A 72,089-nucleotide genomic window follows, 5' to 3' on the forward strand; every position below is an offset into this window, starting at 1 on the left:
TGAGATTTGTAGATACTAATATATATATAAAATAGAGAAATAATAAGTTTATACTGTATAGCACAGGGAACTATATTCAATATCTTGTAGTAACTTATGGTAAAAAAGAATATGAAAATGAATACATGTATAGCTTCTGTATGACTGAAGCATTTTGCTGTGCACCAGATTATATTTCAATAAAATTAAAGTAACAAATTTAGACACTTCAAAAAAACACAAAGACTATTGCCCCAAACGGCACACTTTTGGTCTGGATGTTGCATTCCCACATGTCCCCATATATAGAAAAAAAAAGTTCCACAACTTTTTAGATAATTCAAGAAAAACATAATTTGATATGAATGCTAACTATTCTTCCTTTCTTGTAGCAATATGAAGGTGGATTGCAAGGCTACTCTCTTCTTGTCATTCCAATATTGTCAGTGTTTGCAATAGACTGGTAGGACATATTCAATACAAAATGAAGACTTTTTTTTTTTTTTTTTTACAAAAAATACCACATAATGTGTTCATTTACCTACTAAAACTTTAATAAAAATGAAAGAGTATATTGAAGATATTATTTCATTCAATAAGGGTGCTTTTGTCTCAAATATTCAGATATTTAGGATTTAGTGTTTGATTCTGCTTATATTAGAAAAAAACTATTCTTGTCTTCACTTTACATGTGTAAGCATGGAAGTGTATATTTATTTTTAATCATATTTTCATTTCCAATTACTTATAAAAATCACATAAAATATTGTACAATCTATATTTTGGGCTATAATTTTCAAAAGTAAAAGCACGAATTAACTGTTTACCAAGAATTTTTATATATGTCATCACTTTAATGTCCCTAATAATCCTGAAATGAATATATAGTTATTTTAGCTTACTGAATATGAAAACTGAAACTCAGAGAAATTAAATAACTCCCTCAATGGATTAAAAAAAAAAACTGGAACTTGTCTTCTGTAACATCAGTTTGAAAATTTAGTTAGCTTTCTATTATTCATTACGGCACTTAATCTAATATTCTAACATTCAGTATATGTCCTTCAGGCTCCAATATTTTTACTCATGTTGTAGTTTCCAAACTCTAGATTTGTTGAAATCAGTAGACCTCCTAAATTAAGCAGCATCAAGGAATTTTATTGTGTCTGCTCTACTTCTTTGCACTGCTGCTTCTTTATTCACTTTATTAGTGGATCACTGACTGTGAAAAAAGAGTGTCTTCTAAGTCTTATAAGCTCCTTTGAAGATTGTGAACTTGATGTCTCTAGAGGAAAAGTCAGGAAAATTGATATCTTTATAGTTCCTGAATACCTTGACCTTTTCATTAGCTTTTCTAAGCAGCAAATTGTTCCTTATCTGTATTCTAACCCTACTTATGATGACATGTATGACTTTACTCTGAAATCATCACATATTTATCATATTAGGAATGCAGGCAAACTCTGGTGCATTATATTTATTTACTTACTATGCACCTTCTTCACATAGACTTTTTTTAAAAAAGAAGGACCCCTTTTGACCTGTAACATTTTATAAAGTTTACATTACCAATAATTCCTAGTAAGACTTTAATCACCGAATTGTTTCAAAAGTTATTTTCATTTGAATTCTTTTAAATAGTGAAAGTTTTTACTCTTTTATAGCTGTTTAAGCTTCATATGAATTGCTACTTGTATTTTAAACAGTTTCCAAACTGGTAAAATAAAGGAGCTGAATTATTTGATTTGTAAGGATTCTCCCAGCAATAAATTCTATGTACTTCATGATTCAATGATTTTTACTACTTCATAATAAAACTAGACAAATACTCAGTAAAATCCCTCTTGAGTATCTCTCTCTACCTACCTACCCTATCTACCTATCATCTATCTAATTTCAGTGAAAGTTTAAATGCTGGTTATTACACACACACACACACACACACACACACTGGTATTTGCATTTACATTGAATTTTATTGCTTAGTACAGAAGAATAGCTTCAATATTCTTATTGTACTTTTAAAGCATTAACTATCTACATTTACAGGCAATATAATACTCTTTCCACTCTTTGTTAACAAATTTTGGAGCTTTAAAATGTAGGTTTTCTTATCTTTGAAAACTTTTTTTGTACATTATCTCTTAAAAGGGGAATAAACTTTAAAAAAGCATGTGTTGTTACTACTTTGCTCTTCTTTCTCATGATGTGCTGAAATTGATTTTCATTTTTTCTCTTATGTGAAAAGCAACATTTTGAGATCAGCTCCTTTACCATGAGAAAATCACCTCTTTTCAAAGCCCTAAAAAGTGATCAAGCTATATATCCAAAAGTGAAATCTCTAAATTGTCAGAAAACTTCTCTGTGGCCTGGCTGTGTGTCTACTTGGGTGCCTGATTTTCTTCCAGTATCCATAGTGACGCTCAGAGAGACAACCAACGAGGGGCATGGTCCTGGAATTGGAAGAAATGAGTGAAGGACAATAGGCCTTATTGTCATTTTGCAAATAGCATGAACAATATCAAAGTAAGGGTTTAGGAATTGAAATCTTTTTAGTATATTTACAGAGAGATAAGAAAAAGAAAGAAGACAGAAATGTAAGAGAAGGAAAAAAAAAAACAAATTTCATTACCTAGATGGTCTTACGTGATATTTTTTTAAATGGGAAAATTAATAACAAATTTTCAACAGTTGAAGATTGGTTAAATAGTGCCTTTGTATAATATAATGACATATTATCATTAAAATAATATTAATCAATACTATTTTTGACAGACAATTTTACATAATATTGTTAAATAAAAAATTAATGTATAAATACTGAAGCATGAACACACACTGTACATGCATATATCATAATCAACACATACATATATGCATCTATACACATATACATGTATTCACATGCATGTATGTAAGCTCACAATTCACACATGCATATATTATACATATCATATAAATATACATGCATACATGCAAATACACACATACACATATTCACAAATATTCATATAGATTCACACTCACATTTAAAGGAGAGGGACAGAGACAAAGAGAAAGCAAATAAAAGAAAATCTTAATGGAGTGTATATCTGGAAAAAATTATGGGTAATTTTAATTTTCTTCTTCATATTTTATGGGAATTTTAAATTTAATTCACTGGAAATATAATTATTTTACTATTAGAAAAATGTGTCTTAAAATTTATAGTAAAATAAAATTTAGTATTATTTTATGAATATCTACCTTAGATTTATAAAGGTATTCTTTTAGGATGGAAAATATGTCAGTAAAAACAGACCAGTGATATATTATTCTTTGATTTTTCAAAGCTTAATTCATACGCTGACTTAAAAAACAGAATATATATATAGGTATAGATACAAATACATACATATTCATACACTGCATTTACCATAAATTGTGAATAATTTTTAAATTCAGCTACTGTAAAAAACACCTTGTTGGGAGGAGGGTATAGCTCAGTGGAAGAGCACATGCTTAACATGCATGAGGTGCTGGGTTCAATGCCCAGTACCTCCATCAAGTAAATAAATAAAGAAATAAACCCAATTACCTCCCCCAGAAAAATATTAAAAAATTGTTTAAATCGATGGACAAATCGTAAGAGATATTAAAATAAAAGCAAATATTGTAACAGTGTGAGCTCAAAAACAAGAAGTAGATCAAGAAAGCACATACATTTTTTTCAAATAAATCTTTATAAAAAGTTAGACAAAACTTGAAAATGCCAAGATACACAATTCATGCAGTTTTGATAGTTCTGAGTAATAAATATGGAACACACTACGTACAGCATACATATGACTGCTAATTTAAGATAATTTGAGGTGAAAATCCTTCACTTTGTCTTTTTTGTCAACTAGTAGCATGAATTATTTTTTCACAGTGAATAGGAAACGTTGCTCTTTAATGGAAGTCTTTTATTTAGAATGTACCTCCTGTCTAATTCAATTAAACTGGTCCATTTTTTATTGAATATAGTCTGCGTTTAGCATTTCAGTAAAATACACACGTAGAAGAGAGAACACTCAGGTATATGCTTGGGTGCTAGAGTACATAACAGAGACAGTTGTCTGCGAATCAGAGGAAGTCAGGACTCCTGTGATCCGGGATGGCTGGGGAAGGGGGAAAGAGCTTTGACATCCAGGACTGTGCTTGTCTTATTTACCATGTGACCAGTGCCAAGGACAGTGCTTAGAACCTCATAGCTGCTCAGCGCATAATTACATGACTAAAAAGTGGGACTTGACCACAGCCCTTCATAAAGAAAACTTTACCTCCGAAAATATTTACATATTCTAAAATACACGCCAATCATTAAAAATACTTTTTTTCCAGTAGATTTCATCTCTAAAAAAAGATTAGTGTAAAACCTTGCACTCAAACAAGAAAAAAAAATTACATAAATGTATTTCTTTGTTGGAGTCTTTTTTTTCATTTTTGAGTAGTGTGAAGTACTCGGTATTAAAGAAAGACTGAGAGATTTATTTCTCACACTTTTAAATTATTTTAGCTTGTGAATAGGCCAATTTACAGAAGTACATTTTAAATACAAGACCAATATAATAGAAATTGAACCCACGAAAATTTAAGCTCCAAGAGGTCATGAATTTTGCCCAACACATAGGAAAACTTTTGAAATAAATTAACGAAATACATTTTCAGTCCATAATGTGATACATGTCCTAGGTAAGTGTTTTACAAACAGTAAATCATTTATTTATCATAATCATAATGGATATAAGTATCTCAATTTTAAGGATGAGGAAATTGAGACTTAAATACAGAGATTTTTCCTAGTTTTACCAAGGTAAGTGGCAGAGCAGGATCTAAACTCCAAAGCATATTTCTTAGAAATGGCACAATACCTTCCCTAAGCACAGCAAAGTTAATAAAACACAAACACAATTAATAAGTAATATAAATTTTTTGAAACTTTCTCATAACAGTTAAAGTATCCTACATCTTCACTAAATCTAACATTCCCATGAAATATTCAAAAACCCTGAGTCCTTTTCAATGAGAAATATATTTAATTCTTGAGAGAAATGAGAAAAGTTTTTTGCATGTTCCCCAGAACTCTGAGTATAGTCTATGCATATAATGAATACTTAAGAATACTTTTTAAATAAATGTTTACGCACTTACTTTCTAAGTATTCCAGTCTTGGGGTTAACATTTGACACGTGAATCAAAAACTACAATTCTTACGTTTGACAAGGTTTCATTGGGGTACAAAAGAAGGTAAAGACTTAATGACAAAAATTTAAATGTTTCTAACATTAAGATAGTCTTCCCTAAAATATCTGATCATAAAAACCACATAGATGCTTGCTAAAATACAGATTTCCAGGATTTTGCCTTGACATACCACTTTAAAAAGTCTGTTTTAGAGCCCAGAATTCTAAAATATTAAAAGAAACCCAGGATACTCTAAAACACTGTCTCAAGAAACTTTAAGTCAGAGGGAAAATAATAAATGAATGCAATAAAGGTCAAAGTTTGAGGGGATGAATTTGAAGCAGAGAGAATAAAAGACCATAAAGACTAAGAAAAATAGACATAAATTCTTAGTGTATATTTAAGCTTATAAGTGAAACTGAAAAAACAGCATAAAGAAGTGAACATTAAATATATTTCCTTTTTATCTCAGCTTTACTGCAGTATAACTGACAAAACTGTGATATATTTAAAGTGTATAAATGACAATTTGATGCACATATACACTGTATAAGAACTCCATCATTCAGTTAATTTACATTCATCACTTCACATATTTACCTCTTTCATGAGAACACAAGTTCTATGCCCTTAGCAAATTTCAATTATATAATATAGTGTTATCAACTGTAGTTACCATGTTATAGGTCAGACCTTCAGACCTTACTCATTTTTTTTTTGAAGGACAGTCAGTTATAATGTGTCAATTTCTGGTGTACAGCAAATGTCCCAATCATGCATATACATACATAGATTCATTTTTATTAAAGATTATTATAAGATATTGAATATAGTTCCCTGTGCTATACAGAAGCAATTTGGTTTTTTAAATCTATTTTTATATATAGTGGCTAACATTTTCAAATCTCAAACTCCCAAATTTATCTCTTTCCCTCTTCCACCCCTCTTACCCTGGTTACCATAAGATTGTTTACTATGTCTGGGAGTCTGTTTCTGTTTTGCAGATGAGTTCATTAGTGTCTTTTTTTTTTTTTTTTTTAGATTCCACATGAGTGATATTGTATGGTAGTTTTCTTTTTCTGACTTAAACTTCACTTAGAATGATGGTCTCTAGGTCCATCCATGTTGCTGCAAATGTCATTATTTTATTCTTTTTTATGGCTGAATAGTATTCCATTGTATAAATATACCAAAACTTCTTTATCCAGTCATCTGTCGATGGACATTTAGGGTGCTTCCATGTTTTGGCTATTGTATATAGTGCTGCTATGAACATTGGGGTGCATGTTGATACATGACCTACATGACCCATGAATAAGACCTTATTTATCTTATAACTGAAAGTTTGTATGCTTTTATCTACCACTTCCTGTACTCCCCTCCCCACACACCAGCCCCCAGCAAATGCTTTCCTACTCTCATTTTCCATGAGTTTGATTTTCTTTCTTTCTTTCTTCTTTTATGATTCCACATATAAGTGATACCATGCAATATCTGTCATTCTATGTCTGGCTTATTTCACATAGCATACATAATACCCTCTAGATTCATCCATGTTGTCACAAATGGCAGAATTTCCTTCTTTTTTAAGGCTGCATAATATTCCATTGTATATGTATAGGCTGCATCTTCTTTATCCATTTATCCACTGATGAATACTTAGGTTGTTTCCATACTTTGGCTATTGTAAATAATGCTACAATGAACATGGGAGTGCAATATCTTTTTGAGATTCTGATTTAGCTTCCTTTGGATATATACCTAGATGTGGTATTGCTAGATAATATTTTTGATTTTTTGAGGAATTTCCATATTTTCCATAGTGGTTGTACCAGTTTATACTCATAGTAACAGTGCACAAGAGCTCCCTTTTCCCCACATTCTCACCAGCATTTGTTATCTCTTGTGTTTTTGATAATTATATGTTCTGATAGATGTGTGGCCCTATCTCCTTGGGGTTTTGTTTTGGTTTTTTTTTTTTTTTTGCTTGTAGTTTTGATTTGCATTTCCCTGATGGTTAGCAATGTTCCATGTCCTTCTTGGTCATTTGTATGTTTTCTTTGGAAAAATGACTTTTCAGGTCCTTTGCCCATTTGTTAATCAGGTTACTTATTTTTATTGCTATTGAGTTACATAAATTTGTTATATAGTTTAGATATTAATCCCTTCTTAGATAGATCGTTTGCAAAAATTTTCTCCAATTCCACAGGCTGCCGTTTCATTTTGAGGATGGTTTCCTTAGGTGGGAGTCTTAAAGCTTGAGGTGCTAGATGTGTAGTCCAAATCCTTTGCTCTTCAGAGAAAATCTGGGAGTTGACGGTTCCCTCCTGTAATGGTGCTGTGCCAAAGATGGGGTTAATGGAGACAGCATCTCTCAGTGTTTCTTACAGGATCTCATGTGGGGATTTTCTCTGTTGCCCTATGTTTCTGGATTTTTCTTAGAGGAGATTGCTCCATGGTATAGTTGTACATTTGTTGCTTCTGTGGGAGGAGGGAAATTCAGAAGTTTCCTATGTCACCATCTTAGACTTCATCTCTGTCATAAGTATATTTTCTTAATCTCAGTAATAAAAACCTCTGGAATGCCTTTTGAAAGATGGCTCATTTATGTAGCACTACAGTCAATAGACTTGATCAATGCTTAATTTTACTTTTAAGGTTGGTGTTTCAACTTAAATCATTTTTTTTTTTAGTGTTTGTTGAGTGATTTGATTTTAGTCTACTTACAAGATAATCAGTTATCCTTTCACTGTTTCATAGATGCTGGCAGAAGGCAGAATATAAAATCAGTTACATGTGTGAAAACCAAGTCGATTTTTGTAAATTTCCATAAATAATTAAGTATTCTTGTTTGGTTTAATTACATTCCATACCCAAGTTATAGGAAAACAGTATATAGCCACCATCTTTAAAATAGGGACACAATGAAATAGTCACACATCTTTATCACAAACTTCTATTTTCTTCAAAAGTTAAACTTGGGTAACTGTAGAATTAAATTCAAAAATGTATATTTTCAGGGCTGTTAGTTTTGGTGTATAGTATCACCAATGTTCTGCTGGTAAATGTTCAATAACTGTTTGCTGAAGCTGATTTACAGCTGTTTGCCAACTTCTGTGGTGTAAATATTCAAACAATGGCCATGTTCAAGCAATAAGATGCTGATATCCATTGCTGAATGTGGAGTTGGGAAGAGATACATAAAATTTGCTCAGTAACATGATGAGGCTCCAGGATACTGCTTACTTCTCCTTCTAACTTGAGGACTTCATAAATACACACAGAGATGGAAGTACACAAATGTATATTAAAGCAAGCTGAATCTGCTCCTTGTGGTGCATATCCAATAAACCCCTTTTGAGAATTTATTGCTTGTTTATCATCATTTTAATTAATTCTCCAACCCTCTATATTCCACATATAAAAATTACTTTTCTCTGGTACAAACTATAGGCATAATCTCACATACTGGAATCTAAGTGATAATAGAAAAAATACAAATGATAAATATTGTTAAGGGCAAATATGTTTATCTTTATAGGAGAGATTCTAAAAATGCAGAGTGTGAAACAACATGTGTGAAAAGATCTGAGCTTGAATATCTTTAGAAAAAATTTCTAAAAATCTGTCAATTTTCTTCAATATTTTAATGTAAAGCTCTGCTATGTAAAAAAGTACAAATGCAGATCCCCAAATTAGTAATTTTTCCTAAGAGGTATTACCAATTATATATGCTCTTTTCAAGAAATAATTAGACTATCTCATTAAAAGTGAGTAAAAAAGTTATATTTCTGCTTGCAGTCAGTATTTGCCAATTCTTATATATTATACATGATTATATTGAACTCAAGAGATTTTTGGACAACAGAGAAAAATTAAGATTTGGAGTCTGGAAAGAGTGAAGAAAAAAAATCACTGATTTTCCAATTTTATTAAAAGTTCACTTTATAATACCAAGTTTATTTAAATGTGAAAATCCTCCTGACCTTGAATTGAATTCAAAGGCAAGAAAGCTTGCAATCTACACAGCAGAATCTCTCTGGATGCAATCCCATGGGACATACAGTACTCTAATGATCTCTTTTCTGTTGAAATTTCTTTTTACTATCTCAGGTGACGGCTATAAATGAAAGAACAATTACATTTTTAAAGGAAAAGTCATAGAGGCTGACATTTGATTTAGAATCACTGAGAATTAATGAAGTTCACTTTGTGATAATATGCTCCTTTGCAAACTAGTAAATTGGCCAATAATTTGGGTCCCCAATGTAATTTGGAGATTCAATTTTGTTTACACTCCAGAGGAAATTTTAATAGGCTTTCAAACATTATAAATATTATATTATTCTCAGCTCATATTAGTTTATAACTACAATTTTAATAGAAACACTATAAAGAAATACAGCATTATTTAAAACCCCTATGTCCTCTCCATTTCCTTTATTTATTTATTTATTTATTTTTTCAATTTTTAGATTGTCAAAGAATGTCTGGGAGTTTGAGACTTTAAAAGATCTGAGGTAGAACTATGCTATCATTAATCTGACAGTCAAGTTAAGACAAATGTTTTGTGGGGACCAAAGCTGTTCCAAGAATGGATAGAAAGAGATTCTGGTGTCTGAAGCCACACATAAGTCAGCCCTGAGATTCATAAACTCTGTACATGTGCATAGAGAGCCTCTGACCCCTAGATTTCTATCTTTACATTAACAATTCTACTTTGATCAATTATGTTTGGCTCAATAAAACCACACTGAGCAAAACTTTTGTGCTAGGAAAATCAGTAAACATATTTGAAGGAGAATAATATGCATATACACACATCAGTAAATTTTCTTATACTTGATAATTTAAAACATGTGCAGAATATAGAGATAATACAGAAGGTGGGATGACTGTGTGTGTGTGTAACTGTATGTATGCACACATATGTTCATATTCAATTGAAGAGATAACTTGAGAGAAGTCTTTGAGTAGAGAAATAATTGCACTACACAAACTATGGTGAGAATGGGTGGAAAGGGGGCATACATTATTCTATAAAATACCTCACAGTCTTTTGCTTTTTTTTTTGAATGTTTGCCCTTCTTTTTTCTGCAGTTACTCTTGGCGTTATTTTACATCTGTTAATTGGGGTTTTGGTGACAAAAATAACTCTACCTGTGTATTCTTATGGGAAGCCTTGAGGATCTTAGGCCAACAAAATCAAATCCATAAATAAAACCAGATAACCCTCCCCACACGAAAACAAAATGAGTATCAATATTTTTTCAGACATATAACTGTGCAGTCATTGTTTTCAGGAAAGAATTAGGCATTCAAGAGATCAAGACATATGTTCTATGAGTAGTGGTGGAGGTTATATAATGGATATTTGTAGGCAAAGAAAACATCCCTATTTTTCTTTATGAATTAAACATCAAATTATGTGGTGATCTTAGAATGCTTTTATTGAGTGACATATAATCCTATAAAGAGTAATAACAGCCAATATTTATCACAAGCTTACCATGTGCTTATTACTTACTGAAATCTCACCACAGCCCTTTTGATATGTTCACCCCAGACGCTATATATAATACGTAACAGAATCCAGAACCCAAACACACAAATTCACCGCTCCATTACTACATGTTTCATGATCATCCCCATCAATGTCCTTGTCTCTTCTGCTGCAGTGCCAAGAGTAAAAAGTCAACTCTAGGAATATAGTTAATAGCTCCATTTTAATTACACTTGTAATATTAAAGTGTTGGTTGATGTTTTGGTTATAACACACACAGCATTCCTAGGCAAATAGAAATTACAGTACAACCAGCACAGTTGTGTCTGCTTTCTTAACATCTGTATAATAAGCCTTTGCCTGCCATATAGAAAGTGCTCAATAAGTATCTGCTGAATAAGTGAATGCGATGGGGGTGTTTTTATCATACATTGATTCATTCATTTTACTGGTTATTTTTCATTTCTTTTTAAAATTAAATTATAATTGACCTACATTATATTTCTTTCTGGTTATTTTCCCCAGTGTTGACTGTTCAGTGAGTCCGAGAACTATACTATACATCTGAAGATGTACACCTGAAGATGTAAAAACTAATATATGCACTGAGTCTTGAGGAGTTCAGGATCAAGTGCAAGTATAGACAGGTGTTATAAAAATGTGATAAAGAGTAAAACAGATATTGAATATTCCCTTACCAATAATCCTCAGAGAAGTATCAGCCTCCAGTATAAAAATATTAAGGGCTTTGAGCCAATCTTTCAATGTTACGAAGTGTTTTAAATAAGGGAGTTGAAGAGCATTGGAGGTGATATACACTCCCAGCTAATGGTGTTAAGACCATGGCTACATGAAGTAAGAAATTTACAGAGAATTACAAATAGTTGAACCATCAACTGAGTCCCAAACACCAGACCAGAAGCCAGGGAAAGGTTAAAGCAATTGCCATAGATAATAATTAAAATGAAGCATTTGGGCTTGGTATGGATATAATCTGGAAAACTGCAGTACTGCATTTCCTATCACTGAACCTTTTGCTTTGAAATTAAAGTATAATTTCCCCGAAAGGTAAATATTAAATTGTAAGGATCATGAGAAGTAAAATTAAGCACCTTGACACGCTCAGTAGATATCTGAAACACATAGACAACGCCATGATATTTCAAAATATGGTGTAAAGAAAAATTAACATCTTTGTGTATAAGAATAAAGACTAAATATTTAGTGTCGGTCTCTGGCAGGTAAACAATAAAACGACAGATAACAAACAGGGTGATTTTTATTCCAGAAATAGTTTTTTTTTTTCCTTCAGATTATCTTGTGTAAAATCTCCATCCAATATGTATTAATGACATCTCCTAAATAAGACATACCACGAGAGAAATGAAAGCAGAGGCCCTTGTAAAACAAGTTTTCCACATTCCCTCTTCTAGCTAGTTAGCTTTCCTCCTCACCATTCATCTGTGATTCTAAAGAGAATAAAATGCTGTTCTCTAATTAGGGAAGGATTTTTAGATTTGTTTTGAAATGTGTGAACTGCTGACATTCTGCTTTTACATTTAAAAGACTACCATGGCAATTACTAAGGCTTCACATAAGCTCACTAGTGAATAAACACACCAGAACAAAGCCAGGCTTGTTTAAAAAGCCACGACCCCTGTTTCTTGGTAATAGCTCAATTATATTTTTAATGAAAAATATTTTCTGTAAGTCTGTCACCCTAGTTATTGTGTTAGTTTAGTTGTGTGACAGCCTGGGGGAACCATAGGATCCTCTGGGCCATTCAGTAGGAGAGAATGACACAGAGTGCAGTATAAGGAGAGGGTTTGTAGTCAAGAGGAATTTGGGGGTAATTTTCAATTTTTCAGGACACTTGAGATTAGGTGGTGATTGGCAGTGAAGGGCAAGTTCACAATTTCAACCTAGAATTTAATTTAATTCAAGCGAAATTTAGAGATAACATTTCCCAAATTTAAGTACAACAAAACAGTGAAAATCAACCATATGGATGTAATCCTGAAGGATGTTAATCTGGTATTATTGAAGGTATAATCCTCAGTTCCAAAGGACCTCGGAGCTGTTTGACACAGGGGACAATAAGGATGACATGAAAGTTGATGTTAGAACACTTCTGCCAACCCCAGAAGTAACTGGCATCAGGAAAAGCTCAAAGCTTTTGGAAGCTGTTACTTCTTGGAACAAAAGCAACTGTTTATGGCTAAAAGGTACTCCAGAAAAATCACATACAGGAATTTCCCCTGACAGTTGTCTGTTGAAATGATGCATCATTGAGGGGTGAAGACAGGGTGGGAATCTGGGGCACATACTCTCTGATCTGAGCTTCCTGGGTATCTCACTCATGTGAGGCAGGTGGTGAACTCAGCCTAATTTTTCCACTCGCTATGTAGTGAGAAGGTGTACACCAAGATCAATGTGTAATACATTTAGAGCCCAGAAGTAGAGGGAAACCTTGGTCTTGAGAGATGTTAGCCCTGCTTATGGCCCTTATAATATTATAACATGTACATTTAGTGTTAGTGTCCATTTTTTCATCACTTCTCAGGCAGGTAAGTTACAATCCTAATACTATAAATTACCTGCTGTCAAACTTTCCATGGCCTTTTTCCCTTTACAATTAAGACCAAACTTCTTAGCATGGTATATTAATATTAAATAACAAATTTTCATGCTATACTACTTCTTCAAACTTACCACGTTACCTTTCTATTTTACCATATACTAATAATTTTATAATTATTATAAAATAATTTATAGAGACATGATTCTAACCTAATGGTAAATAAAATTGATATTGACTCCTAAATGTTCTTATTTAGTAACTATGCTTTGAAATCACTAATTGGCTTACCCCCTTATCCATTATAAGGTAATCTAATACTATTTTCTTTTTTTTTTTTTTGAGTTGTTAAGCCATCCTCATTTATTGTGTTAAAAAATAAGTACAGAAAAAAGAATTTGCAATTCAATAACATGATATATAACCAATATAAAGGCCCTCTGCCTGGAAATTTTTAAGCTCTCTCTTAAGCAACATTTGGATTAAAGAAGAAATCAAAACTCAAATTTGGAATATCTGATATACTAAAAACACTACATCACAGCTAATGTTCCCCAGAGGAAAATTCATAGCCTTAAATATTTATGTTAATAAACAAGAAGCAATGAAAATAATTGAATTAAAAAATGACCCTACAATTCTGATACCAATCCCAATGTATGTATCTTTGTAACACACCATCAAACAATTCTCCAACACCAGCTGGGGGTCTGGCAACTAAATCCAATCTGACACTCTCCACCTGGAGATAGGTTAAAGGCTCAGTCCTACAAGACCCCCCTACTCCTGATCCCAATCACAAGTCCAGGTTGTCACTTGTGCTTCTGTCCAGCCAGCTATAGACTGGAGGTTTCTACAGCCCTCTCTGGTCTGATTAATCTGCTAGCATGGTTCACAGAACTCAGAGAAACACTTTCCTTACGAGATTATAGATCTATTATAAAAAGAGATAATTCAGGAGCAGCCAGATAGAAGAGACACACAGGGCAAGACATAGGTTCTTAAAGGCAAGAAAACAGGTCCCAAATGGGGTTGCTTATGCTAAACCCTACATCACCAAACCAAGACTTGGCTCTCCCAGAAATGGAGTCTTAAACCAATCAGGAATAGCCTAATGAGCACTGTGAGAGACCCCTGCCATCCTCTAAAGGACAGTAATTTGCAATAACCAACCTACTTTTTTGTCTGTGTAACTTTATCATTCCTGCTGCCTTTTGCCTGTAAGTCTTTCATTTTGTACAGCTCCTTTGAGCTCCTTTCTATCTGCTAATTGAATGCTGCCCATTTCATGAATCAGAAATAAAGCCAATAAAAGCTTTAAAATTTACTCAGCTGAAATTTGTTTTTCAATGGGGAAAGGGTACAGGGCTTCCAATGCCTTCTCCAAGCACACCACCCTCCCTGAATCTCACGTGTTCACCAATTAAGAAGCTCTCTGAACCCTCCTCTTCATTAGGTTTCATTACACAGGCACAACTGATTAAATCATTAGCCATTGCTTACTGAACACAATCTCAATCTCCAGCCCATCTTCCTTCCCTTCCACAGGGTTGACACAGGAAACTGAGAAAGTTCTAAGCCTATAGTCATCTCTAAACAGCCTTATAGGACCAAGGTACTTACCCAAAGTTACCTCAGTAACAGAAAGCCACCATGCTGTAAGGACACCCAAGCAGTCCCGTGAGGTGGAGAGGAAGCATGATGAGGAGCTGTCACCTCCTGCCACACCAGCATTAACTTGCCAGGCAGTGAGTTAATGACCTTGAAAGTGGATCCTCCAGCCTAAAAGTCAAGCCTTGGCCAAATCTTGACTGGAGCCTTAGGAAAGACTGAGCAGGAGACCTCCAGCTAAGCTGTTTCTTAACCCTAAGAAAAGATGTAAGATCATCAATGTTTATTGTTTCTAGCCATTACACTCTGGAGCTATTTGTTATGTAGCAATAGATCTTTGGGAAACTTGGCAAGTGCAGATGCTATCAATCCATTGCTGAAGGCCTAGGATTTAGCACTTCTAACAAGATCCAGGTGATGCCAATGGGCCGGCACGTGGTCCACAAGGAGGAGGAGGAGAATTTGGCTTCCACCCCCACGGGAATGAGGCTGTTAACATAAAAGTGACGTCATCAGAAGCCGCAGAAGCTCCGGGAGGGTCCAGAGTGCGGCCGCGCCGTGAGGGCCCTGCAGGTCCCGGCCCAGCACAAGGCAGTGCCCACGGCTGCACGCTCCAGTCCTGACTGAGGGAACCACTGCTCCGGTGAACTTTCGAAGGTTCTGTGAGACCCAGAGCGTCCCGGTGAGTTCTGGTTCTGTTTTTCAGTTTGCTTCGTGGACCCCACAAGGTTCTGTGAGTTCTGGTTCCGTTTATTTCAGGATTGCTTTTGTTGTTTGCCCTGGAGGTCCGGGCGGCGCACTGGTGGTGGCTGGGGCGCGGAGCCGGCCGGGGTGGCGAGCAGTGTGTCCCCGCCGCCGTCGCTCTGACCCGCGTCCCGGGCTGGGAGCGGGGCTGGGCGGGTCTGCGTGGGCACGACTTCCGCCCCAGTGACGCCAGTGCCCGCGGAGGGTGGGAGGGCGCGGCGGCCAGGCCCCCCGGGTTTGTGCCCGGAGACCTGGCAGCGGCCGGTGGAGCTGTAGGGCCCCAGGCCTCACGGGGCCCCTCTGTGATGGACCTACCACTGGGGACACTTAAGGAAGGTCGTAACAGACAAGCCTGTGGGAGTTGGCAGGCCCAGCTCTGAGGGGTGGTGAGGAGGTGTGTGAGCGTGTGGACCTGGGACTCCTGCTCTGCAGGGACCACCTGGGCCTGGAGGGCGGGGCTGCTCAGTGCTGGACTCAGAGACCTCTCGTGACTCCTGAGGGTGGAGGAGGCAGGGAGGCTGGCTCCTGCGCCGCCTGGGAAATCTGTTGTTGGGATGTTTTAGGCCCTCTCTAGAGTCCCAGGCAGGTGGGGCTGGGGGTGAACGGAACCACAGTGACAGCGGATTGGATGATGTCGACAGGGGCTTTGGAGGGCAGGAAATAAGCGTCCTGGATGCTGCGTCACTTTGGGAGGGAAGCCCGGCAAGGCAGCACACAGCCACTCATGCTGCCTGCGGTGGTGGGGGAAGCGGTGTGTGTGGGGGAGTGTGTAAGGGATCAACGTCAGTCCCTGACCCTGGCAGGTCACTGCAGGGAACGGGTGTCCCAGGTGACCCAGGGAGATGTCCTGTCCAGCTGGCCGAGCATCTTGTCTTTTGACTCTGAGGCGCTGACAGATATGGGGACTTTGGGACCGTAGGAATTCTTGATTGCAAGGACAGAAATTCCATGTATGGTGGTCAGGGCTGGCTGGCAGGCTCTTTAGGAGAAGGGAGGACCGAGGAGAGAAACTTGTCAGGACCACAGGCAACATCTCACCACAAACCCAGAGGGGTGAGGTGTCCACAGGCTGGCATGGGGCAGCGGGCACAGCCTCCGGCCCAGCCAGCGCGGGGCCTTGGACGGAGGGTCCGCTCCTAACCAGGTCGTGTGTGTAATACCACTTTCTTAATTGCACACTTCAGCAAATTGAAAAGTTAAGAGAGTCACCTGAAATCATGACTGTTCTGCAGATATGGAAAAGCAAATCAATGGTTATTTTCAATTCTGTGTCGGAATCTCTAAACTCTCTACTTAACATAATACAGTATAATATTTTTTAAATGTTTTATGCTAAAGTGACCTAATACTGGCATGAATGAGTGTGAGCATGGCAGAAAAATCAATTAATGACAGGCTGATATGTGCTGTGTGGAATATTTCTTCTATTGATAGAGCATAATAGTAGAAGAAAAGAGAGAGGATTTAGGAAAAGAAGCCTACTGGGAGACGCTTTAAATCCTGGATAACTGTTTACTGGGTCTGGCTTTGGCGAAAGCAAATATTCTCTTTGACCTCATTTTCTTCACCTTTAAAGTGGAGGAAATACCTGCTCTCCAGCTTATTAAATGTGAATGTCAAGAAAGAATGTCATAAAATATATATGGCAATATGTAACTGTATGCTATTTTTATTGTCAGTTAACTCTAGATCGTTTTGCAAACATTTTTGCTACGAATGAATTTCTTATGTACCACATTCTTAATCCAGTGCTTGTTGAGAGAAAGGGTATTTCTGCCTTGCTGCTCAGAAGGCTGGTCTAATTGTTGCATTTGCTACCCTCTAATTTATAATTTGACATATTTCTCTTACTTCATTTGACCATTCTTTCTAATAAATATAATCCATTTTTAGTTCATTCTTCTACTTTTCAAACTTAAGTGAGAATCTTTTCAAAACTGACCAACTTGATTTGAGTAATAAATTGATGATCCTCTCCTGCTAGTTAAAATTATTGGGAAATGATGAGAATGTTACAGATGTAAACAGCTTTTCCAGGTTCAATCCGGAAATCTGATTCTCTACGGGACATGTGAAAATCCAAACTAATAGTCTGATTCATATTGGGAACTATGTAAAAAGAACATGTATGCAAAATCTCAGTTCTGAAATTAATTTCCCAATTCACCACTCCCATCTGCAATAGGAAAGAAAAAACTCTTCTTTGCTATTGTTGTGGTTATTTTGGTTTTCTGTTCTTTCTGTATCTCATTCTTGGCTGGGTTTTCCCAGCAACGAAAGTCACTCAGATCTACAGTAATTTGGATTTCCTTTCTTTCTGTTCTTTCTTCTCTCCCTGTCTGTAGCTTTGGATCACTGTGGTCCTAGAACACTCTTATCCCAGCAACGCACCTTACACAGAACATTGCTAATGGGCTTCCCTTTGTCACATGAGGGATGACTACATAAACACAAAACTGTGGTGTCATATACTTTATCCTTGGGCCATGAATCAACGTTATAATAATGCTCTATCATTTGTCATACTGCCAAGATACAGTTTTTCTTAATTTATTCTTTATAGTATGTAATCTACCCTATATTTAGAAGTTAAGATTTTTTTTAATATACTGTAATGTCTAAGTGCTTGAGTTTGAAGTAATATAAAATGTACCTGCATCAACGTTCAATATTACTATGTGTAAGCAATAAATCTATTTTACCTTCGAGTTACTCCTGCAACATGATGTGAGTTTGATATTTTGCCCTCTAAAGGAATAAAGAAGCTCTATGTTTTTGCCTAAGATAATAATTCTAAATAGGCATTGCAGAAAATCTAAATTGTGTGATAAATGTAATACTCTTTATTATATTCATTCATTTATCGTGACTATAATTTATCACTCTTCCACTGATTACTGTGCTTTGGAAAATCTCTGGAGGATCTTTGAGTGATTTGAATTGCGGTTTAAAAAATAATCATGCCTTACATTTATATAGCTTTACGATCCATAAAACATTTTCAGATACATTATCTCATTTTATTGAATCCTGAGAACGACACTGTCAGAAAAGAAAGCCACTGTATCTATATTATATAAAAGAAAACTGGAACTCACAGATAATAATTTCACGAAATTCACTGAGTTAAACATTATATGCTATTTATAGTGTGGGGTAGCTAAAGTGAAACTTCATTTTTATCTCAGTGCCTGGTACAAGAGGCATCAGAACAATCAGGACTACAGTGGGTAAAGGGGATCAGCTGTATGGTGAGGGATGGAAAATATCTTTTTGGTGGTGAGCATGTTGTAGGGTATACAGAAGTAGAAACAGAATTTTGTACAATAGAAACATACAGGGTTATAAATCAATGTTAACTCAAGTTTAAAAACTAAAAACAAAAAGAATGGGGAGGGTATAGCTCAGTGGTAAAGTGCATGCTAGCATGCACAGTCCTGGATTCAATCCCTAGTACCTCCATTAAAAACAAAAAGTAAATAAGTAAACCTCATTACCTCCCCCTTCAAAAAGTAAATAAAATAAAAATAAATCTATTTGAAAATTGTTTTCAAAAGTAAGCATGCAAACTAACAAAAAAATAAAGTTGAAAACAACAACAAAAAAGACTTGAACTACAGAGATCTTTAAAAAAAAATTGGGACTAACAGCATGGCTTTGTTTTCTTATTTTCTCAGTGTATCTAAAACCTTCTCATTCTTCAACACCTAGAACAAGTTCTTCTATGAAATATCACTCATTCTTTCAGTTACAATAAATTCTCTCTACATTGGCTTATTTCCAGTCGATGTTTAAAGTTATTATAGCAATTATTTAAATTAACTTTTATTACTTGTTCCATAGCTTACTTCTGTATTTTTTTTTAACATTTTTTATTGAGTAATAGTCATTTTACAATGTTGTGTCAAATTCCAGTGTACAGCACAATTTTCCAGTTATACATGAACATACATATATTCATTGTCACATTTTTTTTCACTGTGAGCTCCCACAGGATCTTGTATATATTTCCCTGTGCTATACAGTATAATCTTGTTTATCTATTCTGCATATGCCTGTCAGTGTCTACAAATTTTGAACTCCAGGGGTGGGTGGGAAGGGATAGACTGTATTTTTTAATCTTATTCTTGACTATTTACTTTACATACACTTCTTCGTATACATTTCATACACATTCTGTCTTTCCTTCAGCCTATGTTTTTGTTCTAATTCCATTGTACTTTTAAAGTAGTATCTGTCTGTAGCCATTTATCCACGGTTTACTCAGAATCTCAGTTAACACACGTGTCCTGCCTGACCCACAGAGGTGGGTATGTTCTCTCTACATCTGTTTAACGTTCACTTTAAGTACTGCATGTGTATCAAATTCCTTACAAACTGTATGTTTCTTGAGATCATGAATATAGAATATATACATATCAAGACAATTAAACGACGTTATTATATGGTAACTGGTACCTACAAAATACATAATAGTGCTTAGTATATACATGCCAAAATAAATACTAAATTAACTTTGGTAGTGTAACTAGCTGTATAACAATTTTACAAGCCGCAGTAGGTAAGTGTTCACAGAGAAACAAATGTTAGACCTCCTCACGGCTGACCCTTTAAACCTGCTCTCTTAGCTTATTTCTCCCTGATCAGTGGGCAAAACTCTGGGCAAGTGTTCAGATCACTTTCTGTAAATTAAGAGTCTCCTTTAGTTTAATAGCAAAATTGCAAAACGTAGTGCAGATTAAAATTTCTTAATTCAGACCTTGCTCACTCTGAATTCTGCAGTATGGAAGGGAAGCATAGTGATGCTATTTCTATCTCTTCTTTCTCTCCTGTTTATTTGCTGAAGTCTTGGATCCTTTGATGAGTAGAAACATGGGGAGAAGGAAGAGCTATAAGGTATAGGGAAGACCTACACCTGGTATAGTTACAAACGAAGCTTGTCTTTTCACAGTGGATTCTAAACCTAAATCTTGTTCTCTTACGGTGTTTTTATGAGTTTCCCAGATACATTTTCTAGGAGTCAGTCAGTCTTCTGGGTCAGTTTTACCCCTCCCTGCTCCCCTTGTCCATACCTGTCCAGATGTATCTTTGCCCCTATTCTGGTGTAAATATAATTGCGACTAAAATATTCCACTTACTCTATTCAGCCACCTCAGCCAAGTTATGCTACCGATTTTTTTTTATTAAAGTTTAGTTGATTTACAATATTGTAGTAGTTTCAGGTGTACAGCAAAGTGATTCGGTTACATATATATATATCTTTTCAGATTATTTTCCATCCTAGGTTATTACAAAATATTGAATACAGTTCTGTGCTACACAGTAAATCCTTACTGATTATCTATTTTATGTACAGTAATTTAGATCTGGTTCTTACTTTCAGATTTCTGCTGACAGGTATTGGTCACTAGTGTTGTAGTCAAAAGCATAGGTCTACTTAAGATTTACTTGAGATGGCACTGGTGGATGTTTAGTGGCAGGGAGGTGTGCAATGGTGGTAATAGTTCCATCAACAGTGTCCTGAGAACACCTTTCTTGATTCTATCTTCCTCTGTTCTAGACCAAGACTAGATTTGTGTGCTACTTAAAATCCCTTCATAAAAATAGTTTTTACTGTGAGTTAACAGTTACTATTCTTGTTCTTTTTCTTGTAAAGAAATACAATAAAAACTAGTTGTACAAAATAAGAATGAGTGAATAGAATAGCAACATTATATATATTTCCAATTGGTTTTTGTTTTTTCTTTTTAATTCTCTTATTGTTGCAAGGTTATTATATGATACATATGCTAAACCATCACCCTGAACTTAGTATTTTTTGACCTGAGGGTAAGAAAAATATAGTAAACTAATATGGTATAGTTACTCAAATTTAGTGCCCATTGTATTACCACTAGTTATGCAAAGAGTACTGGCCTATACCTTAAGTCCTAAGCATAGCAGGAAGTTCAAATAAGCAGTATAATGTTGCACCTGAAAATTTAGAAATTAAAACCATGTAGAAATTAAGATAGTATCATTTAATAAATATAGTACAAAACATAAAATTTAAGATTTCATACACTAAGTATATGCTATGTAGAAAATGGTCATATGCCATTGTCACAAAATTGAAAAAGACTGTATTGCTAGTGAGACTTGTAAAGAGGAAAATATTCAAAGTTTTATAGCCGACCTTTATGGTAGTTTCATAGCTTAGAAACAAATGAGCTAATTTTATGAAATTTCTGCTCCCATGATAGTCATCTTTGCCTAGACAAGTTTGAAAGCACTGTAACTTATATAAAGTCAAGCCATTTGTGGTCTCATCTTACCATTTATAAGTTAACAATAAGTGAAATAGACCAAACTGTAATTGAAAAGGATTTTAAATTGCTATAGAATAAATTCAAAATGCCAAAAATGTGTTTTTAATTCAGAAGGAACTTCTAAAATTCTTCTTCATATTATATATACTGCATTCATTAGAATGTCCCCAAATTTCTCTTTTCCTCTAAAATTTCTTTTAAATTTTCCATCTATATTAGCTTGGGCTGGATTTACATTTTTCAATCTATTCACCTAAGACTTCTGGATCTAATCATGTGTTTTCTTGCCAGTAAATATATGCTACTCAAATAAATCTATCCAGTGAGGCTTAGAGACTCTCAATTCATCTTCTCAAATATTATCTTGATTTTGTTTATCAAAGGCTTACAAATAGAGGAGGCAAAAAATAATTCTTAATCAGTGCAGGAATGGAAAAGGATATGAAAATAATTCAGTAATATTTGTCTTTTCATATTAGGGACAAAAATATTAATGACATAACAATTTTTTTTGCCAATAATAGAGGGTTAAGATAATCCAGACTAATATGTGTGTGTGTGTAGGAGAGAGTTACTTGCATCTACAAATTGACTAAATGACATTACATTGGGGTGTACAATACAGTATTAACTATATATGTGTTGTACAGTCGATCTCTAGAACTTTATCCATCTCATATAACTGAAACTTTATATCTCCATTTCCTGCTTCTCCCAGCCCACCATTCTACTTTCTGCATGTATGAGTTTGACTACATTAGATACTTGAATATAAGTGGAATCATGCAATGTTTATTCTTCTAAAACTGATTTATTTCACTTAATATAATGTTCTCTAAGTTCATTCGTGTTGTTTTATATGGCAGGATTTCTTTCTTTTCAAAAACTTAATACTATTCCATTATATATATATATGCCATATCTTCTTTATCCATACATCCATCAGTGGACATTTAGGTTGTATCCATTTCTTGGCTATTGTGAATAATGCTATAAAGAACATAGGAGTGCTGAGTATGTTCAACATCCTGTTTTCAGTTCTTTGGGATATATACCCAGAAGTAGGATTGCTGGATCATATGATAGTACTATTCTTATTTTTTTTAGGATTCCTTTATATTGCTTTTCATAGTGGTTGCTCCATTTTATATTCCCACCAACAGTGTACGAGGGTTCCAGTTTCTCCACATTATTGTCAACAGTTGTTAGCTTTTGTTGTTTTTGATAACCACCATCCCAGTGACCATGCCAATGACATTTATCACAGAAATAGAAAAGGCAATCCTAAATTCATCAGAGATGAGTCAACACTGGTGCACTAAGTAGGAGCTAACAACTTAGAAGCTAATGAGGATAGTAGAAAGGACATGGGCCTGAGGACTAGGATCAAATTTTGATACAAGCAGGAATGTTACTAAGCCTTCTATATAAAGTTGACATATCAGTGAGATGCCTCATCACGAAAGGGTGATTAGAATAATGTCCTCTTCTTGGCTGTGAAATGGCAAAGAAAAGCTGTGACTGAGAAAAAAAATGTTATATGAAGTGTTGTTTGTAAGATGGGAACTTTTATAAGTGCCCTTGTTTAATGGATCTCTAAACTATGAAAACAACATGAAAGTTGTAATGGAGAAAACCCTGAAGCCTTGAAAAAGTCAAACTCAAAATTTTTGAGTGGTCAAATAACAGCACCCACTGGACTTGCACAGGAAAATCAAACCTCATAGGAGGTAAACTCAGTATCGAAAGTTATAAAATACAGGCTGAAGTAAACCACCATAAGGAAAAGTTAGCAGCTTACAATAAACAAAAGAATTAGCACCTTAGGAATTGGAGACAACAATCTGAAAGAGACACAAGCATAAATATTTGAATAAATAGGTAAAAGAATATAAGCCACTTTTAAATAATGAGTATGGAAAAGAACACATATGTGAGTGAAAAATAAACTTCTTGATAGATATGAATATATATGATCATAAAATTTAAATACTCACTGGACAGATAAACTGAAGCATTTCTCAGCTGAAGAGATTTTCATAGATCTAAAGAAAGGACAAAATTGAAAGAATGACAGAAAGATACAGAGATAATAATACCGAAAGGTTAATAAACAAGGAGAAGAGATTTGAAAGGACTTGGGATATATGTCTGATAGGATACTCTGAAAAGGGTGATAAAATAAGGTAATGCTTGTGATGATAATGAACTTTCAGAAATTAAAGAATGTCCTTGGGACTCTGGATTTTAAAAAAACAATCAGCCTCAGTCAAAGAACATATAAAATATACGTATTGATCCACCTAGAAGCAGCATGTTAAAGGCAGAGTGGGTCTATTAAGAGTAAGAAAAAAGAAAAGATAAAAATATCCATTAGCATAAATGCAGACTTGTCATGTGTAATCAGATATTCTAGAAGAAAATGGAATTAAATCTTCAGTAAATATAGTAACTCAGAATATTAACTTTGGGGGCAGTAATATAAATACTAATATTTGAATTGTGTTTAAAAAGTCTTATCTCTTTACTATCTACATTGAGTGTTTCATGGTGAAATGATGTGTGACTGCTAGCAGTTGGCGTTAAAATGCTGCAGCAAAAAAACCTTGTGTGGAAAACAATTAAAAAAAGGATGCTAGATATCTGTTAGTTACTGAAGCTTGGTGACAGTTACACAGGGGTTCATTTTACCATTCTTTTGCTTTCTTAGGTGTCTGAAAATTTCTATAAAGTCTGTCAAACTAAACGTTGTGTACATTGATTATAAATTCACAACAATGTTGATTTGTGGACCTTTAACAATAAGATAGGACTAAAATAACGAGAGTAATGGAGGATGGGGAGAAATAGAATCAATGCTTTTGAGAGATAATACTATGTGATGAATCATGCATATCTATTCAGATCTTAAAGGTTTAGCTATATAAAGGAAGGCAAAGTATAAATTTCAAAATGGGATAAATTAAGGTAATGAAGAAAACTTGATAAATTGTACAGAAGGGAAAAGGAGAAAAAGAAGATAAAGGCACACTAAGTAGAAAACACAAAATAAGATGAAAGGAATGAGTTCAATTATATCTGCAACTAATAAATAGAAATATTAAAATTACTTCCTCAAAGATATTAACAATGCAGATTTTTAAAAATCTTACACAATTTAAAAAATGTACAGAAAGCATGAATAGTATATAGAAAATTGAGTGTAAGAATATAGAATGTATATCAGAAATACTAAAAATCTTGTCAATTAATAAAAATAGAATTGTAGGAAAAGGAAAAAATTGTAATCTTGGCACAAAATATTTTAGTTCAAAAATAAAAAAAAATAGTTAAGATATAATGATTTACCACAGTTGAGACACTATTTAAGAGACATTCACAGAATCCCACACAAAACAAGTAGTGAACAGTCTTTTTTAAAGGAGATACATATATATACTTATACCATAAAGAGAATATCAATAAATGCAAAATTATCAACAAGATGCTTTCTGAAAAAAATGCAATAGACCCTCTAAGAACTAAGGAGTCCAAGGCTTCTCAGATGGCACAATAAAGAGCAGAGACAAGTAAAAACTGCCAACACCCCTCTGCTCTTTGCCACTAAATTACCTGGATGAATTGGAGAGTCATTTAATTTCTCTGGTTTATTCTTCTCTGTAAAATTAAAATGCTGCAAAAACAAATATTCATTTGAAGCATTAAGCCACTAAATAGTATGTGGGTTTTTTATGTCTCATTTTTAGAGCAAAGTCCTATCAGACTGGTGGACATTTATAAAAGAAGATGACTCAAGAAATAGTGACCAAATTATACAGGCTTTAATGGATCATAGCTTTAGGAGAAAGTCTTTTTTTTTTTTTTTTTTTTTTACTGTAGTCAGATAAAGCATAGGAAGTACTGCATCTTGAAAATCACTGTGTTCTCCTTTCTTACAGTTGCTTTAATAATTCATAGAGATAGCATGTAAGGTGACAGGAAATTGATACTCAGACAAGTATGTTTCCCCAAACTACTGTCAAATGAGCTGCCCTCGGGAAGTGCCCTAAAGTGCCTGGCAGTTGAAGTCGTCCCTAAAGAAATCAATGAGCTTAAGCAACTTAACAAAGTGACTCTGCAGAACACGCAACTTTTACAAATTACTCTTTCTTTGAATACTAAAATGAATGATAGCATTTTCAAAGAGCATGTGGAGATAATGCTGTATATCTTCTGCTCCCTCTGGATCGCAGTGTATCTATCTGTTTTATACATTATTGCGGAGTAAATTCTAATTTACTCAGTTTTTAGAGAAATGCTCCAATAAAAAAGAATACGCTACTCAGCAACTTTTGCTTCACAAAATGTGATCTTGCTACAACTTTATATAAAAAAAGTTCTGATTAAACTTACAAAGAAACTGGTCCAAGAAACAAAATACAGGGAAATTTCCAGCTGGACTTTGAATTACTCACAAACAGCAAACACATCCAGTCACTATGAAATGCTGAATTTTAGAATTATCTAACTAAATTTTTTTCTTTTTCTTTTCTTCATTTTCATTGTTATTCTTGCCTTTCACTCTGATTTTCTTCTGCTCCCTCTTTTTCCCTTTCTGAGGACATCTAAATGTTGAACAATAGTTCATGATACAAATTCACAAACCCAAGCTACAAATTCTCAGGGTAGTGGGAAAAGAGGGTTATATAAAAGTAGGATACATTTGTTTGTAGTCCCCTGTGATGATTTTGGGGAAGAGCTTAATATTTTTGTGTCTTGATTTCTTCATTCACAAAGTCTCTATTATATTTATTTTGCCATCTCATAGAATTTCTAGATATGATTACCAAGCAAATTGATGAATGTGAAAGCATCTGGTAAATTCCAAAATGCTCTTCAAATATAATGTCACTTTTTTAAAAAAAGTATAGAATTAAAAATGTTAGGAAAACGAAAAAGGAAAACAAACACTCATTTTTACAGTCATTTCTGTTCTTAATATGCAATGTGAGATCATGTATATTCCATGAATTTGAATTCAAAGACTTAGTAAACTTTTTGCTGCCTATCCAGATGCAGAGACATTGAGAAATAATGATTTTTTTAAATAGCTCTTCATCTGATGAGTAATGCCATAGTAATCAGTTCTTGGATCAAGAGGGTCTTTTAAAAGGATTATTTTAGTAATTGCTAATTATAAAGATTCAATAATTATTCCATAGAAAAACCATACTTCGGTGTGAATATTCAAATTATGTTCAGCTTCGTGATGGAAGAACTTAATAGGCTAAAGCTAATTTACGCTAATCAAATGACTAAAAGTTCCCTAATAACCAGCATGTGAATTTGAAATCTAAATGCATCTAGATGCCAAACAACTCTAATGATTATATTAAACTTTTAGCTTTGTATCCTTTAGCTTAAATAGATTATTCTAAGAACAATGAATATTTTTTCTATTGTTTTATAAAATTGTGGTGCTTTCTCTTACAAGTAAAGTTAGTCTGAAATTAAAGTGCTAATAGAGACAAGGGAGATTCTGTACAGTGTTTCTATTCCAAGTTCCTACAATACAAATTTTAGCAAAAAAAAGTAAAACCAAAAAACCCCAGAAACCTCTATTAAATAGAGTGGAAGACCAGAAGGGGGTGCTTTCATGCCATACACAATAGTCCATCCCAACAGGAAGAAGAAAGACAAAGAAAGACTCCTTTTCTGGCAAAGACTGAACTAATGAAAAGTCTTGGACTCCCTGTTTATGACGCCCTCCCAACATCCTTTTCCTCCCATAAAAGCATTCTCTTTTTCTTGCCCTGGGGACTTGCATGTGGCTTACCATGATTGCAGACCCCAAACTGCAATTCTCTGATGATCCTGATTGCTGGAGAAATATCCGGCAGTCTGTTTGTTACAAGGTCATCAGAAGCAAGCATTCAGATTCCAAAGCCAGTGCCATGGTAGATTTTCTGCCAGTTTTTGCCTGAACTTTTGGAAGCCTATACTTGCACTCCTCGTCAGACCAGAGCTTTTCTCCTGGTCAGCAGTGACTTCCCATAGTGCAACACCTCTATTTTTAGCTGCCTGCTTCAGTTCTTAACCTTTCCTTGTCTCCTGTGCACATTTTACTGGGTACAAAATTTTTCACTGATACTCGGGACATTCCAATAATATAATCACAACCTTACCCTGATAAATTCTAGTGCAATGTATTACTTTATTTTTTTTTTATAACAAAGCCAAATTATTCTGCCTCTAGTCAAGTAACTTGCCTTCCTCTTAATCACCACCCCCACCCCAACATACACATACACACACACACACACACACACACACACACACACACACACACACACACACACACATACATATACAGTGTGGGCTGCTCAGACATCTACGTTCTAAATTAAGGCCCCTCTGTTATATGGCTTCCATTATTCATCTCCCAAGTTCTGTTCATCATAGAACAACAAAAATGATTTCTCAGCATACTGCAGAATATACACACATGAGACACACACAGACTGACACACTCTATGACCATACTTTAGTTTGCCTCTCCTCTAATTATAACCTACATGGCTTAATAGGCTCAATACATCCATGTGTATGGTAAATGTTTAACAACAAGCTCTCTCAAAAAATGGCCCTTATCTGTGGTGTTTTTAGATTTTTGTGATCTAAATACCTCCATCACAGATGATTTCAAGTTACCAACATGATATGGAAATCTCTGAAAACTGAATATTGCCCTATCAAGAATCATTATAAGCTGGCTTTCTCATTTGACTACAAGGTAGGATATTTAGAAAATAAAAATACTGATTTTACGTTCAAATCTTGCTCAGAATCCTGCCTCTGGCTTTGTGGGGATTGGGAAAGGTTTTAAACCACTTTAAACCTTAGAAACTTCATTTGTGAAATGGGGATAGTAACAAAAATTAGACTGTTTTGAAGAGAAACAAGATAATCCAGGTAAAATCTTTTCCATAGTGCTTGGCACATAAAAAATACTAGTATTAGAATTAGTAACATAGGTAATGCACTTAGAAACATGCCCTTGTTACTCCACGGTTACTGGAATCATTACAATCATTATGCCATTCTCCCATAATTCCATTTAAGCTGTATATCTAGGATACATCAGAACTTGCATTACTTGTTTTGCCCATATGTAGGACATTCTATTAATATTCTAAGAGTCTTGACCATATATAGGACATATTATTATAAGAGTATAGGTATTTAACATTTTTATTACACTTCGGTTATAAGATGGTGGAATTATGACTGAATTTAAATCTTACCTCTTTACGTTTCTTGAACATTATTCTGATTCATAAACCATTCATGAGATGGTCCTACTAAAGCTTCTTAGGTATAAAAGACAATATACCATGGTCCCCATTAATTTTAGTGATACTGATGTGAACAAAAATACTGCAACCATATCAGTAAACAAAGAGTGCTGAAGCCAAGTCATCAGAGGCTGCTGCCACCCCCCAGTGAAAATGGGCCTGCAGCCCAGCCTCTGCAGCCACTCACAATGGTGCACCCTGGGGGGACTCAGAATAAGAAAGAACAGGATACTGGCCCTAGATAGCTAGGTGCTTGTCAAAGGAATGAATTCAGTGAGCCCACATGTCTGCTTCCTCCCATATATAGAAAAGCACTAAATTCTTTAACTTGAGATACCTGGTTTTCTTTAGATAACAAGCAATCTTTTATTGTTCCAACTACCTGGTCTTTGTTGTAAAGCTCCTATATATCCTAGCTCCTCCTCTACCTCTTCAGACCAGTCTCTCAGGGCCATCTGAGGGGCTGTCATTCCTGGCTCGAGTCCTCCCGCCAAATAAAACATAACTTAACTTTTAGGCTGCACATTTATTTCAGTTGACACTGAGGACCACTCCAACTCTTCAGCATGCTATTGGATTTTCACAACTTGACCACAACTTGACCACAGATGACATTTATGTCACTGGCTGGGGAGGGGGGGATTTTTACACTCTTTATATTCAATTCCTTTACTCTTTCCTTGAATAAGCCCTTTGCTTACCAGTTTAGGTAGCAAGACTCAAATTGGGCATTCAACTTGAATGCCTAGATCATTCCTCTGAAGATAAAATATCTAGTCATACTTTTCTTTCTTAAGGTATTTACCAACTTGTATATTCAATGGATTTTAAAACTGTTTATTCCTTTGACTTTATGCTAACTGGTACCTTTGTGGACAACATTCCCCACCTAGGACACTATGATATTTGTTAATATAACTAAATTCACAGTATGTGCAAACATTGGCCTGGTCAGAAGTGGGAAGCAAACTGTGATGATATTTTCCAAGTGTGAAAATTACAGGTACAGTCTTCACCTTTGACAGTATTCAAGTGCTGCATTTGGTTGGTCACTCTCTACATGAAGTCTAATATACTTTCTATGATTATGGAGGACATATTAAGGTTTACAGTAATTCTAAGTAACTGTCACTTCCCTCTTTAAAAATCAGTTCATTTCTATTTTCCCTAAAATAAACCCTATATTTTACTTTTGGAATATATTCATTTATTCATTTACTAATCTGGATCCCTTATACCTGGCAATCTCTAGGAAATATATTGTAGTTCTTATAAAGTATGCTGCTTCCTCTAAGCACTGAAACTCACACTATTTCTTTCACTTGCATAATCCTCTCCGTCTCCATGGTCTCCCCACAACACATGTCTAAGGCATATAGTCACATATTCACAAGCTCAATTTGCTAATCTGTTCAGTCCTCAAGTGTCAGCTCAGAATCAGTTAAACTTTTCTTGATGTTTTCCCATTGGGGGTCATCTTGTCATAGCCTTCACTTGCCTAGTCAGTACATCTCTCTCACATGACAGAATTCTCTTATTAAAGCTTTTGCCTTCCCCACTAGCCTATAAGGCCTGTTATGACAGAAAACATGTTTGTATTATTCTCCTTTCTATTTTTATCAGATGGCTTGCCAACAACATTGATTATAAACATTTATTTATTTAAGCAAATGCTCTTACATCCACTGTTAGTTTTAGTTAGAAGGTCACTTATTTTTCAAGTGCAATGCTAACTATATATAAACATATTATGTATTATAATATTAGAAGAAAGAAGGTCAATACGTTGTCTTCTTATTCAAGAGAGTCTAGTGCATGTTGGGACTATAGTGCTTCCTGCACACAACTCGTTAAATTGGAATAGTATGTCACTTCTTTCATTATAAGATTTCCAAGCTACAAGATATGTGGGATGAAATATCAGCAAACAGAAGTCCTTCACTGGGGGCTTATAACATTGGGGAAAGGATAGCCACAGAGTGGGCAAGAGGTGTATGAGTCTGTCAACTGACTGGCAGATTTCTATAAAATGACCCTTTAGGGATTCGATACTTGAATTTTAATCAAACCAAAATTATTCATTGTTCAGTTCTAAATCCCTAAAGAGAAACTGAAAAATCTTGAAGAGGGACTCCCAACAGTAATTACATGTTCTGCTGAAATTTAATTGACTTGCATTACCCAGACAGACCTGACGAATGGAGAGTTATGTCATGGCACAGGTTTTTAGAGGAATTAGATGAAAGGCAAAAATCTAGTACAAAATTTTAAAATGGCCAAGCTTCTGCATTGGGTGCTTTAATACAAAAGAAGAAAAAGAAGTCCATTTTTAATATGGGTCACCTAAATATGTTTATAGTAATTATTTGGCATTCCTCTACTTTTTCTAGGCAGTGTGATTTTTAATCTGAAAATGTCTTTGAAAAACATATCATTTCTGGACCAATATTTTTTGTAGAGCACTATATTAATCTTCAAAATAATATCTAAAATACCTCATTTTCTTACAAAGTAACAGTGACTTTCAGTTGATTTTTCTCTACCAATTTTCCTTGTATTTATGAATTTATTATCCCTAATATTTTCCAGGTAGGAAGATGACAGTGTTGATTAACCATCTGTTGAAGTGTTGCTTTGAACACTTATTTTTTTTTTTTTTCTCATGGTGGTAATTAGCTAAACGTGTTAATTCCTCTCTTGCTTAAGATTTCCTGGACCACCTACTATTCATGCCATGTGTAATGCAAAGCCTACTAGTCCCACAGGCATAGAGTCAACCCTTCTTGGGTAGAATGTAAGATTATGGAATTAGGGGCAATCTTATTAACTCCACTGTGTGTTTCTCTAATAAAGCATCATACCTTCTTTTCACAATTGGTTTCACTTTGTGTTGGTCCTCTTCTGCACACCTCACAGTATCTGTTGTAAATTTTCATACTCCTCATGCCTTTATTCCTATCCACGTCCTAGGATAGGCCCTCATGTGAGATATGAGGTGGAAAGACGAAGTCATATGCAGTTGCAGGCAGATGTGTGCAAGAACAGCAGGCAGAAGGTTCTCAACCGCTTCCAGGTGAATGTCCTGAAACCCCCTGTGTTGCTGGTGTAGGAAGCTAAGTTTGTCAGTGCCAGCTTCCATGTCCTAAAAAATGCATGCACTAGTAATTCCCTATATTAAAATACTTGACATTTGAAGTGCATAAACTGTTCCTTTTCTTCCTTATTAAACCCTAAGAAAATATAAATTTCTAAAATTTATTTAAGAAGGCAAAGAAAACCTAAATAGATTATAGTCATGTTGTAAAAAGTTATCTAGGAATGATCCTAAAGAGATGTTACATGACCTGATTTCAATTTTTCCAATGGGTTTGTCCAAAATACAGGTAATTCTTATGCATAAGATCAGAATCAGGTCTACAAAATAATGAGAAGCTATTCATTTCCTTATAAGTATCACAGATTCTGTTTAAAAAAAAAAGAAACAAATAACACAAAAGTTTCATGAAGCACAAGGAGTCTGGCTCCTAGCTAAAAACCTGCTTTTTTTTTTTTTTTTTTTTTTTTTTTGCCTGACTTGGCAATTACAGTGGCTTTACTTGACAGCTTCATAGAGGAAATCTTCCCTCCTTGTTCCAGGCTTGGTACACAGCCAGTGCATCCCAGTCTCTGAAGGGAGTTGTAGTCAAGGACTCAAAGCCCTCTGGCTGCCATACTCTTGAACATACCTGCCTGTCTAGCCCAGGTGTGTCACTTTTATGGAGCAATAAGGGGCAATTCTGGAGAGACCTCCTTATGATGGGGAGGGGAGCTGGAAGACACTTTTCTCTGCTCTGACTCTTTCCTCTGTTATTTTCCCACTTCGGACCCTTCTCCATCTCCCTCACACTGGCCCCTGTGATCCATAAAACTCCAGAAGTCTTTTGATAGGGGCCCGTTCCTCTGTGAAATCATCCATGGCTGTGCTGATTCATCTGCTCCTCATCCAGTCCACCATTATTTCATGAGGGATAGGATAGCCGCTACTTGCTAAGAGCTGAAAGTGACCTAATTTAACCGTAATTTAGTCTAAGCCTTCTTCTAGAAGTTGCAGTCCTTCAGTAAATCCCAGAGTTCCAAAATAGCTGGAACATCAGACAGATTCTTCCCCTTACAATTGTTATCTAGGTGGGGAGGTAGGTTCCTGGTGCTTCCTATTCCTCCATCTTCCCTCTTGTTTTCATGCTTATTTCCTTTTTGTTGAAGTGTTTATTCAAACCATTTTTTCCTAATTTTTTAAAAAGTAAGATTGTTTTCTTTTTCATTCTTCTGGACTGACATCATTTACCCAATTTGTGAATGGCAAATCATGTCTTCCAGGCATTGACTTGTTCTTTCAATTTTATAACAGTGCCTTTGAAAATAAGTTTTTAGTTTTGATAAAATCTATTTTTATTAGATAAAATATAATAATATTTTATTTTATGGTTGCATATTTTGTGTCCTGAGAATTCTTTGCCTAACAATAGGTCAGAAGAATTTCTTCTATATTTTACCTTAGACATTGCATAGCTTTAAGTTACATTTAAGTCCATGATCCATTTTGCATTATGTTATATGAATATCATGAAATATGTCTTGAGGAAATGTGTTTGTGTGTGGCGGGGGAGAAGAAGCATCGCACGTGGCTGTCCAAACTTACCAGCACTATTAGTTGAAAAGATTGTTTTTTCTCCATTGAATTACCTTGGTAACTTTGTTGAACCAACTAAATTTGAGTAAACCAATTTCTGGATTCCATATTCTCTTTCATTGATCTATGTATCTACTTTGTCTAAACTACACTGCTTTTATTTCTGTAGCTTTATAGTAAGTTTGGAAATCAAACTCAGTGTGAGTCCTCTAAATTTGTTCTTTTAAAAATGGCTGTAACTCTTCTACATCTTTACCTTTTCATATACACTTTAGAAGCAGCTTCTTCATTTCTGTAGTGAAAGATTGCTAGGACTTTGGGTTTGCATTGAAACTATAGATAAATTGGAGAAAACTGATATCTTAAAAATGTATCTTTCAATCCTTGAATACAATAAATCACTCCATGTATTTAAGTTGTCTTTGATTCTGTCATCAATGTTTTGTAATTTTCAGCCAAATTTTTTCTTATAATACATTAGCTTTACCCATAAATATTTTTTATTATTGGTTTTATTATAGATAGCATTTTAATTTTACTTTTCAGTTTTTCATTGTTATAATGTGGGAATATATGTATCTATATCTATACACACTAACATCAGTACTTAAATCTAGTTCATTTTTTCATAATCTTTGAAATTTTTTAATGTAGACAACAGTGTCATATGCAAATACAATGCTTCCTTTCTCCTTTCCAATCTGTATGCATTTCACTTCCTGTTCCTCTCTTACTGTACTCCAATATGATGCTTAATAAGAGTGATGAAAGTAAACATCTCTACCATATTCCTGATCTTTGTGAAAGTATTGTCTTTTACCATTTTGTTAAGACTTTGTGAATATTTTGTAGATGACATTCGTCATCAGGTTAAGGAAGTAACTATTTTTTTTTTAATGCTGAGGGTTTTTATCATGAATGTAGATTGGATTTTCTCACATGACTTCTCTGTGTCTATGGAGATGATCATATGACTTTTCTCCTTTAGTCTATTGATACAGTGAATTCCCTTGATTGACTTCAATGTTGATTCAGTCTTGCCCTGGGTATATCCCACTTGATCATGATCTTTCTTTTATATTGTTGGATTTATTTTCTGCCATATTTGATGACTTCTGCATTTGTGCTCAGAAGGGATATTAATTGGTATTTTTCATTCCTATTAACATCTTACTTGTTTTGGCATTAGGGTAATACTGGTCTCCTAAAATGAATTTGAAAGCATTCTTTCCTCTTCTACTTTAGGAAAGTGTTTTTGTTTTTCTGGTACTGGTATTATTTCTTTTCTAAATGTTTCATAGATCAACATCAAAGCCATTGTTGATGACTATATCTTGGTCTGTAGTTTTTACTGCTGGATTTTTTTTAAACAATGTATTTAATTTCTCTAATAGATACAGGCCTTTTTAGCTTACTTTTTCCTTCTTCAGTAAATTTTTGTGATTTATACAATTTCATCTTGGTTATGAATCTTTTGGTGTGAAACTGTTTATAATATTTTTATTACATTCTTATGTATCTCAGATATGTGGCAATATACTAATTTTATCTCTCACATTAGCAATGTGTGTCTTCTATTTCTCTTTTCAAAAAACACTCCAGCAACAATTCTTTCAATATCATTTCAGAAAACTACCTCTTTTTTCTATTGTCTTTATATTTTCAATTTTCTTGATTTCCTCTTTATTCATTTCTTTGAATTTAGTTTGCTCTTATATTTCTAGTTTCTTAAGTTAAAAACTGAGATCATTGATTTAAGACTTTTCATCTTTCCTGATACAAGCATTTAACTATACATTTCTCTCTAAGCACTGTTTTCATTTTGTCCTACATTTTGATATGTTGCTATACCTGTCTGGATTCTGAGTGACAGAGTTCTGTTTTCACTTTCACTCAATTCAAATGATTTTCTAATTTCTCTTGTGGCTTCTTCACTGATGTATGGAGTTATGTAGAAGGATTGGTAGATTTAATCTGGAAAATCCACAAATTGAACAACATATTTTTCTGTCACTAATTTCTAGTTTAATACCATTGTGGTTAGAGACTACAAATTGTATATTTTTAATCTTTTAAACTTTTAAGACTTGTCTATGTTCTAGAAGATGATTATTCTTGATAAATGTTTCATATGCACTTGAAAAAAATGTGTATTAGCTTGTTAAGTATTCTATACATGTCACTTTGGTCAAATTTGTTGATAGTTCTGTAAAAAGTCTTCTCTGTTTTACTGATTTTTTGTCTACTTATGTTTTGTTTACTGCAAGAGAAGTATTTTTTTTCTTATAGATTTGTTCATTTCTCCTTTTAGTTATGTCAGTGTTTGCTTCACATATGTTGAAACTCTCATGTGGGATGCATGCATATTTAAAATGGGTATGTCTCTTGGAGAATCAACTTTGACCATTATATGTCTCTTTTTATCCCTGGAAATATACCTTGTCTGAACTATACTGTTCCTAATATTGATAATGCCATCTACGTTATTTTGATTAGTGTCTTTATGATATATCTTTTTCCACATGCTATGGTCCACATGTATCTCTTAAAAATTCATATATTGAAACCTAACTCCCAAGGTGCTAGTTTAAGGAGATGGAGCCATTGGAAGGATTTTAGGTCATGAGGGCTTTGACCTTAATGGAATTAGTGCCCCAAAGAGGCCTAAAATTACTCCCTGGCCCCGTTTCACCATGTGAGGACAGAGAAGGCTATGAATACTGGTGCCTTGCACTTCTAGCCTCCGGAACTGAGAGAAATAAATTTCCGTTGTTCATAAGCTACCCAGTCTAAGATACTTTGTAATAGCAGCTTGAAGGGACTAGGACACTACGCTTCTTATTTTAACCTATTTCTGTCTTTATAATTAAAGTGTGCTTTTTTTATTCAACATATTGTCATTATTTTTCTAACCTAATTATCAAATGTTGATACATAATTTTAATATATATTCATATAAATGTAAATAAATATGCGCAATTTACCTGTGCCTGATCCTTGACATTTTTCTTACTTCTCCTTTTCTCCTTACGTTCCTGTCTTTTCTAACTTCTTTTTCTCTTATTTATATTTCTTATTTCCTTTCACTATTTTCTTCTTTATTGAAGTATAGTTGATTTACAATATTATATTAGTTTCAGGTGTACAACATAGTGATTCAGTACTTTTACAGATTATACTCCATTAAAAGTTATTACAAGATACTGGCTATAATTCCCTCTGGGAACCATAGTACACTTTTGGTGGGAATGTAAATTGGTGCAGTCACTATGGAAAACAGTACTGAGGTTTCTTAAAAAATTAAAAATTGAACTACCATATGATGAAGCAATTCCTCTCCTGGGTATATAACTGGAGAATTTGAAAGGATACATGCACCCTGATGTTGACTGCATAGCCAAGACAGGGAAGCAACCCAAGTGTCCCTCAACAGACAAATGAATAAAGAAGATGTGATATATATATACACACACACAATGGAATATTACTTACCCACTACTTTCTTTTACATATTAAATTGATAGCTATTTATTGAGTTATATGATAAAAATGATAAGTAGTTCTAATATTCTCTAACCTGAATATTTTATTAGACCAAGTATCTACATTTCCAAATAACTGCAATTGTCTCAATTACAACTACTGGCTATTATGATGAATTTGGCCACTGAATTATTATCTCAAATTATCAGTGTACATAACTCATAATGTCATGTTTGACCTCTTTAACAAAATTATTTCAATTTGAGATAATTTTATATGAGGTAAAAGAATCAAGAGAGCTGAAATTTAATTATCCCAAAAAGTAAAAAATAGAAAAGTAGACATATGATTAGAATTACAAATAAAAACCTGTTAAATGTAGTACTGTATTTTCCTAAATGTGTATTATAATAGATTCAGTGGTACACTGAAGTGGTACACTGTGGAGAAATACAAATGAACAGCATCTAGTCCCTGGTCTCAAAGTGAAAATAGTCATGACAGGAGAAATTCAAAATGTGAATAAATAAACATTATTCTGAAAGCTTGGTACTTGCAGTAGAAGTGTGACCTAGGTTCACATTGAGGAAAAGGGCAGCAGCAAAGGGGTAACTTTAACAGAGGCCTGGGGAAAAAAATTTGGCATAATTATACACAGACCATCTTACTCTCAATGCCATTATTTATTAGCATTAAAACAACATATTATAAAAATATTCCTAATAGATATATGTTGGAAGAAAAAGCTTTACAGAAGGATTTTGGAAACGTAGTGATTACTAAACTACACTATATTCCCCAGCTGGCCTTATAGTTAGCCTGGGGTCACGTGAAAAGTTCTGGCCGACGTGAATGGATGTTACAGATGCTCCTCCAGTGTAGTTCCCTGGCTCCCCCTGTTCTTGGTGTAATCACCCTAGAGGCTACAGAAGGAAATTGCAGCATGAAAAGCTGGAGGAAGCTCAAGTCTTTAATCACTTTATGGTGAGGAGAGCTATCCCGGAAAATCTCAAAACCTTCATCGTCTTTAGGTGAGCAAGAAACTCAGTTTTGATGTACTAAGCCACTGAGCAGTGGTGCGATGATACCACCGTAAAGCATAACATAACCTGACCAATGCAGAGGTGGTAGAGTTCACATTCTTCTCTAAGCTCACTTGGATTCCAGGCAGCTATAATGCAATTCCTTTTGCCCTATTTATGAATGGTTATAAATCCTTTTCTCCTTAGTGTGCAATATCAAAAAGCTTTGAGAGACTCACTGCAAGACTGATGTGCCTACCAAAGGAATATTACCTCAGCCTTTAAAAGTTTAGTACTATAATGAATATAAAACACAGCCCATCACTAATGGTTTGCTCCTTCTGTAACACCAAACAAGATAGATCTTGTCTCTTTGCTGCCATCTGATATACTTACAAGGAACTTATTTCAGACATTCCAAAATTATTATTATTGCGGAACAGTCTGAATAAGTCAGGTTTCCCTTGTTTTTGTTTATTTTAATTAAACTTGCATGTATCCTAAACCCACCTCTCATTTTAACATCTGTGAAATTGAGATGCATGTAACAATATGTCTAACAATTACACTCTTTCCTTGTGATACATAAAATATTGGTGTGTCTTAAAATTGATGATTATATTATATTAAATATCAAATACAGCAACATGTTTTATACTTAGGGACCATTAATTTTAAATTTTCCGTTTAAAAATCGTGAATTAATTTAAAATACTAAATATTTTAAAATATTTAGGTGAAAACAACCCATTTAATAGATTAATTCTCAAATAGGCCGCTGTATAATGATTAAAATGCAACATGTTATATATAAATGAAGGTCATAGACCCAGGGATAATGCAGAGTTTCATACTAACTAATTAAGAAAGTCCAGTCATAATTCCACCTTCTCTAACATCATTTATGTGTCCCTAAAAGCACTGATGTGTTTCTGTGCAGTGTTTTCCTATTTGATTCATTCATAGACAAATGATCTAGATTACTCTGTATTTTGTGTATCTGTGTATCTGTGAATTTAATATCGCTCTTTGAAATGTAATTTTATATTTTATATAGTAAATAACCACATGCCTATTAGACTATTTCAAACATTAAATTACCAAAACCATTGCTACCAAAATGAAATATAGCAAAAAGACTGAGCTCCACTATATAAAAATGAAATAAAATGAATAGACATTGGAAATAAATCACATCAAAGTTAAAAAAAAGAAAGAAAAACATCTTTTTGCTCTCACACCAGAGCTGAATTTGGCAAAGTAAACTAATGGTTTTTCATATCAGTTCATTAGACTCAAGATTCTGAACTAATACAATGTTCTCTGCTTTCATTGTGTAGGAAATTTTAGATGGCAAGTATGTTTACTGAAAATAAATGCACTGGTCTTATGTCTACATTAAATCATTATGTTGTAGAACTATTTCTGATACAGGCTTTTCATGCAACTATTTGAATTTCACATATGTATGCCAACCAAATTGATGCATTCTTATATTTTTTAAAGACAGTAGCTTATACATCAGGATAGAGTCAATCAACTTAATACTTTAATCATTATCATCATAAACTAAAATAATAATTACAATAAAACTTATAGAAGTTATTTCAATTTCCTAACTAATTTTCTTCTTGTTACATAAAGAAAAATAAAATTGAGAGCTGTTACCATATCTCTTATACATTGTCCAACTACTGAGAAAGGTACTATGATATAATAGACAAAATACTGTACTAAAATTCATGGGTTCTGATGCTGGCTTTATCCCTGTAACTAAGAGTAGTTGTTGACCAAAAAGCATATTTATTTTACAAATGAGAAATTGTTTCAGAGCTATAGCACTTACAAGCTAAGCAAATCTTCAATCACAAGATGACGCCTCAATGCTATACAACTGTTAATAAATTTCTATGTTAAGAATTCTATATGAGATAGTATGGAGTCAAATGAGTTAGGTTTGGAAAATATGACAGCTTGTAAGTGAAACTGCTCTGAACTGTATCAGGAAGCCCCTTGAAGAAATAACGTTTATTCATCAGGGTTACAGAAAATTTAGAAAGCCTTGTTTTGCATAATAACTGAAAAAATATACCAAAACTCCTCCGTGTCCTTCACATACATCAGGACTCAGGATCCAGGGATGCTCTTACCTTTTATTTGTAAAGCAAATAAGATGTATACATATGAGAAATAGAATGAGAAATCTAGCTTGCTCTCCCATGATGTGGTCCTTATAATTGAATAATTTAATCTAAAAGACGTCAACATTTATTTTCTAATATTCCCATACAATTTTGGTAGATGACAATAAAAGACATTCTGTTTCTCCTTATGTGTTACGTCAGTTTATGGGATTTCTCATGACAGGACACTGGTTTACCTTGCCACCTCATCTTTTGCCATTCAGCCCCCTATACTATAATGTAGTTGTACTCAACTGTGTAAGTTTCCTGAACGTGCTCTAATGTCTGTTTCACCTGCTACATAAACGGACTTTGTCTATCTGGAAACTTTTCCTCTTGCTTATAACCTAGATAAATCCTGCTACATTCCTGGTCTCAGCTTGTATATCTTCTCCTTCAAGTTTGTCCTGACCCTCCCAATAATGCTCCAATAGCACCTGGTGCTTTCCCTCCAATAGCACCTATCACATTCTAGTGGAATTGCCTGTTGGCTTCTCATTCTTTCCCTTCAAAAATCATGTATCTTCTTATCTAAATTGCATACCCTGACGATACTACAGTTGAGTCAGTTCTTTGTGTACAGTAAGACTTGGATAAATATTATTAAACAAATGTGTAAATGAACATTATTCATGTGCTGGAAGATACCACTAATCTGCAATCCCTCTCAATAGATGGACACAACTGTTTTGACAGGATGGATCTAGACCAGATGTTTTTCTACAAATTTCCACATTCTAATAGGTAAAGAAGATTTACAAACATGCAGGCAAACTCTAATAACAGAAACTAAAATGAATAGTGTGCTGATAACAGGGAGAGAAGGAAACCAGAGAAGTTTTCTGGAATGGAGGCATTTAATCTGAAAAGTAAAGAATGAAAAGTGAACATCATGAGAAGAGTCAATGGAAGGGGCTGGGACAAATAAAAAGGCTGTATACTGACAGAGAATCACCACACTCCACAGACTCGACTGATGCGAATGCTGTAAGTTGCTCTTTCCAAAAGTAGAAATACACAAAACAGAGCATATTACCTATTTCAAAAATAGAGATTATATGAATATAACTTTATTATAGAGTGAAGACATGTATTCCAGAGCATAACATTTCAGTTTTAGTATTTTAATTTGACGATTTTAATAAGAATTGAACTAATACTTTCTAAGGTTAAAATATTTACTTTCCACAAGTTAGAAAGCAAAAAAACTTAATAGACACAAGTCCTGCATCTATGATAACCTGTTTTTTTTAGATAAGAAAAAAATTATTAAGCAAAACATTGCTTAAGTAAATGTTTACAATGATCTGGGTCTCAGTGCTGAATAAGAAAACAAAACATCAAGAAAATAAAAACAAATCTATTAAGCAAAACATTGTTTTCTGAATTAAAGGATTTTGGAAGAGTCTTGGTTTTGTTATCATGAAAATGCAACTTGTGGATTTAACTCTTAGAGGATAAATGTAATTATAATAAAAGCATAGAGAATGATGAGAATGAAAAACTTCAAAGTTGAAATTTAGATTTTTCTTTATGGTAATTGTTACATACTAAGAAAAGATAAGAAAGAGTTTGAGAAGGAAAACAGAAGGCAGTTTCAAAATAAGTTGATGACATTGAAAAGTAACGACAAATAAGGTTTTTCACAATAAGGATGTAGATAGGTATTATTTGATGGAATGGACTTTGTTGAAATTAGTGACAGGCAATGGTTTTGATGGGGGCCAAGGAAACTATTAAAATGAGTAGGAAAAAAATGATGTTCATAGCTGATTTCAGCAGAATTTCTTACCAGTCAAGATGGTATAGGGACATTCAATAGAAAGACTGAAGAACTTATTATTCAGGCAGTTACAATGAATTTTCTAGACATATTTTCACATGGGAAACAAGTATTTTAGAAGGGTAAAGTATTATTAAATTTCACTTCAATATGCATCTTCAAAATGGCCCACATACTCTGCAAAAAAAGGCATGCATAAAATTTGTTTCAAAATGTGGCATCTATACATAAAATAAAATGAATAAATACTAAGTTCCTAACATTCTTTTGTCACTTGTTCTTTGTACATCTCAGTGATCTGTTTTTATTTTCTTGATGTTTTATATTCTTATTCAGCACTGAGACCCAGATAATTGTAAACTTTGCTGAAACGGGCTGCTAAGGCCAAAGTTATTAACATTACAGATGTTGACAGTCTGACTGATAGCCTAATAACAATAATTGTTATTTAACTTTTATTTGCTACCTAGAGTGTGAGAGTACTCAGTAGTTTTATTATTCTTGTTTCCATGGGAAACCAGGCTAAGTGCAGTGATAAGACTGTTATTTTTGTGTAGTCCATTAAATTACAGTCCTTTCATTTCACATTTTTACACATGATCGGTGTCCTCATTGATAGAGTGTAATGCTATGCTTCATTATCTGCATTAAATTTTCATAAATATCCATTTTGGTTACAAAATAAGATAATGCAAGTGGTTTTTAGAGTACAAGTCGCTGTTAGAATTCTGCTCAGGGTCTTTTTTTTTTTTTTATCCTTTTTCAGAGGAAATAATATTAAATGCTGCTGTATAAAAAGCTGTCCTGCTTATCTTTAGAAGTAAATCTCTCTATAAATAAAACTTTTCATACAAAGTATGATGTATTTTATTGTTTGCAATTTCATGTATATTTTTCTCCCAGATGTATGTATATGTATATGAAGTGTATACACACGTACGCATACATCTGAAAAAAACAGATTTGTATAAATTGTACAAGGAGAGAGAATTCTCAATTTATGACATCTGAGCAGGATTGGATTGTATATGAATAATGTGAGAAAAAGAGAGCTGTGAAAGTCAAAATGTATAATATCCTAAGGAAAAAGAAGCTTCACACGTTGAAAACACACACACATATACATACAGATTTAATCTAATTTTTCATACTACACTGTCCCAGACTCCAAGAACACCTTCACCAGAAGTTGTTAAAAGCGATGATATAATAAAGATATATACTCTATATGCACAACAGATGGAGTCTATAAACAGTTGAATTTTACTGAATTGCCTACATGCAGAAACATGAATGTCCTTTTTAGAGCAGATTAAAATATTAAAACAATAACTGTTAATCACTGCATTTAAATATAAATTGTGGAATAAACTGTAACATCTTATTACCTGAGATAATTAGATGTATTTAAATAGATATATTTAAACTTCTAGAGAAGCAACACAGTCTGATTTTGGAAGGATTAAATCTTTTCAAATGAATATATTTAAAAATTTTTTTAAATGTTAACATGTCAATTGTGAATAGACATGTTATAATAAATGTTGGGATTGTATTTTCATTATGGTTTGCTCAGTATCCAGCCTATTTTTAATATGACTTTTTTGTTAGTGGGATGAAATTACTTTGAATTCTCTGTATTCTTAAGGGTAGGGTAACACATTGTGGCTGCCTATCATTTTGGAAGCCAAGAAAACCAGGTTTGCAGCTCTCCTTCTCACTTGTATAACCAGACTTCAGGTAATGGAATTGAGTTTACTCAAGCTTGCAATCTCTCACAGAACTCTCAACCTCTAGCCAACAATACCTGGGCTAGCCAGCAATGCCAGGACTAGGCTGGAGATTAACAATTGCAGCTTTGTGGCAACAGGAGTAATAGCTACTGTCATGTAGATTGTCCTTACTTTTTTTTTTTTTTTTTAACATTTTTTATTGATTTATAATCATTTTACAATGGTGTGTCAAATTCCAGTGTAGAGCACAATTTTTCAGTTATACATGAACATATATATATTCATTGTCACATTTTTTTTCTCTGTAGACTGTCTTTACTTTGAGAGAGATGTATTTTCTTCATGTTTCCTGGTGCCCTCAGAAGCTTATTTCCTGTCTTGTTTGTCTTAGGCTATCTGGTGTTCCATCTATGCAAATATCTCAACAGATGTAGTTTCTTGCTTAAGTAACTGAAATGTGGTTACTATTCTTTGAAATGATCCATTCATTTGGTTATTCCACAAATATTTATTGAATTTCTACTATGTATCAAGCACTGTTTCAGATACTCAAATTGATGAAAAAAATCAAATATTGTCACCTTTGCAGAGTTTACAGTCTGAGAGAGAGAAATTATAAACAGCAACCATAGTAAATAAATGAAATTGTATGTCAGAAGTTGATTAAAGACTAGGAAAAGTTAAAAAGGGTGAAAGAGATCTGGAGGACTGGACAGGCAGGAGCAAGGAGGAGTATGAGGTTCTTTATTTCTTTATAGATTCATCCATAAAACCCACTGTGGTCCCAATATTGTAAGAAATCAAATCATATAATATATATCAGAAGCCTAAGCTCTTTATCATAGTAAAAAAGAGAAGTTCAGTATAAAGCCAAGTGGGGGAAACAAACAATGTTACCAAATGATAATTATATAAATTAATTGATAAATTATACCTGTAAGAGGGTATTGAAAAAGGTGACTCTGAAAGTTTCTTAGGGTTACTTTCTAGTGATAAAGATGTGAGTTATAACTAAATTTTTGTTTTAGCTTCTTTGGATCTCTCAGGTTTTCTGCACTTACATGTATAACTTTGTAATTGGAAAATTAATAAAAATTAACTCAGTATAATGACAGGTATAATGACAGCAGGCTAGCAACTATGATATACTCTTATCAAACTTCTAAATAAAGTATCAAGAAGTCACCAAAAACACATAAACATTTCCATTAACAATATATATCAATAATGACAAACTATCAGAGTCTGAGAAATTTCAACTAACTGAAACACTTAAGGGAACTGAATGTGAAAATATCAACAGACCACCAATTTTGAAATAGAATAATGATAAAAACAAAAATGGAGTGAACAATTATTATTGAAGGAGGGCCTGACTTACTAAAACCTCATGCCAGTTATTTATTCATAGTCCATAAGCATGGGAGTTGTATACAAAAATAAACATAATGAGCAAACTAGCAAACTTAACTCATCACTTTTCCATTATTTGGAAAATGTTACTCTTCCAGTGATCAGATTGGAGTATTCCCATGCCCCATTTCAACCTCATTGCAATTCAAATAAAAGCTTGTGTATATGTGTTATGACTTCCATTCTGACATGTAACAAAATTTGTTTAGGGGTTAAATTCTGAAATGTTGGTTCTTTTCAAAATATGGGTGTGTAAGAACTTTATCTCCTGCCTAAAGTAGACTTAAATCACAGACGAATACTGATAGCTTTGTCTACTTGTAAAATAGAATTCACATATTTATTTAACTCTTATTACCTGTCAGGTTTAGAGTAGGCATAAGTGAACACAAAAGATAACTATCTAATTCTTCTATTATCATCTTTAAATATGACAAAGTCAATGAAAGTCTAGAGTATGGAAAAATACGCACTATCATAACTTTGGATATAAATTGGTGCACCAATTTTGAAAAGCAGTTTGGTAATATGCAATGATATCTTTAACATGTATATTTAACAATTTTACTTTTTGAGACTATCTTGAGATAATTTGTATAAAAATGTATGTGCAAAATTTTTCATATGTCTAAGTATAATAACAAATTAGAAGCAATCAGAAGTGAATAGCAGAGGAATTGTACACTAGATTATGATGAATACATGTAAAATATAATATGAAACACTAAAAATGATGCTTGTAAAACCTATCTGCCAAAATAGAGAGGGTGTTAATAAATGACATTACATGAGAAAGCAAAACTTTTCAACTATGTTAAGAAATGTGTAAAATACGCTGAACAAAAAAAAACCCTTAATAACAATATATACATAACAATTAAAATGATTTCTATTTAGTTGATTTCATTTTAAAAATATTTTTCTCTACTTTGTTCATTTTACGCAGGAGAAAATTTCTCTTTTTTTAAAATGTATTTTTGGTGGTTACTTCTTATGTCTTACTGTTTAGGTACTCAGAATCAGGAATTTTTTTTATGTATTGAGAAATGGTGTGGAGTAATGGGTTGCTCTTTCACTGGAATACGTATAAACACATACAGACACAACTAGGTTAAGCCAAACTACTGTTACTAATAGAAACTATAACCTATTGGCTTAAAAGTAGAAGGAAAAAAGTCTATTTCTCTCACGGTACAGGGTGAATGAGTGTGGTATTTGAAAACATGTAGTCTAAATCCAGTACTCAAGTTCTTGATCACTGAATGGCCTACCAAAGTCCACAAATCAAAGACCACCAGGAACAGACCTACAGTCCGAGTTAGGTTTGTTAGCTTGCTGCAGCTAAGGCAGAATCCCTCCACAGGAACCATGTAACCTCTTGGAGACAAGTTAACATCTCAGTAAGCTCTGTTTAAGAGGCATCCCCCCCACCCCCTGCCATCTTTCCCTATTAAGATGGTATTTAAGTCTGAATTCTAAGCCATCTCTGAAAGTTACTCACTTTTTCCTGGATATCTCCCATGTTTACATGGGGCATATGCATTAATAAATTTTTGTTTTTCTTGTGATAATCTGTCTTTTGTTAAAGAGTCTCAGCTGAGAGCTCAAAACAGTTGGTTGAAAATTATTTTTCCTCCCCTACAACCATTATAAGGCAAGGACAACATTAGATAAGAAAAATCTTGACAGCCATGTAACTTTAAGGTTTTGAATGGGAACCAAGGAGATACTAGATGATTCTTCTCCCTTGACATTGCAAAATTACTGAAGATCTAGTTATTTGGATCCCTTCATTCCATATTTAGGGAGAACTCTATGCTATTTTTTTTGGAAAGAAAATATCTTAGATATTATTAAAATATTGAAACTAAGGATGATACTTTATGCACATCCCTAATATAGCCTACATTTATAAGTGCATTTTATATAAAACTAGATAATATAATAGATATGTATCAATGCATTTATATAATGTGATTGTTTTCTAAGAACAATACAACAATGAAATGTCCATAATGTATCTCTGTATAAATTTTTGTGCTTTGTAAGCCTTTTCTTCTAAGTGTTGAACTTTTTAAAGTAATTTGAGAGTATGGCTGAAATCTGGTCATGACTTTGAAAAGAGAAAAAAAAAGACATAGGAAAGGACTTTAATGCCACATTATCTCAAAGAGCGGATTTTTTTTTCTGATTATTGTTTTTATGATACTAGAGCAATGAACTCTTGGGTGAGAGAGAGTGCTTTTTATGAAAACCTTAAGTTATCGATTGGCAAGATAAACTCTTGCTTAAAAAAGCCTTAAGGTGAAAAATCTGTGGAGAAAGCAAAAAAATGCTGAGCTGAAACAGTTCTATAAAATACAATGGAACATAAAATGTATTATGTACAAAGAAAAATGATGGAGATACAGGATACTTCTCAAAAGGAAGTATGGGAATTAGTTTAGACTTGTTTTTGCATATGCTAATAGTATCTTAACTATAACAGGGAGAATATTTGCAGTACGCCAATGAATTTACATTTAATTTCTACAGTGTACATACAAACATAAAACTATTTCCAAAAACACACAAGATTGGTTTAATTGATATAATATGACATGAGATAAAAGCTTATTTAAAATTTTATAATCTTTAAAATCAGCCAGATGAGCACTAAAATTATTCTCGTTAAAAAGGGCTATGATTAAATTTCTCTCCCTTTTAAATTATTTTGTAAATAAATGTAGATGGGGTAATGCTGTTTGTAAAGGATGTACACACTGTGTGGAAACATGTGTGAATAATACAAGCATTCTTAGTAAGTCAACTGGTCAAATAGGTATTGATACTATTTTTCTTCTAACACTGTTTTAAAAATGTGTGTCAAGAAAACACATAGCTACACAATAGGCCCTCCTTACCCACAGGTTCTGCATCCCTGATGGGGGAAAAGGGCTGTGGGAGGATAAGCAGCAGGGGGTGACTCTGCTATACCATTTTGTTTAAGGGATTTGCTCATTTGCAATTATGGTATCCGCAGCAATTCTGAAACCAATCCCTTCTGCGGATAAAAATGCTCAGCTAAATGGATATTTTATTATAAAATGACATCAAAATGTTTGTTTAAATTTACTTCCCTACTTACTTTAAAAGTAAAATGGTAACCAAGTGGGAGAAGCAATACTTCCCCTTCTTCTGGGGGCCTGGGTGACTGGGATTGTTTACAAATGTATGAGTTTGGAGGTTATTAGGATTACAAAGGGTGAAAAGCAGGCAGTGCCCAGAGGCCAAGAATGCAAATTGTCTTCTAGGTCCCACAAAGGTTCCTCACTGAAAAGATGAATCACCTAACCAAATGCCAATAGTGACCTTGTTCATAACAAGTAAAAGCAGCAAGCAGAACTGCTAAGTCTATACTCAGCTGGAATCAACTAGAAGGTGTTGATTAAATTGTTTGTTAAGAATAACCCCAAAATAAAATATAATACCCTAGATTTCATTTAAAAATTGCAAAAAAAAAAAAATTACAAGGTATGGAACTACTTAGAGAAGCTATAAAGTATGAGCTCATAATGGTTGGAAGGTTAAATATATTCATGCAAACACTAATAATTCATCAGTCCTTAAAGGAAGACTACCTTTACTCGCTCTTCATTGTCTTCCCTGTCCATGTGGCACCTGTTTTAGGGGATAGTACAACTTTTCTGGCATTCTTTTTCTTATCTCTTTTAACAATTTAAATGCCGCTTTCCCATTAAAACCACTTTTATCCTTTAAGCAAATCTGTCCTAAATTACCTAACAATTTTCATGCCTTATTATCCAAAACTGGGGCCACAACCATTCTACTAAATACAAGTTCACTTATGCAATAAATTGGTTTTTGGCCTGAAATGATCCAGGCTTTTTGCTAGGCACTCAACATACATGGCAAACACAGTCCATGTTTTTGTCAGGTAACACATATACCATATTGTCATACAACTTACCCTTTGCTTGGGAAAATAGACACCAAACTTATAACTAAAATCAACAATAATAAGAGTTTCAGCATTAGTAAGAGTTATGTCCTTGAGAGCCTAAAGTACATTTAATCTGCTCAAGGAAGCAAAGAGAATGTATATAATTGACTGATACTGAGCTGAGACCTGATGGATGTAGTGCCAACCAAGCAAAGTATAAGGGTGAGCCTGTCAGAGGAGGCCCAAAGGAGAGAGTGCTATGAACTCTTAAGAACTGGAAGAAGTTCCGGCAGTATGTCTGGAGCACAAAGTACAAGACAAAGACGGGGAAGTGGTGAGACTGGAGCAGAGCCAAGACTAGGACATGAGGGTCCTCTTAACCAGCTGAGGAAACTGGTCTTTTTCCAAGGCCAGTGGGAAGACATTGAAAGATTTTATGAAGAAAAGTATCATATTCATATCTGTGATTTATAAGATCATTATTTTCTTATTACTAACAACTGATGTTTCTGGAGTTTATTCATGAGGTTTTGTATACTATACATCTTCAGCTATATTAAAGAATTTCCTAGAGGAAAGAGCATCTTGCCTATCTTTCTGTCCCCAACTCTGACTCCTGGCACCTCAGCTACCTCCAGCTCACCTGAGCTCCTGACAGTGTGATGTTTGTACAACATTGTGAATGCACTAACTAGTTCCAAAACATTTCCGTAACCCAAAAAGAAAGACAATAATTGAATAAATATTCCTCAAGAGGTAGACAAGTGGGAGGAGATGTTGCCAGAAATTTTTAGTATTATATAATACAAATTTATTTTCAGTTAAGTGGATTAAATTTTTTTATATTGACAAGATAAAAGTTTCCATTGTAGCAATCTAAAATATTGAGAGCTAGGAAAGGAAGAGGATTAAGGTTTTAGGCAATAATGTGTTTAAATATTTAAAAAGGTGCCTGTCATTTGTATATACTTCATCTATTCAAATTCAAAGGTAGAACAGAAGTAATCAGAAATTTCAAAGAAATATAAATAAGCAGAATATGAGAATTAACTTTTGATATTTGATCGTAGTAATGAAATGAAACTCAGAATTGTGATGGCAAGTTGAACTGGATGAAACAAATTTTCCTTTTGACTGTTAGGCAAATTAATTCAATAACAGCTTATCAAAATAGAAAACACTAGAGGTAAACATTAAAAATATCATTAAGACCAAAAGTATTTTAGCATATTCTAAATTGTTTTCATTTCAATTTGTTCAATCTGGATACATTCATCTGTAACTCAATTAGTCTAAATTCTGCCAGGAAACATCAACAAGTATGTCAAATAGAGGGAATTTCATATAATAAGTTGGTTAAATAGGTGATGTTGGAAAGCTGAAATAGCAAAAGCCAGATGATGAAATAACCCAAAGATTAATAACTGCTGGAAGCAGTTATCATTACAATAGCTGAGGACATAATAAAGGGGAGAGATGGTGTTACTAGAACAAAAAGGCTCAGATTTTGTTGGTGTATATCATGGTAGCCTAGAGTGTATCAGTGGGAATAAATTCTAAGGATGAATTTTGAAAAAATACAAAATGTATAATTGGAAAGGGCCAAATTTGTTCATTTGGCATACTTCTCAGAGACTCTGGGTTTAATATGTTAAATCTGCTCTAATAATTTGTTTGCTTTGTTGACTGAAATCTGGGCTTAATGGTTGCCAACATTCAGTGAGGCTGAAATATCAGAAATTCTCTAACATAATACAGAGGGAAAAAATCCAAAAGCTGAGGGAAATAGGAATGTAGGAATAGATGTATCATGTGCCATCTGCTCCCCAATTATGTAGCAAAAGAGGGCCAAAAGGACACCTCTTTCCCTAAGGCACTTATTATACATGATTGAGTAGAAAGGGCAGCATCACTGAAATGCATGATGGCAACAGTTGTTCCCCTGTGTAGGTTGGGGAAGATGGTGGAAATGACACCATTGAGATGAGCTGTCTTCTCACAGTAGGGGTGAAGGATGCCAGATGGAATGTGTTTGAGGAAACATTTACATGCTAAAGAAAGGGTGCACACATTCTATAATGGGCATTAGAAACAAAGATATAAATAAGAATGTTTTGACTCCCACAGATCTTTGGCAGGTGCTAATTAATCTCAGGATTCCAAGACTGAAGTAGATCAGGAGACTATTAAAGCATTACTTGATCTATGTAACAAACAAACCCTGTATTTGGTAGACAGAAATGCTATTTGAATCATCACAGTGGACAGTCATGGCCTCTCACTCAGTTTTCAGTTTATTTGAAGGAGATGTCATAGTCTCTTCAAAAACATAAATTATATGGCACAGTATATTTAAAATGATGAAAAGGGGAAAGAACACAATTAATACTGTACTTAGAAAGGCTGTCATTTAGATTTGAGAGAGAGTATTGCATACAAGCAAAAGCTAAGAGAATTCAGCACCACTAACCCAGCTTTATAAGAAATGTTAAAAGGTCTTCTGTAAATGAAAAAGAAAGACCATAACATGATATGAAATTACAAAAGGAAAAATCTCATTGGTAAAGCAAATACATGGTAAAGGTGGTAGATGAACTACTTATAAATCTAGTAGGAAATTAAAGTGAAAGCTGGAGTAGCCATACTTAGATCGGACAAAATAGACTTTAAAAACAAAGACTGTAACAAGAGACATAGACAGGCATTCCATAATGATAAAGTGACCAATCCAAAAAGAAGTCATAATAATAGTAAATATATATGCATCCAACATAGGAGCACCTAAATACATAGGTCATATATTAAAAACATAAATAGAGAAATTGACAATAATACAATCACAGAAGACTTTAAAACCCCACTTGCATTAATAGACAGATCATCCAGACAAGGAATCATAAGGAAACACTGGCCTTAAACAATACATTAGATTACATGGATTTTATATATATATATATGTTTTATTCAAAAGCAGCAGAGTACACTTTATTTTTCAAATGCACATGGAATATTCCCCAGGAAAGATCACGTTAGTCCACAAAACTCTGTAAATTTAAGACTGAACTATCAAGTATCTTTTCCAATCTCAAAAATATGATACTAGACATCAGCTATTAAAAAAAAAAAACTGGAAAAAACACAATGACAACACACGGAGGCTAAGCAATATGCTACTAAACAACTGATGAGTTGCTGAGGAAATCAAAGAGGAAATTAAATGCCTGAAGACAAATGAAAATGGAAAAATAATGATCCAAAATCGATGAGACAGCACAAAAGAAGTTCTGAAAAGGATGTTTATATTGATACAAGCCTACCTCAGGAATTAAGAGAAATCTCAAATAAACAATCTAACCTAACACATAAACTAGAAAAGAACAAAACAAACCCAAAGTTAGAAGAGGGAAAGAAATAATAAAATGTCAGAGCAAAACTAAATAAAACCATCTAAAAAATAATAGAAAAGATCAATAAAAGTAAGAGCTGATTTTTTGAAGAGATTAAAAATACTAATAAACCTCTAGCCAGACTCATCAAAAAAAAAAAAAAAAAAGAGGACCCAAATAAATCAGAGACAAAAAAGAAGTTACAACTAGCCCCATGGAAATACAAAGGATTGTATTATAAGGCAAAGAATATACCTGATATGGGGTTAGTATCCAAAATGTACAAAGAACTCAACATCAGAAAAAACCAAACAACATGTTTAAAAAAATGGGCAGAGGGATTGAATAGATATTTTTCCAAGGAAGACACACAAATGGCCAGTAGTACATGAAAATATATTTAACGTCACTAATCATCAGGGAAATGCAAATCAAAATCACAATGGGATACCACCTCACACCTGTCCAAAGGACTACTATCAAAAAGACAACAAATAACACATGTTGGTGAAGATGTGGAGAAAAGGAAAACCCTTCTGCACTGTTGATGGGAATGCAAATTAGTGTAGCCATTATGGACAGCAATATGGGGGATTCTCAAAAAATTAAAAATAGAACTACCATAGGATCCAGCGGTGCCACTTCTGGGTATTTTTCCAAAGAGAACAAAATCTGAACCCCTTTGTATGTTGTGGAATTATTCACAATAGCCAAGGTATGGAAGCATCCTAAATCTCCATCACTAGGTGAATGGATAAAGACATGTGTGTGTAATGGAATGTTAGTCAGCCATAAAAACAATGAAATCTTGCCATTTGTGACAACATGGATGGACCTAGAGGGTATTATGCTGAGAGAAATAAGGCAGAGAAAGACATAATACCATATGATTTCACTTCTATATGTAATTGAAGAAACAGAAGAAATGAACAAACATACCAAAACAGAAACATAGTCATAGATACAGAGAATAAACAGGTGGCTGCCAGAGGGAAGAAGAGTGGAAGGATAAGTGAAAAGTAGGTGGGGAAAATTGAGAAGTACAAAATTCTAGTTATAAAATAAATGAGTCATGGGTATGAAATGTACAACATGGGTATTATGGGCAATAAAAATGTAAATCTTTGTATGATGATAGTTATTAGATTTGTTATAGTGATTATTTTGTAATGTATAGAAATACTGAATCACTATGTAGTACACTGGGAAATAACATAGTGTTGTAGGTTAATTATACATCAACAGACAAAAACCAAAAACAAAAACCAAACATAGAAAAAGAGATCAGATCATACAGAGACAGGGTGGAGAATACGGGGATTAGATGAAGTTGGTCAAAAGGTACAAACTTCAAGTTATAAGTAAGTTCTAGGGATGTAAATAGTACAAGGGGATGTAATGTAAAACATTATTAACATAATACTGTTCTATGTTATATATATGAAACTTAAGAGCTTAAATCCTAAGGGTTCTCATCATAAAGAAAGTATTTTTTCTTTTTCTTTTTCTTTTGTGTCTATATGTGATGATGACTGTTCACTAAACTTACGTTGTAATCATGATGTGAGTAAATTATGTTGTACACTTTAACTTAGATAGTGCTCTATGTCAATTATATTTCAACAAAACTGGAAGTATAAATCTTCCTATAGTCTTTCTCCACAAGCACTTGCAGTCTTTTCTATGTTTTATTGTATATCATAGAAAGAAACAATTTATTAGATTTCTAGACATTGACTCCAATTTGACACTAGTACCTAGAAACCAAAAATGGCATTATGGCCCATTGGCCTTTTTGGGTGTTATGGAAGTCAGTTCAAAAAAGTAGTTTTGATCCAAGGTTATCTCATAGTGTGTTCAGTGTGTCTGCATAAATATTCTGTTGTTATAGACACAGTTTCTAATTATACAGTTTTAGAAATTGGCAGAATAGTTACCTGTGGTCCTGTTACTTGTATGGTGAGTTATTTTGGTAGAAGAACATTCATGGAAGCCCCTGAAAATGTTTCTCATTATTAGTACACTAAATGAAAAGCAAAGCCACACCTCGGTGGGGGTTGCAGGGATTAGTGCTGCCATCCAAGATTAAGGGACAGGGTTCCTATAACAACTTTTTTTAATCGTTCCTTTGACTTTGCTGTGGGTGAATGGATCTTGAGTAATGATTGTGGATTAGTGTAATCTTAAACAGAGAGTGACATAAATTGCAGCTGGTTTTCCAATTGTGGTAAATTTTAGAAACAAGTCAATGTGGCTTTTGGAACATTGTGTGCTGTTATTGATTTTAGCATATGAGTTTTCTGGACCAAGTGTCTTATGGGATGAATTGTCCCCCTCCCCCCAACCTTGCTTCAAATTCATTTGAAGTCCTAACCCTGAGTACTTCAGAATATGATTTTACTTTGAAATAGGGCTGTAGCAGATACAGTTAAGATGAGGTATACTGAAGTAGGTTGGGTTCCTACTCCAGTATTTTTGGGATTCTTGTAAAAGTGAGAAATTTGCACAAAGACATACACATAGGAAAACAACACATGAAAACTGGAGTTAAGCTACCACAAACCAGAGAACTACAAGAAGGTAGGAGAGAGGCCTGGAACAGATCTACTCCTAGCACCTTCAAGGGAAGTGTGGCCCTGCTAACAACTTGATTTGGGACTTCTAGCCTCCAGAAAATAATACCTTCTAGCCTCCAGAAAATAATACATTTCTGTTAGTTAAGCCACAAAATTTGTCGTATTTTGTTATGGAAGCCCTAGGAAACTAACAAAAGGGGTCAGCAATTTTTTTTCTGTGAAGGGCCATAGAGTAAATAGGATTTAAAGGCCATCTGGTCTCTAACACAGCTTCTCTGTTATTATAACATAGTCAGCCATAGACAATAGATAAATGATTAAATATGGCAGTATTCCAATAAAACTTTTAAAAATAGCAGTGGGCTGGGTTTGGTCTGGTGGCTTTAGTTTGTAGAATCCCATTGTAGACCAATTTTCAAGTGTTAGTAAAATGTTCATTTCACCTTGCAGCAGCAACCTTATGTATCTTCATAGTCTTGCTTCAAGGCTGTGTCAACTTTACACTCTCCACCATGTTCTAGTCTGCCCAGGTCTTAGTCACCTCGATATCCCATAGATCATGCTGGTCTACCACATTGCTGACATCATTATGAGTGAACTTAATGAGCAGAGAGGTAGCAGCTATCTTAGATCCCTCAGTATGCTAATGGGTGAAGGATAAAGCCTGCTCCCTTTAATAAATACTTTAGAATTCAAGGTCCATTCAAGACTATTAAAACCACACTGATATGTCAATAAACTTGATGAGGGGAATTTTTTCACAATGTATATGTATATCAAATCATCATGTTACACTTGAAATATCCTTACATGCTATGTAAACAGATAGGATTTGATAAAAGGAATTAGTTATACATGTAGCACAGTGGAAGAAAAAAAAGGCAATCTCAGTATAACTGAGGTATTATTAATTGCAGGAAGCTGTTACCACTTCTAGGCTGAGACAACAAAAAAAGGGTGGCGACTTCTCTGTAGAAATGGACTGTTGGAACTGATCATCATACTGTGTGATGTCTGAGGAATATATCATATAGCTAGTGCTCAGATTTCTGAAAAGACCACAGCACTGTTGGTGCTTAGACCTAAGATCTGATACTCGGAACAACTAAAAAATGTGGTTGACTGATGTAAGTACTTTTGAGAGCCATGCCATAGCTGTTGATAACAGTTGAAAAAGAAGCTGGATGCTCTGTGCTTCAGCTGGTGTGATGCTGGCTGAGATTGGTGACAGGAAGTTTCTTAGCTTGCCATGAATTCTAATCACTCACAAGTGTCTCCAGTTGTCCGAATCATAGATGAAGGGATAAGGCAATGCAGTGCAAACTCAATCTGAGAATCACAGTGCAGACTTTAAAAGAAAGTCTTAGGACAGTGAGAAAATAGTTAAGGACAAGCATACTCAGTATAGTGACTTGTTCTTTTAACTATTTTCATTTAATTCTGGATGTTAAGTATATGGGAGTTTATGTGGAACTAGAGAAAACTTACCTCTAGATTATTTTCTGAGTATGCATGGGAGATAGTAAAGTTGTGAGGGACAAATACTGGATTTGTCTTTGTAGCTGGACAAGCTTAAGAAAATAGATAATATGCATTTTGGCTTTTAGCTGTAACGTTGCTTTGTGGACAAGCAGGAAACATTAACAACTGCAAAAGCATGGGAAGAATTTCTGCATTTATCAGCTTAGAAAAAACAAAGGAAAGAAACTTCCCCGTTGAATATGTCACTATACCAGTGAAAATACAAAAATAAGTTTTTTAGGGTAATACTTAACTGTTATCTGACATCAAAGTGTGACTGAAACAACCCAACTGATTTTCAGTAAGGAAATAAGAATTTATCTATGTTAGACATAAATAAGGAAAATAAGGAAGTAAGGAATTTATCTATGTTAGACATAAATAAGGAAGTAAGGAATTTACCTATGTTGAGGAAACTATCCACAAATTTATAGGTTCTACAGAATTACATACTGTGAGGTGTTGTTCAGGATAATTACAAAATAACCCCCCCAAGTTTTATTGTAGATTAAATTCACACTAACAACAAAAAAACAGAATAGGTAACATGCAATTTAAGAGACCATGTTAGAATAATGTACAGAAATAAACCAAAAAAAAAGATTTATTACCAACAGAAATTACATGTATATACACATATACCATCAAATTATATATAAATATACATACATATCATCATAACTAATATAATCAAGAATTATTCTATTAGTAGAACACTCAACAGAAATAAGTTGTGTGATGGCAGTATTTTGTCAAGAATGCTAATTACCTATATCTTTCTAATCTGTGTTCCAAAATCTTGATTATAAACATAAGGTAAGTTTTGTCAGTTCATGAATCTATATTTGAAATTTTGGGCATGTGTTCTTCAATACAGGATACATGAAAAATATATTGATAAGTACTGAATCCCTAGTAAAGAATGAGAAATATGTTTTGTTATATACTAAACCAAATGATAAAAATATACATTATAATATACCCACAGTTATAGACAAAATTTTAAAATTTCTTACTGATAAGTAGCTTGAAATTTCCTAGGCCAGTGGAATTAGAGATCAATTTTACATCTATTCCTGAGTATATCTCTTTTTGTATATCATGCAAGGTCTTAATTCTTCCCAGTGTGCCCAAAGTTCTTATTTCACCATATCCTTCTTTATTGTGATTCCACTTTCTGTTCTTTATATCCTTGTTGCTATTCTAAAAAAGTGCTTTAAGCTTTCTTGGCACTTGCTCAATGTTTCACTTTAATAGTGTTTCATCAATGGCCACTTCCTGAAGGACCTTGGTTTTCCTCAGGGTAGTCTGCAAAACACTGGTTGTAGATCTTATTAATGATGACTGCATCTTGCTTCTTTCCTTGCTGTCCTGGTTGTGTGCCCTCTACAGTCTCTGGAGTTGGGGAACATCTGGTATTCCTTTGGGGAAAACACATTCTGATTAAAGTAAGAACTGAATCCCTATCTCATAGAGGACTCAGAGCAGTTAAACTAACAAACAAAAAAGGAGACACTGTGGACAACATGTAATGGCAAAGGGAAAACTTGAAAAATGCATTTATATAGATGTGAAAAATCTTAGTTACACAAGGAGATCTATATTCAGTAAGAACAAAAATATCCAAATAGAATTCTTTAGAATTTAGTTTTTTTCAAAAACAGCTACTTTGAATGTAAAACATTCATTTAGAATGGGAAGTTTTGGTTCATTCACCAAAATGAATCGATAGGTGGTCAAAGTTTTGTAGTCTATGGTCAGGATCTATCTTGAAGACATATTTATTTTGTCAAAAATAGCATTAAAACATGAGCAACACTTAAAAGAATTTACCCGACACTGTAGATTTCCACTACAGTATTTAGAGTATGTTGGGCTTCAATTGATGCAGTAATTGACTAGTAGTAGCTTTTCCAAAAGAGAGTTCATTTTTCTCACAAAGAAATTCAGAGTTGTTTTTGATTCAGCTACTCAGCAGTGTCAGTTCTCATGGACCCAAGATGGCTGCTGCAGCTCCAAACAGTACATCTTATTAAAGTAAGGAAGAGGAATACAGAGAAGAGGCTGGCCACATCAGCGTCCTTTACGAGGAAAACAAAAGCTTGTCACTTTCCAGACCATACTACAGCTGATGTTCTCTTTGACTGATGGATTCACATAGCTATCTCTAACTGAGAAGAAGGCTGAGAACGTAATTGCTAATGTTGGGTACTTGATGTCCCCTCAAAAATCTTTTTTTTTTTTTTCATGTGAGAGGAAAAAGAGAAGTACAGATTTGGAATCAGTGGTGTAAAATGTCAAGCACACCCATTTACTACTGAAAGATAAGAACTGGAAACACTGGGCTCCATTCCTGCAATGTCATCGACTGACTAGAGCTGGAAGCATATTTTCTCCACCAGATGTCTCATTAATCGTACTGCTTGTGAGGTTCCTTTAGGAATTTGTGATTATGGCTCTAGTGCTGCAGGAGTAATCAGGCACTTGGCTATTTGTTCTACAGCACAGAAAATATAATGATCATATTTAATGAACACATGTAGTTGTTCTTTGGGTAAAGTTTCTTCATTTTTTTAGTTTCCCTTTACATTTAGTTCCCTGTAAGTTTTCTCTAGTGGTTTTTTTTTTTTTTTTTTTACCCTCTTTCTCTGCTTTTTCTCTTCACCAATTTTTACTTCGTACTTCTGATCAGATCCATTTTGTGCCACATTTCCTTTTTTTTTCTTACCCATTATTTTTCCATTGACATAATTCTTAAATTTTCTTCTTTATTCTCCTATCTCACATATCCTGTGCTACCAACATTTTTGTTTTTCACTATTAACTCCCATAGCTCTCTCTGTTTACGTGCTACATTTCATTGTTTTCCTCATTGTTTTTTATAGCTTGTTTTTCATTTCCTTGTTTTTATAGCTGCTTTTTATCCTCTACCATTTCAAGATCAGAGGCATCATTTAAATTTTTCATAATTTTCTTTACTCAGTTCCCGTTTATCTCTAGTAGAAGTTAAAATGAATTTTATGTGTAATATAATATTTTCAAATATTTAAATGCCCTCTTTTACTAACAGAAGAAAAACCAAATGACCTATAATTGGGTAAACATCCAGCATAAGTAAACAATTTGAACACATCCTTAATGAAAAGAATGTGATCTCATCAGTGCAGTTTGGTGTGCATGTATAGTTTGGATCAATTGCAAACTTTCTTATAAGCTATAGAAAAACTCTTGAAGGTGAGCTGAGAACAATAATGGCAGGATAAACAAAGACACTGAGAGAAGACATAGATGGATGGTACAATGATTAATGCTGTATCTACACAGTACAGGTGTTTGGTACTTGAGTAAGTGGTCAGAAAACAAATTGAACATTTATTCTTCCTGACAGAGGGATCAAGAAATATGGTTGATTATACCTTTATAAATGAAGCTTTGAGTAAACTGCTGTCTTGATTGATTTCTTTGGTATTTGCTAACACTACAACTGAACATTCTGCTAGGAATTCTTTTCTTTGTGTTTATTTCCTGAAGATGTGAATTAACTCATAATTAATTAGATTAATAAAGACATTATGAAACAGCTGTGATAGTTTTTTTAACAACTACACTGGAGTCTAATCAAATACAAAATATTTTAGAGACAATGATGGTGTTTGCATAAAAACTTTTCAACATTAAAATGCCAGAGCTTAAAAAAGCATTTTACAAGAACTTGATGAGTAAAAAGAATCTTAGAGTAGAATCTAATTCTTAGTGTACCACAATCCAATGCTATTGTTTGTTAGAAAACAAGGGATTTATTCAAACTAGATTTTCATCACACATCAGGCACTTTTTCAACATCTTTTGCATACCAGGCACTATAGCGATACAATGTTGAATAAAATAGAGGAGTTTAATGCACTGAAAGATGTGGCAATGTAATATCAAAAGCAATGATAAGTACTGTAAAGGGAGAAAACAGAATGCTCCATGAGAGAATCACGTGAGTGGTGGGATGTTTTTTGGGACAGATTAATCATGAAAAGCCACTTTGAAAAGGTACTATATAGGTTGAGATCTGAAAGATGACTAAGGGCCAGCCAGGTAAACATTGTAGGTAACAGCACTACAGGTAAAGAATTCCAAGTAGGCTAAGTTATCTCAGGAAGACAGAACTTGGCTCTTTCAATAATCTGAAAGGATCACTAGTATAGTTGGAACATAATGTGACAGTGAGACTCTGGCAAGCTAGGGGAGAAATCAGTCAAGGAGTTTAGATCTTCTAAGCACTGTAGGAAGAGGACTACTAATGTGACTTTAAGTTCCACAATTTGTGATAAAATATACATTTGTTTTAAACAGATAACACTTATAAAATAATTCATTATTAAAATTTCAAATGTATCTTAAAAGCATAAACTCTTATGTCACTCAGATTGATCTACTGATATTGCTACAAAACAGTTCGTTCTTAGCTGTTTGATTAATTACCACACTCAATGGGCTACCATATTATCATTTTTACATAACTCGTTATTGGAAAGAAGTATGTGTCTTTTGTTTAATAAATACTACTTGAGAGATTTTTTTGTAGATGTAACCACATGATAAGGGGGACATTTTCTGTTGCATTAAAAATAGAAAGTAAGATCTATATATATATGAAAACAAAATGGCTTTAAATATCCCATACCCCTTCAAAAAAAAAAAAAGCTGAAAATCATCTGGGAAGAACAACCTTCTCAGTATTTATTGAAGTCTTCCAAACTAGTGAGTCTACCTGCTTTTCCAGGCTTCATAAACAAAAGCCTGAGGCAAGAGAAGAAAGCACTGCTTATAAGCCATCAAAATAGGGTTTGGGCATTTCTCCCCAAACATCTTGCAAGAGTGGCGGTAGGGAGAGCTTCAGCTAAACGTTTAGAGATTGAGAAAGCTGCTGGGCCAGAAGATCCCAGCAGCAAGAAGGTTCAGAGTGACCAGTTGGTTGAGCTGATAGGGATTATTAGAGGTGCAATCAGGTTAGATCTCTGCTTTAACACCTTTGCACAATCCAAGGGCCAGTATGTAGCTGGCACCTGTAACAGTCAGTTGGTATTAAACAAGGAAACAACGTCAACCAAGAATAAACTATGACACTACTGGAGAAGAGTTCTGGTCCTCTTCCTTCTTTCTTCCCCACCTAACACATATCAGGATAAACGATTTGGAGTTAACTAAACAGAGAAGACTTTAACAGAACAAACTAGTCAGAAAGTTTGAGACTTTCTGCCATGTCATTTTTATTCGTCAAGTCCCTAAGAAAAAAAAATGACATATTCAACTTAGCATAATTTCTGGGGAATTTAATAAATTGATAATTAACAAGAGTGTGCACAAGTTGTTAAAAAAAAAGATACAAGGATATTACATTCATCTGGATAACGAAAATAGGACTGTTACCACCTCAAACCTGAAGGGTACAGGGAGGAGTCATTACTCAAAGGAGAATCACGTGGAGAGACCACTTTAAGAACAGCTGAGCCCTTTAGTCAAGGGTGAGCTGAAAAGTAAATACATTGACCTTACAGTCTTCCTCCTAGATCTGATCTATTCAGATTCCCAATAGCCAGCAGACTGGATGTCAGAGGTTAAGAGATACCACTAGCTAGTCTATATAGGCCAACTCCTTGAGAAAATATCAGTGTGGGTTCAAAGGTGGAGAGGCAGGAAGAACCTATCTGGTACTATTAAAGAAAGGGAATCAAATGTTCAGTGCATAGTTGAAGAAATTGCAGGGAAAAAATGTGTTTTGTTTTTAACTCACCAAGTTTGCCAGAATTGTGGCTCTTAAAATTTTTCTGCCAGGAGCTTAAAACAATTAGTTTCCAGAATGTTTTCCTCATTTTTGGATCACATTTAGAAGAGGAATAAATAGATATTATTAGGCTAAGAATGAATAAATAATTTAGTCAAATAAAGAAGGAATCATAATCCCTACTTGCAGGACAAGCTTTGCAGTAGAGTTTTTGGAAAAGGAATAAAGACATGTAATAATAGTAGAAAGAAATTGCCTTTGTCATCAAAGAGGACTGGGTTTTATTCTTGCCTCTATTATTTAATAGCTGGGCATCATTCAAGTCACTTGTCCTTTTGGAGCCTCAATTTCCTTATTCATTAAATATTATTATCCATCCACTGGTTGTCTGTGCAGATTAAAAGAGGCATAATAATGGTAATCATATCATTTTGAGTAGCCTGTGACTCACCTCTAATATTCATTTAAATAAGTTAAATGATTTTGGTATATGGAGGTAACACTGAACATACTATATTTGGGTATTTTGATTTGTCTTATACTTAAACCAAAAGCACAACTTTTTTTTTTTTTTTTTTTTTTTTTTTGGTTTGAAAGGATAAACGAATCATTATCTTCAGAGGGGCATAAGCATTTCAAGAAGACACTTACTGTTCTAGAATTATGATTTAACAAAACTATATGTGACCAATTAAGGTCATCATTTTCTAAGATCTCTGCAACATTTTGTCATTGAGAGGGAACAAACTGGCAACCTAAATAGGCATCCTGAATGACAAAGTCAGGGAAATCCTGGGACATCGGTAAAGGGTGGCTGTGAATAGGATGTAGTTGCAGGGGAGGGCGATGAGCCTCCTGAAAGAAAATTACCCAGGGAGGTGGAGTAGAAAGTGCTGGTGGCCAACCTCAAAATAAGCAGAGTGAAGCATCCTTGAAGGAGGTACTATGTTCTGCTCAATCTCATTATGTGCTCTACCCTTAAAGCATGCCAAAATGATTCTGATTTCCTGAACTGGCCATATTTCTTCTCACTTCTGTCTTCTGAATTTCTTCCCTCCCTTTGGAATGTCATACCTTTTCTTGCCACTTCTCCATCTGATTGGATTAATTCCTATTTTTTTGTCATGATTTAGCCCAAGACTTGGTTTAGCTAAGCCTCTCTCTGATGTGTGCTAGTCCTTGTCAGCACATTGTCCTGTGCATTCATCTTTCATAACTTTTACCACACTATAATGTTACTATTAGATTACCAACTAGGCTAAAAAAGTCTTATGCCTTTTCATTGCCAGCTTCTAGAAATTTGCCTGCCAGATAATTTTTTGTTCTTAAATAAATACATGGATGGCTGAAAGAATGGATGAACATCAGAGTCTTGACAGTGCCCTATCATTAATCAAGGCATTAATAGAAAGTTTTCAGAGTCATGGTTAACCTTGGTTTGACCTCCAAAAATGTGACTTAAGTTCTTTCAAGCTGCTTAACAGAGTTCATATTTTCTTTACCCTGTGTTCTTTCCTATGCTGATATATACTGTATTTTAATTATCTTTTAAAAAGTACAGATTATATTTAAATTACTGGATGACTCTAGAAGCCTGTAGAAGAAAAATACTAATTCACTTAGCAAGCTTTATGATTTAGTCATCCCTGTACTGCCTACACCAAGTCTAAAATGAAGTATGTAAAAAAATAAATGCTTAGTCATTAGTGAATAAGCTGATGCTGACTCATTCTTTCTTTGCTATGTAAATTTTTAGGCACATATTAGGTACAATACTATGACTTAAAATTCTAATGTTATTTGGAAAAAATTAAGGAAGTTTATACTTTATATTATTTATTGGATTATTTATAATTGTCCTGTTTTAAATATAAGAGATACATTAGTAAAATAGAGTATGTGTTTAGCTTTTTTATTGAGTTAATTATTATAGTAAATATTACCTTCTAATATGTACAAAAATGATGCTCCACTATTTTCTAAACATGTATTTAAGTAATATATAGAGAGAGAACATTCTATTTGTATAAAATATTTGTTTATTATGGCTTAGAAAGTAACACCTTCTCATCAGTTAAAAAAAATCATTTACATGAAAGAGATTTGGGGTGTTTTATGAAACATTCTATTACAATGGTTTCAGTGAGTGTAAAATGGGTAGTGATGTAACAGGGACCCTTAGGGATGAAAGTTGGCAGCCCTCATCCCTGTCTGCATATAAATGTTAACACTGATTGATAAAAATAACACATTACAAAATAAAGAAAAAGTAGAACATCCATAAACTGCTACTATAAAAAGAAAACAGAAAATAAGAATCCGAACTATTTCATTAGTGAAAATACAACCAACCGTGAAGCAAAAGAAAACAACACCCTTATTCAAATTATGTATTATTAAACAAAAATTCTTAGTTATGAAACAACTCCTCAGGTCACAATTTAGATTGATAGACCAAATAAGTGGAACCTTAAGACTGTTAAGAGTTTATGCAGCCAAGGAGTCATTAAATTTCTCAAAAGAAGAATTTAACTTGCTTGAAGAATTTTAATATTGACACTAACCAAAAGAAGTATAAGACATTGAGTCTGACATTAACATGTGAGCCATGTTGCTATATCAATTTAAATTCCTTCAGGACTCAATGATACCAATTTGACCTTTAAAACATTCTGAAACAATTTTTAAATATCAACTTTGTTCATGTGTTAGAATAGGATTAACATGCACATCCTTAGTTCGTCCGTAGATTTAATACTTCAGTCTTTAGCAGAGATAAGGCAGAGCAGTCCTAAAATATTTTTTCACACAAATATTAATCATGATTGATAACAACTGGTAAGAAGATTTTTTTCTACCTCATTAGTATTTTGTAGTGATCTTTTGGCTTCAAGTATGAAACACCACCATGAAAACACACTATATCTAATTCATATGCCCAATCATGTTTATGTCAATATATCAAAAGTCTGGATAAGTATTTTTTCCGGTGATCACAATTCTAGAGTACAAGTGGATATATTAATCTTTTAGGCCAATAGCTTACCTTGAGAAAGCTGGATGAAGTTCTTCCTTGGGGATTAGATTTGTTGGTAAGAACCAGGGTGAACTAGGGTTTCAGTTTTTACCGGAAAGGAAATGATATAGTATAATATAGTATCAAGAATCTGAACACCACAGATAAAACTCAAAGTATCATGACTCATAGCATTGTCTTATTCTGTACCTTCAAAATGAATAGTTTGGGAAGCAATAATCTTTGGAGAAGGATTAAATAAACTAGTCTCACCAAACTGGGGGGCAGAATGAGGTAAAGGAGGAAAAAAAAAAAAAACAACTAGAGTACAAGTACTGGTTTTTACTTATTTTTCAAAATAAAGAAAAAAGCATAAAATATAATGATTAGAGAATATTGCTTTCACTGTAAGAATATTAAGAAATGTGCTATTCTGTTCTGACATTTTTGTCTATTATTACACAGGGCTGGGTACAATTTTTGAGACCTTAGTTCATGACTGCATGTGGTGTTCCCAAGTGGCTCAGAAGAGTCAGTGTTCTGATTTTCTACTCTCTGGAGAAATAAAGTGTAAAAAATTTAAATCATTGTGTGCATATTTTATGAGTTTTCTTATAGAATCCAGCATTCTACATAGCCAAAACAGTGCTTTCTATTTTGGATGATTATTTTTTTAACCAGATGTTGTCAGTGCTGGTTTTCTGTAATCTATTATTAGTTTAGACCTTTTTAATACTAACATTTCTAATTCCCTTAATTCCTTTCCATATAAACGAGGTCTATTTTAAAAGAAATGTGTAGACTTTTTAATACTTTGTACTCTCTGTGGTTTGTTAATTCATTCATGTTTAAAACTTGGTTTAGTGATTGTTTAAAAGATGCAAAAGGCAATTGTCATCCTATAAACAGGCAAAGTCATTCCTGACTTGAAAAGCACTCCAAAGCTTTCAGCATGCTGTACGTAATTAATAGTTTATTCAATGTTTAATAAACATGACACTTAATCTTGTCTAATTTAAAGGCATAAAATTAGATTTTATGCATGTTTAAACTTCTTATCAATAATATTGTCTCCCTTTCTAATTTTAGACAATGTGATTAATACAGGATTTAAGAAGGCAAAATAATCTTTAATCCATATTTTATCATCACGGTTCTCTCAGGGTTAGGACTTGTGCCAACTCAAGTATTTTATTAATCTGGCAGCACATTGTTAAAAATGTATTCTTATTTTTAAAGAATAATCACAAGGAAGAGGGAACACTTGAAAGCTATATTTCTTTGTTTCATTTGACCAAGCTTTTCTGAAGATTTATTTTCCTAAGAATTATTAGATGTTTATATCTTTCTGATTATATCTTAGAGTTTAATGGATATCTTTAAAGTACTGAAAAATCCCAGATTATGCTTAACCAATTATATTACAATGATAATACGTATTTTTGTGACCAAGATTATAATTAATCTGTTTATGCCTAAATTACCAGCATAATATTTGAAAATTACCATATTCAGGTTAATATTTTTCATCTACAAACTTGAATTTCCTTATTACTATTTTAAAGGATTGAATTGCTTTTTACATTTTAACTTTATGGTTTCAACAAATTTTCTTTTGAATTTCTCTATATTAAAATGAAATAAAATATTTTAAAAGTAAATACTTTAAATAAAGTCAAATACATGTTTTTGGTAGAGAATACCATGCACTTTACAACAAAATAAATGCATCAATCAAATTTTGGTTTCAAATGCTATCTAAAATTTATCATCCTACACTGGTATTACAGCACATAACATAAAAAGACAAGTCCAGATAGAACACTAATAGGTATTCTATCGCAGATAGATAAATAGAACTAGATAACACAGTTACACAAAAATACATAAAATGTATATATACACAAACACAAAGATACATATAGATATATATACATACATATACATACATAAGTAAATGCATACGTATACTCATATTTATCCAAAGGAACATGAGGAAATTTAAATTTGAAGTAAAAGATAAGACAACACAGAAACCATATGCAAAAGAGCAATGGTGGACAAAAATTTTTAAGTACTTCTATTTATCTGAATAGACCAAACAATTCAGTTATATATATTTGCTTTTACTCTCCTGAAAGTTATGGAAGTTAGTATTTTATTGGTTATTTTTTTCCCTGGATTAGTTTTCTATAAGAAAAATCCAAAAGGTATTGTTATTACTATAGGTTACACTAAATGAATATCTTGACAAGTGATTGTTTAAAGAGACAATAAAAATTCTGAGTAATTATCTTAAGTTCTAAAGAGCAGAAAACTTTTTCTGTTACTTCATACCTTAATTAACAAGTACTTTATTGCTAAAAAAAATGCTAACCATCATCTGAGCCTTCAGTGAGTTGGAATCTTTTTGCCAGTGGGTGGTCTTGCCTCGATGTTGATCACTGCTGACGAATCACAGTGGTAGTTGCTGAAAATTGGGGTAACTGTGGCAATTTCTTAAAATAAGAAAACAAGGAAGCTTACCACTTCACTGATTGACTCTTCTTTCATGAACAGTTTCACTGTAGCATGCAATGCTGTTTGAAAGCATTTTACCCACAGTAGAACTTCTTTCAAAATTGGAGTCAGTGTTCTCAAACCCTGTCATTGTTTTATCAAGTAAGCTTATGTAATATTCTAAACCCTTTGCTGTTATTTTGAAAATTTTCACAGTATCTTCACCAGGAGTAGATTCCATCTTGTGAAACCACTTTCTTTGCTCATCCGTCAGAAGCAGCTCCTCATCTGTGGAAGTTTTATCGTGAGATTGCAGCAATTTAGTCACATCTTCAGGCTCCACTTCTAATTCTAGTTCTCTTGCTATTTTCACATCTGCAGCTACTTCCTCCACTGAAGTCCTGAACCCCTCAAAGTCATCCATGAGGGTTGGAATCAACTTCTTCCAAATTCCTCTTAATGTTGATATTTTTACCTCTTCTGATGAATCATGAATGTTCTTAATGACATTTATAAAATGGTGAATCCTTTCCAGAAGGTTTTAAATTTACTTTTCCCAGATCCATTAGAGGAATCACTATCTATGGCAACTATAGCCTTATAAAATGTATTTCTTAAATAATAAGACTTGAAAGTCAAAATTAGTCCTTGATCCATGGGCTGCAGAATGGATGTTGTATTAGCAGGCATGAAGATAACATGAATCTCATTGTATGTCTACATCAGAGCTCTTGGGTGATGAGGTACATTGTCAACATTTTGAAACAACAGCACTATTTTGAAATCTTTTTTTTTTTTTTGGTCCCAAATACTAGGTCTCAACACTGGGCTTAATATTCAGGAAATCATGTTGTAAACAGATATGCTGTCATCAAGGCTTTGTTCCATTTATAGAGCACAGGCAGAGTAGATTTAGCATAATTCTTAAGAACCCTAGGATTTCAGGATGGTAAATGAACATTGGCTTTAACTTAGTCACCACCTGCATTGGCCCCTAACAAGAGAGTCAGCCTATATTTTGAAGCAAGGTGTTGACTTCACCTTTCTAGCTATGAGAATCTTATGGTGTTTTCCATTTTAAGACTGTTTTGTCTGCATTGAAACTCTGTTTAGCGTAGCCACCTTCATTAATTATCTTACCTAGGTCATCTGAATAATTTTCTGCAGCTTCTACATCAGTACTTGCTGCTTCACCTTGCACTTGTTTTTGTTAGGGAGATGGCATCTTTCCTTGAACATCCTGAACTAACCTCTGCTACTTGAAACTTTTCTTTGGCAACTTCTTCCTCTTCTCTCACAGCCTTCATGGAATTGAGGAGAGTTAGGGCTTTTCTTTGAATTAGGCTTTGCTTTAAAGGAATCTTGTGGCTGGTTTGATCTTCTATCCAGACCACTAAAATGTTATCCGTATCAGCAATAAGGCCATTTTGCTTTCTTGTCATTCCTGTGTTCACTGGAATAGCACCTTTAATTTTATTCGCAATTTGGCTGTTTGGCATGAGAGACCTAGCTTTCAGTCTGTCTTGGCTTTCGATATGCCTTCCTCGCTAAGCTTAATCATTTCTAGCTTTTGACAAAAGTGAGGGACGTGCAACTTTTTCCTCTACCTGAACACTTAGATGCCATTGTAGGATTATTAATTGGCTTAATTTCAATATTGTTGTATCTCAGGGAACAGGGAGGCCAAGATGAGGGGGAGAGGGGAATAGCCAGTTGGTAGAGCAGTCAGAGAACACACTTTTACTAAGTTTTCTGTCTAATATATGTGTGATTTATATCACCCCAAAACAACTACAATAGTAACATGAAAGGTCACTGATCACAGATCACCGTAACAAATATAACAGTAATGAAAAACATTGAAATGTGAGAATCACCATACTGTGACACAGAGACATGAAGTGAGCAAATGCTGTTGGAAAAATGGGGCTAATAGACTTGCTCGATACAGGGTTGCTACAAACCTTCAATTTGTAAAAAAAAAAAAAAAAAAAAAACAAAACCAAAACCAAAACCAAAACCAAAACCAAAAAACAAAGAAACAAAAAACCCCACAGTATCCATGAAGTATAATAAAGTGAAGCACAGTTAAACAAGGTATGCCTATAATTAGATTAAATTTGTTCTGCAAACACTTAGTTCAGTTATTTTCTTAGGACCTCTTTATATGGTCAGCTTCATTGTTATTTAAGAATATAAGAAAATGACAGAAGGCAAAAACTATCACTTGAGTCATAAATTTCCCATCAAAATGGTCCTCTATTTATGAAATGCTCTCAACCCCATCCCTGAAAGTTGTTTTATGGATACTTCAATTATTCCTGTGTATATACTCCCAGATACTTGCATGATATTATTCTCGGTTGTTACATATTTTTTAAATTATGTGCAAGGAATAATCATGTATAGAATCATCTTGATTAATGATCACACAGTTTCCTAATGAAGTCACATACTGAGTTCATATTCATCAAGTACAAACAACATGTTTTCCTTTTGACTACTGTTTTCTAGACTTACTCAGTAAATAATTGCTTTATCATATGGTGATTTTAGTTTTGCAAAGCATATGAAAAATAAATTATATATTGTGGACTTCTGGATAGTTTACTTAATTGAAAGATCTCCTTAAAAGTCTAACATATAGGTGTTAGACTAATCCTATAAATTTCTGCCACTATTTAAAAGTAATTACCATTAAACTGTAAGTAGAAATATCTAAGTATGGGTTTTTTTGTGGTGACGACGTTTCTGGAATTAGATGATGATGTCAATTTCAAAACTAAATTGTATACTTTAAAGTAGCTGAAGTGGTAAATCTTTGTGCATATTCTACCACAATTTAAAAAACTCCAAACCAAAAACTATGCACATTGAATATCAGTATCAGTGAAGGTCACTCATAGACTCACCCCAAAAAAGTAACCTCCTCCATTTGTATCAAAATATTGAAAAATTTCTCTTCTAATTTCTTTGACTGACGCATTACTTGTTCAGTAGCATATTGTTTAATTGCCACATGTTTGTGAAATATCATACTCAACAGTGAAAAGCTGAAAGCTTTTCCTGAGGAACAAGGCAAGGATGCCCACTCTCAACTTTTATTCCACTTAGTGTTGGAAGTGCTAGCTGGAGCATTTAGGCAAGAAAAAGAAATAAAATGAACCCAAATTGGAAGGGAAGAAGCAAAAGTGTTAATATTTTTGGAAGGGAATGATTTTATATTTAGAAAACCCTAAAAATGCCATCAAAAAACTGTTGAACTAATAAATAAATGAATTCAGTAAAGTTGCAGGATACAAAATCAACATACAGAAATCTGTGACATTTCTATACGTTAATAATAAACTATCAGGAAAAAAATTAAGAAAACAATCCCATTTGCAATTGCATCAACAGGAACAAAATACTTAGGAATAAATTTAATCAAGGAGGTGAAAGACCTGTACACTGAAAACTGTATGACGTTCATGAAAGAAAATTAAAAAGGCACAAATAGATACTCTGTGCTCATGGATTAGAAGAATTAATGTTATTAAAATGTCCATATTACCCAAAGCAATCCACAGATTCAGTGCAATCCCTAACAAAATTCCAGTGGCATTTTTCATAGAAATAAAACAATCCTAAAATTTATGTAGAATCACAAAAGATTCTGAATAGTCAGAGAAATCTTAAGATGAATAAAGCTGGAGGCATCAAAACAAATCCAAACTCATATATACAGAGAACAAATTGGTAGATGCCAGAGGGGAGGGAGAGTAGGGGTGGGTAAAATGAGTGAAGGGGGTCAAGAGGTAGAAAATTCCAGTCATAAATGTCAT

At 33.9% G+C, this 72,089-nt stretch overlaps 1 long non-coding RNA gene across 1 annotated transcript; it reads right to left on the reverse strand.

Moving 5' to 3' along the window:
• Positions 1 to 13,618: 13,618 nt before the first annotated feature.
• On the reverse strand, positions 13,619 to 27,907 carry LOC141579818 (uncharacterized). Its single transcript, XR_012511831.1, has 3 exons — positions 27,744 to 27,907; positions 23,926 to 23,973; positions 13,619 to 15,131 (listed from the first exon to the last, which is right to left on the reverse strand). It is a non-coding gene; the product is annotated as an uncharacterized LOC141579818 (long non-coding RNA).
• Positions 27,908 to 72,089: the final 44,182 nt, after the last annotated feature.

Source organism: Camelus bactrianus, chromosome 14 (assembly GCF_048773025.1).
Source record: "Camelus bactrianus isolate YW-2024 breed Bactrian camel chromosome 14, ASM4877302v1, whole genome shotgun sequence".
Classification (NCBI taxonomy): Eukaryota; Metazoa; Chordata; class Mammalia; order Artiodactyla; family Camelidae; genus Camelus; species Camelus bactrianus.